The 72,089-nt window shown below is 34.3% G+C and overlaps 1 protein-coding gene across 2 annotated transcripts; it reads right to left on the minus strand.

Moving 5' to 3' along the window:
- Positions 1–33,047: 33,047 nt before the first annotated feature.
- Positions 33,048–42,274, minus strand: LOC8281020 (transcription factor LHW). 2 transcript variants are annotated; one of them, XM_002513671.4, is made up of 10 exons: positions 41,962–42,274; positions 40,986–41,165; positions 40,797–40,878; positions 40,234–40,275; positions 40,088–40,147; positions 36,566–38,362; positions 36,346–36,447; positions 35,896–36,036; positions 35,683–35,808; positions 33,048–33,859 (listed from the first exon to the last, which is right to left on the minus strand). In XM_002513671.4, exons 1-10 carry the CDS (start codon positions 42,054–42,056, stop codon positions 33,683–33,685), a joined length of 2,802 nt encoding a protein of 933 aa, XP_002513717.2. In that variant the 5' UTR covers positions 42,057–42,274; the 3' UTR covers positions 33,048–33,682. The 2 variants fall into 2 exon arrangements, 1 of the variants encoding a protein (XP_002513717.2); XR_007217011.1 differs by lacking the exons at positions 33,048–33,859; positions 35,683–35,808 and adding an exon at positions 36,130–36,271 and having other exon boundaries at positions 35,898–36,036.
- Between the last annotated feature and the right edge of the window lie 29,815 nt (positions 42,275–72,089).

A 72,089-nucleotide genomic window follows, 5' to 3' on the forward strand; every position in this document is an offset into this window, starting at 1 on the left:
GTTCATAACAAGTCTTGAGGAAAGATTCCAACAAACAGAGAGGATACTTGAAGATCAACAAGCCTCGATTAACAACATAGAGCATCAAGTAGGCTTAATCTTCAAGTTACTAGCGGAAGAGCAATTGAGAACTCCATCAAACGCTGCTGAATCCGAGGAACATTTGAGCGCCATCACTTTACGTTCAGGTGAGAATTTTTCTGGTTTATCTATTATGTTTGACGATGATGCTTATGTGCAGGACGACTCTTTGAACATGGAGATAGAACCGGAAAAGGAAGAGGCAAACATGATCCTCCGAAAGACTATCAGCGGGAATGTATAGTTGATGATGTTGAGTTGCGATTAGAGGAATTGTTGGTAGATTTTCCACAAGTCCCTTCAATGATGGAAGATGAGCACGAGTTATCCAATGAAGAAGTCTTGGAGGAGCTCGAGTTTCTTCTAGCAAGTGAACCAAGCCAGGGACTGAAGAAAACCATCGACACTCCTGAAGAGATTGCCCAACCATCGATCCTTCCAATTGTTGAAACTCTAGCTTTCAAATTGGAAGAGCCCTGAAACATCATGACTACGTGCAAATATATGAGGAGCGAGTTTTGCCCATCATACTGGCAGCTTGCTTGACTGTCGGGAAGAGGAAGTTGACGATTATCCCTCTAAGCGGATATTTGAAGCCATTTGCTTGGAAGAAGGATGGATGGTCGCCAATCCCCACCGTTTGCTTTTCACCATGAGTCCAGCTAAGAAGACTCATCACATCAAAAAGAAGCGCTTTTGGGAGGCACCCCAAACTTTATCTTTAATCTTTAATATTTTAACCTTTTGTTTTGAAACATTTTATTAGTTTTAGTTTTCATATTTTCAGTTTCGATTTTATTTCTTTATTTTATTACTTTCAGATTCTACCGAGGAGGCACTGAATTTCCACAACATCAGCCTCGATGGATGATCAGGGCAGTCCCCTAGATCTTTTTATTTTTCTGCATTTATTTACTTTATTTTTCATACATGTCATGCACTTGGATTATATTGCCTTTGTTCTCTTAGTTGAGCATTCCATGCGGGGTATCCATAACATTTTACACTGAGGACAGTGTGTTCTTCAAGTGTGGGGTGCTTATGGGTAAACCTTAATCTCTCATATGGATTTTTAATATATCTGAAATTGCTATAGCTAGGTGTTGTGTATTTTTAGGGGATGTTAGGACACTGTGTTTTTATGCACTTGAGTATGCTATTTTTGAGCTGATTGATGACTTGATTTATAGAATTGTAGTTACTTTTCTTTGTTGTTCATTGTCCTTGGAAAACATATTATGGTGTTTTACACATCAACCCTGTCGGGTTAGACCGGTGTTATTTAATTGTTTTTTCGAATTGTCGAATTTTAACTTAGAACGTTGATAATATCATATGCATGTGTTTCTTAAGTAATGATTTAATTAATGATGTTGCGAACCAACTGCACCTAATACCACACCTGAAAGTGAGATTTTGAGCCAGTTGAGCATTCATTATACTTATGCTCTTTATATTTCTTGTTTGAGTGTGCATTGTACTTAACTTTGCTTCTAGAACTTGCTTTGTAATGCGTGTTGAAGTTACATGAATATTGCAAATACCATGAGATGATTTGGGCGATTTAGGATTCACCACATTTGACCAAAAGCCTATCACCTTATGTTTCCATTAGTTAGCCAGTTTTTGAGCCTTAACCTTTTCTTCATAATCTACACCTATACATTTCAATTATACCATTCTTTACATTTATCTTTCCTTTACCCTTATGCTGGAATTTCTTTCTGTGATTTATTCAACTTTATGAGGGATTAAAATGCTAGTTGCTATGTTGGTAAATTCACTAAATCTTTTTGATATTTTAAATGCTCCCTTTAATCCAATTTGTATTTGTTATTCTTTATGTTTATTCGAGTTGTATTCAGCGGTCGCTAATAAGCTGCTAGTTCATTATAATAAAAAAAAGAATATATAATAAACAAATCTCTTTAATTATTTATCTTTTATTGGATTTAGAGCATTTGCGAGCGTTATTCTATAAAGTAGGGATTTTAGTGAATGATTCTTTTTGTGATCTTAGGCATTGAATCCTTTGAGCATATACTATTGTTTATCGCACGAATTCCAGCACTTTCACACTTCTATCCAAATCTTCGTACCTTTACCTTAGCCCCATTTCAACCTTGGTAAAGACCCTTTGATTTTGGTATTTACTTATTCACAGTAGCGAAGATATGATTTATGAGCAAGCTTATGGTGAGCGGGTCTTATGCATTTGCTTTGAGGGATTTGTTATTCACCTAATATACACTTTGAGCGACTTGAGTGATCCCTCTGAGGCATTGGTTCATGATGTTTATGTTGAGTTGTCATTTAAGTTACTCATGCATTAATATTATTTCCATTCTTTGTTAATGATTTGTAATTTGATTTATGATTGAGTATCCTTTGAGATGTGTTGAATACTCTCTGTTGTGGACTAGGGGCATAAACTGAAAGGAATTGCTAACTGTAGTTTTATGAGGTGAGTTGTTAATTGCTTGAGGACAAGCAATGGCTTAAGTGTGGGGTAATTTGATGAGCATAGTTTTACACATATTTGCTTGCATATTATTGCGTATGTTCTTAGCAATTATTGTGCTTTTATTCTCAGATCACCCGTGTTTTATGTTCTTTTGCATTTCAGGAACATTTATAGGACCATCATCGGTGTTTAAGCAATTATAGATCAATACGTGCGGAAACGGACGAGAATTCACCAAGATCGGACAAGAGCCCGCAATGCATACATTGAGCACGGCCTGGACTCTGGCCGTGCTCAACCATTGGCTTTGATTCTTGAAATTGGCACTTTGGGCATGGTTTCCGTAGCCACCACGGCCTTCAGCACGGCCCATGGTGGATAACACGGGGAGCAACACGGCCCGTGGTGGCCAACACGGGGAGAAACACGGCCGTGGTGAAACCCTACTTGGTGAGATCCACGATTTCGTACGGCTGGACTTGGCCGTCTTGAGTTAAATATATAAGAAAAATGAATTTTTCTTAGAAAGAGAGAGGGAAGAAGTGACATAGAGCCACTGGCCGGTTCGATTTTGCACGATTGAGTGCAAGAGAGAGTTCGCGGGAGTAAGAATCCCGGAATCGCAAGGTTCCGAGTGCAAACAGTGGAAGCAATTCAAGAGGCAGTTTGGGAGATTAATCAAAGTGTAGATCCAGTTTGGGTATTCATCCAATTCGAGAGAAAATGGTGTACATGTTTTATTTTCATTATTCTTTCATTGTGATTGATTTCCTAGATTGTTTTAAACATGAACATGTTTATCTAGACTGATTTAATCCATTGGGATTTCTTTACTATGTTGGCTTGATATTATATTGTTGGATTGTTTGAGTTGGTTTTGTATTCTTCTTGTTTTCAGTATTAATAAGATTATGCATTATTCATGAGACGTTGTGAATTGTGATGTTTAGATTGCTCTATGAGATTGAGAAATCCGTTTGGCAATTGGAATTTTGAATAACAAGAATTGGTTAATAATCGCTTAGAGATAAGGATAATTAACTAGCCGGATTAAGAATTAACAAAGCTTAATAGAGGCGGATTAAAGCTTAATGCTAATTTAAGAATCAATCGTTAGGAAGAGATTCCAACTTTAGATTATTAGGTTTAGGAATTCAGTTATCTCGAGAGAGAAACCGAATTCGGTTAAGAATTCATCAACGGGTAGCATAATTAGACTCACCGATCCTTTATCTTTTGTTTGATTGCCAACTAGTTTAGATTCCCTGGGTTTGTCTTCTTGTCTTGATTATTTCACTTATCAATTACTCCTGCATCTCCCTTAGAACTTAGCTCGTAGTTAATAGTTAGTTTAGAATTTATTCATCATCCATTTTAGGTTAATATAACAAAGAACAAAGGAGTAACTCTGGGCTTTCGCTTTCCCGAGGAATACGACCTTGATACTCGCCATTAGTGCTAGACTGCATCGATAGGTACACTGCCTTAGATTGTAGCTAACACGAGTAGCACCCATCAGGAAGCATGTAAACAAAAGGAAATTCAAGATGAATATTCAATGCCACTATTGCATGAAATCTGGGCAAATAAATGTGTTTTGCTATTTCAGGAAGGCACACCTCGAATTAGGAGAGACTTTCATTACTAACCCCCAATGACCCAAAATGGTTTGGGTACCTAACAAAAAGGACACCTAATTTTGTTTTTGTAGGTATGCTTCAAATCAAGTTTGAAAGAGGATAATTGGCATGTAGAAAATTGATGCTTAAGGCATATGACCTGAAATTCCAACCTCTTCTCACACTTAAAGAAAATCAATGGAAAAAATGTAACTTTTGGAAACAATGCCAAATGAAAAGATTATAGGCATTGGGTCTATTGGTAAGAGACACTCTCCTCTCATTGATGATGTGCTTTTAATTGATGGTTTGAAGCATAACCTCATGAGTGTAAGTCAATTGTGTGACAAAAGGTAACAAAGACACCTTTGACTCTAAAGCTTTCCAACTCACCTCCTTAGGAAGTGACAAGGAAATCTTTAAAGAAGAAAGGTTGGCAATACCTACATAATTAACTTGCACAAAATTGCTAATGGTTCTTTTGAGTATCTTGTATCTATTAATCAAAATTCATGGTTGTGGCATAGAAGGCTTGGGCATGCAAGCATCATACTTATTCTTATCCTCAAGAAGGATAATTTAGTAGTTGTCTTACCAAAAGTGATGTTCTCAAAAGACGAAACTTGTAGATCTTGCCAAAAGGGAAAGTAACACATGGCATCTTTCAAGTCTAAGAATGTAGTAAGTACATCTAGACCTTTTCAATTAATTCACATAAATTTATTTGGCCCTGGTAGAGTTACTAGTTTAGAAAGAAAATATTATGCATATGTGCTTGTTAATGACTACTCTAGATTTACTTAGGTTAGTTTCTTAGCTCATAAGAAGGATGCATTTGAAGCCTTTAAAAGTTTTATAAGAGAAGTTAAAAATGAAGACGGATTTTGTATTTCTAAAATAAGAATTGATCATGGAAAGGAATTTGACAATATTCTATTTAGAAATTTTTATGATGGAAATGATATTTTTCACGATTCTTCATCTCTTAGAACACCTTAATAAAATAGCATTACAGAAAGAAAAAATAGAACTCTTGTTAAGATGGTTAGGACTATGCTTAATGAGTATGAGTTACCTAGCCGTCAACACTTTCTATTATATAATCAATAGAGTTTTCAAAATGCCAATTTTAAATAAAACCTCTTATGAGCTATGGAATAAAAGAAAATCCAAAATTTCAAATCTTGCAAATACTACTTTTTAAATACTAAGGATAATCTTGGAAAATTCTCACCTAAACCAGATGAGGGTATCTTCCTTAGCTATTCCTCTTTTAGCAAAGCTTACATGGTGTTTATTATGAAGTTCATGATTGTTGAAGAGTCTATGAATGTTGTATTTGATGAGTATACTTGATCTTGGGACAAGTTCTTTTGATCGTTTTAAAGGTGATTTTGAGAAGTTTGATATTAATGAAGAATAAAATCAAGATGAAGGGACTTATCAAGATCAACCACAAGTTAATGAGACTTCTCCAACACCTTAAGAAGAAGCATCTCATGAACTTTCAAAAAAGTGGAAGGAACCCAAGGGGCATTTAAGAAGTTAATCATAAATGATCTTTCAAAGGACGTAAGGACTATATCTCAATTTAAGCATTTAGATAATAATCTTGCATTTGTCTCTCAAATTGAGCCAAGGATCATTAATGAGGCTCTTAATGATGAGCATTGGGTGATTGTATGAAAGAAGGACTCAAGCAATTTGAGAAAAATAAAGTTTGAAAACTTGTCCCTAGACCTAAAGATAATCCAATTATGGAATGCAAATGGGTGTATAGGAATAAGTTAGATGAATAAGGTTCCATCACTAAGAATAAGGTCTGATTGGTTGCCAAAGGCTATAACTAAGAGGAAAGCATTGACTATGATGAAATTGTTTCTCCCATTGCAAGATTAGATGCAATTAGGATTTTATTAGCTTATGCTTGCCATATGAATTTTAAACTCTTTAAAATGGATGTTAAAAGTTCATTTTTAAATGGCTTTATTAAATATGAGGTGTATATAGAACAACTTTTTGGTTTTAAGCATTTTGAATTTCCAAATCATGTTCTCAAATTGACTAAGGCCTTATATAGTTTGAGACAAGTTCCTAGAGATTGGTATGGAAGGATTATTACATTTCTTTTACAAAAAAGATTTTCAAAAGGGAAGGTTGACACTACTCTTTTTGTGAAAATCACAAACATGATATATTAATTGTTCAAATTTATATTGATGATATCATACTTGGTGCTACTAATGAGTCTTTATGTGAGGAATTCTCTAAGTGTATAACTAAGAAATTCGAGATGAGCATGATGGGAGAGATGTTCTTCCTAGAACTATAAATTAAGCAATGCAAGGATGACATATTCATCAACAAATCCAAATATAATAAAGAGCTTCTTAAGAAACTTGGAATGGAAAGATGTAAGGTAACCAAGACTTCAATGAGCCCATCAACTAAATTAGAGAAGGATGAAAAGTATAAGCTCATAGATGAGAAGAAGTATAGAGGTATTATCATATCTCTACTCTATCTCATGGCATCTAAATCCGACATCATGTATAGTATTTATGTGCAAGTTAAGAGAATTTTAAAAACTTGTATCGTACATTGCAACTAGGCTTCTGGTGTCCAAAGGATACATCTTTTAACATAGTTGGTTTCTCTAATGCCGACTATGCAGGCAGTCTCTTAGATAAAAGAAGCACTTCTAGAACTTGCCATTTCTTAAGAGAATGTTTAGTGTCTTGGTTAATGCAAGTCTCGATTAATTTCTTGGTTTAGCATGAACCTCAGGTATAAGATTCAAGACTTGATTGACTATGGGGAATGGCAAGTTGAGCAACTTCATTAGTATGAATGTGAAGACTTGTTAGGGCAGCCTTCGGGCAATTTCATTTCAAGGTCCGATATTTAAGGCCTTTTTTGCCCAACACTTGAATCGAGGATATTGTGTCAAGTAGTTGGGGGTTAGACGATGATCAAGCAGCTTGCGAGCCTTGTCTTTTGGAGGTTTACAAGGAAAGGAAAAGAAGTCGGTCATGGCTATCGACATCTAGTATAGCTCTAGGGATGAATGTGAAGTCCAAGACATTAAGGCCAAGGACATCTAGGTAGACAGAGATACTGATAAGAAAATTGAGCCAATGTAAGGGTAAGGAAGCCGTAGTACAAGAACTGATGCAAGATGCACAAGCACCTAAAGATGAGGATACTAGGTTATTAGAGTAGTTGAAGAAAGAGAAGAAGACAACTGATGTCTAGGAGTTGCTGATGCACTCATCGAATCTTAGGAAGGCTCTAATTTAGGGCTTGTTTTGTATAAGCATTAGCACAATAGCTAAGCCTAAGGAAATGATCAAAACGGTAACTGACAAGACCATTGGGATTACTTTCTTAGATGAAGACCTACCACTTGAAGGAAGGGGCCACAACAAGCTTCTCTACATAGCAGTAAAGGTTAAAGGGAAGAGCACTCCATGTGTGGTGGTGGATGATGGGTCAACCATCAACGTGTGTCTTTCTCGCATAATCCCTAAGCTAGGAATGATTGCAAAAGACCTGAAACCATTAGATATGGTTATAAGAACCTATGATGAGACGAAGAGAGATGTGGAAGGAACGTTTTCACCACTGGTAAAGATGGATCCTATTGAATCTTGGATGGAGTTCATTATCTTGGACATCCTAATAACTTCTGCACTGTTATTGGGAAGGCCATGGTTCCATGCTCTAGGAGTTCCTTCCATTGTGCATCAGAAGGTAAAGTTCCCTCATGAGGGCAAAATTGTCACTATCAACGCCAAAGGTGGTAAGGTTGTTTTGGCCATGCAAGAAGCTGTCAAGGAGTTGCAAGCCCAACTGCATTCCAAGTTATTGCTCTCTTGAGTACTGCATGGATCTTAAAGTAGCCAGCATGTTCAAGAATATGAACTTCATGCTTGGAATGGGGCTGGTAAAGAATTAGCAAGGTATCGCGGAGCCACTGGACTTTAAAGGTTAAAAGACTCGGGATGAATTAGGTTATTCCGAAGAGGAAGACGATGGCAAACCAAAGAGTAAGATTCCAAAATACATATTTGTCCAGGAGTACCAGTCCTACTCTAAGGAGCCTCAACCTATCATTGTAGCTAGGACTGAGGTGCCAAGATTCAAGATCTTCAAGAACTTGATCATTGAGCTGAGTATTGAGGAAGTTTGAGAGAAGGTCAACACCAAGGTAGAGGAGCTAAAACTGGAAGAGTTTATCGTCCTACCAAAGAAAATGTGTTATCCATATCTCTACGTATGATTCGTTGAAACATAAACTTTTCTCTATTCCTTTCGTTTTAGGAAGAAGGCAAAATCAGTTGAATAGATATCTTCATTTTTTATTCATCGTTTTGGTTAAGAAACTAAATTGAATAGCTGATATTTATGATAAGATCAATGATATGAGCAATTTTGCTTACTTGTGCGATGTTCTTCCTGATGGTAGTGTGCATTTTGTAAATCATGACATGTGCATGTTTGACATCAATTCCATACAGATTGATTCAATTAATTTATGCACAGATACAAATCCATGTAAAGTCTTGATAGCTCATGATATAACTCCTAATGAAATGAGAGAATTCAAAAGAATAATAGAAAAAAGAAAGATGGTATTTTCTTGGTCATGTGAAGACATGCAAAGTCTAGAAAAAAAATAGCAGAGCACCATATTCTGACTCATTCGCACATCAAGCTGGTTAAACAAAAGATGAGAAGATTAAGATTGGAATGGGCAGAGAAAATACGAGAAGCGGTCGCTAAGCAAGTTAAGGCCAATGTTCTTGGCATGGTTGACTACCCCGAATGGTTGACGAACATTGTCCTAGTCCCGAAGAAGGATGGTAAGGTCCAGATATCGATGGATTACCAAGACTTGAACAAGGCATGTCCTAAGGATGACTTTCCTCTTCCTTACATAGATGTAATAGTCGACAGTGTCACCTCGAATGCAATATACTCCTTTAAAGATGGGTTCTCTGGGTACTATAGATCATGAAGGTAGTAATGGACAAGCTGAAGACATCGTTTATCACCGAATGCGGAACATACTACTACAAGGTTATGCCTTTTGGACTAAAGAATGCAGAAACAACTTATGAGAGAATAGCTTGATAAGTGCTAGTAGCACTTACTTTTGAAACTTGTTTTACCTCGATTTTCCTTTAAATTGAGTTTAATTTATTTGTCAGACTTTGGTTTTAGTTTCTTTTTTAGGTATTTGGCAAGCCTGCTTGAGGAGAGGAAGTTTTAGTTCAAAGTGCAACAAAAATAGCCAAGGAGTACCTATCATCAAGGACAAGAGTGTCACATGGGTATGACATGGGAAGGGGACACACCCATGTGGTCTTTCCGTATGGATAGATAATACCTTTAAGAATGTTTTTTAGTTAAGGACACCACATAGCCATGTGGTACCCATATGGCACTTGTGTGGTTGATGAAAAACACACTGTTTAAGCAAAACTTTAGTGCTATTTAAGGGTTTTGTCATATTTTTACTTCTAGAGAGAGAAACACTTAGAAACTTCATATTTCTTTCATTTTTAGGGCTCTGATTGATATTTCTCAAGTAAGAACATCATTTCCTTCATTTCTTTTGAAGATTGAAGATTTTCATTCCTAGTCTTCCATGACTAGTTTGAGACCTTCCTTCTTTCTTTATTACAATGTCTAGAAACTAATCTTCTTACTATTTGGGTTTTGATGAACCCTAATTTGTTTTATATGGATTGACTCAAAGTTAATGCAGTTAATCTTTTTCATGAGTTGTGTTATCCCTTTGATTACTTAATTATCTATTTCAATTGATAAGTCAATGTATTGATTGGGATTTGTTTTCATAAACTGATTAGAGATAACTTTTTATGAATTAATCACAACTTAGGGATTGAGAATTGATTGGGATACTAGAAATATATCTACAAGATCCTTTGGTTTAATAGTTTCTTAATCTTAATGTATGACCTAAGTGAGTGAGTTTGAGAAGAGATTCCTCTCCTTCCTCTTAGGAAATAGGAGTTTAATCACTTGAGAAAGATTTAAACCTAATTTTGTGGAATGCCAACTTGACTCTCTGTTTGAATTAATTGCTGTTTATTTCATCAAATACTTAACTTATTAGGGGGATCCATTATTCAAATATGCTTTATTCTTAATAAGTTCACAAATTGTTTTAATCTTTATTTTTAAAATTGTTTTACTTTTAAATAATATTACACCCAAACAACATTTCCATTGCTAAACATTAGTGTATGATTGAAGGTAGTACTCACAATTAGGTCCCTAGTAAAATGATACTCTTATTCATTATTATATTACTTGATACGATCGATGCACTTTACAGTGTGCGGATAACACGCATCATAGCCACTACCTTATTTCATGACATGATGCACAAGGAGGTGGAGTTGTATATAGATAACATGATGGTAAAGCTTGAAACAAAGAAACGGCACTTCCAAGCTCTTGATAAGTTTTTAGGATGAGTGGAAAGGTATAACCTGAGACTCAACCTGAAGAAGAGTGCATTCAGAGTTACATCAAGGAAACTTTTTAGGGCACATAGTAAGTCAGTGAGGTATAGAGATCAACCTGGATAAGGCAAGGTTATTCAAGAGATGCTAGCACCGAAGATGGAGAAAAAAGTCCAAGTTTTTCTAGGACACTTGCAATACATTAGCAGATTCGTTTCCTAGCTCACAATGGTTTGTGATCCTATCTTCAAGCTTTTGAGGAAACATTGACCCGTTGTGTGGGATGAACATTATCAGAAGGCCTTTGAAGGTGATGTATCCATAATTACACTATATTTTAGTAGTATTTTAATTAGTATTTGTGTTTCATTTAGTCCAATTAGTTCTACATTTAGTTAATTTTATGATATATTTGTTATATTTCACATATCCCCTTGACTTTATATCTTGAGGGACGTTTTTAGTGTTTTTATGAAGTTTCTAAGCTTATAAATGAAGAAAAATGAAGTTCGGAAATTTAGGAGATAAAAAAAGGCAATATCGGGCAAGTTTAGGCTGAATGGGTTGGGACAAGGGTGCTCCAGTTGGGATAGAAACATTATGTCTCGTATGGAGGCTATTGAGCCCGAGCCGGGACATGTGTCCTTGAAGAGGTAGATTCAGCAGTTTTGACACCCATTCGGTAAAACAGGCATAACGTCCTTGCTTTAAGTCCAAATGAGGTGATTCAAGTGGATTTGGAAATTTCAGACATAGAGCTACAATTACATATCTCTGGAGCATTTCCTAATTCGGACTCTAGCTATGCCTAAATTGGATTGGAAGTTACTGCTGAACAATTGCGATCCTCTATGAACGTCTTTTAGTAGAATGGCTGTAGATTCTTCGTTTCTTATAGAAAATGGGTGATTCAAAAGGTTATGTCTTCTACATTCAAAGGGGTATAACTCTCTTGAGGGAGTTTTCTACAGAAGATGCAAGTTTCAAGACGTTATGACCCTTGGAAGTAACTACCAATGCTGGAAACTACATTTTAGAATGGTTGTGACTCTTTATAAGGAGGCATGATGCGTAATCCGAATTTCTATCTATAAATAGGCCTTGTAACTTCATTTGTAGGCGATCTATATATAGGATAGATCATAGATATTATCTTAAATATATCATATTTAATCAAATACTTATTTTAGTTTATCTTCAAGATTGTCAAGTCTAAGGAGAAGAATAAGAATTCTTCAAGTACTTCCTAAGGAGCCATGAAGGACTATTTAATTCATCTTTCTATCTTCTTTACTCATTCTTTACTTCTAGGATTGCTTGAATGTTTTCTTGTTCCATCCGTGTGCTTAATCCATATGATTAGTGACTTGCTTTCTTTGCATTTAGTTTTTACATGTTCATTGGTTTATTCACTGATTGCATGTATAGTTTGAATAGCATTTTCATAATTTGATTTCTCTTATGTGCTTAAATAGATTGGCATAAGTATGACATATTGTTGAAATCTTAGACAACATCTTTATTCGTAATTTTACTATACTTAGATATGATATATTACGAAAGGTCTATATATGATTTATTCGCAATTCCACTATGGTTATGTTTTATCGCCTATCTAAATAACAACTTACGACGGGAGTATGATTTTATAGTGGAAAAGTAAGGGATTTTACTTTCGTTAAAAGGGAATTCTCATTTATGGGAATGACTCTACTTCTTAAGGGGATTTCTATAGAGTTAGGCACAAATCTTCATGATTTCTTGGCACATGTATAAATGCGAGAGCCATTATATTATCAACTAAGAAATACCGTAGAATGCCATAGAAATATGCTTCTATCTACCTTAGGTCGACTTTCCCAATTAATGAATTTGTAACATTTCATCTTTGTAGTCATAATATGATCATAACATGTATTTCTATTTGTAGCATTTTATTTGATTGTAGTATTTTATTTACTTGTTTTATTAGTTTAGTTTTATTTATCTTAATCTAATCATTCCATAATCTTTAATTTTACTCACATTTGCTTAATCATCTTAGTACATTTAGGAATTAGTAAGGCTATAATTCACTCTGAATTCCCTAGAGTTCGACACCCTACTTCCCTATACTTAGTCAAGTAGGACTAGGATAGAATTCACTTCTACCCACATCAAAAGGATGGCAAATCATTGATTCTATACTTAGCCTAGGAAGAGGAAGCTATAGGGGCAATGGCAGCTCCGTGCGAACCCAATGACGTGAAGCATGCGGTCTATTATCTCAGTATGAAGTTGCTACCTTATGAGTCAAAGTACAACCTCGTAAAAAAGATGTGTTTAGCTATGATATGGGTTACAAGGAAGCTGAGACACTATTCTTAGTCTTATAGGGTGTAGGCAATCTCAAAAATAGATCCATTGAAGTATCTTTTTGAAGCTCCATTTCTTACAAAAAAATTGGCTAGGTGGTTAGTGCTCTTGATAGAGTTCGACATCGAGTACGTTACCGAGAAAGTATTTAAGGGTAGGGCTGTAGTAGAATTTTTAGCTCAAAATGCGATCGAAGGTGATGACCCTTGGGATTTGGAGTTTCTTGATGAAAACCTAGGGGCAATCGAGATCTAAGAATGGAAGATGTACTTCGATGGATCTATAAATGCAAAAGGTGCAAGGTTATGAGTAGTTCTGATCATGTTAGAAGGAGAGATATTGCCCATGACAAGAGATTGGACTTTAGAGTGACCAATAACATGGCAGAGTATGAAGCATGTTTATTTGGATTAGAAGCGGCCATGCTAGCGGGAGCGAAGCAATTGATTGGTCTATGTGAACTCCATACTAGTAATCCGATAAGCCATTGAGGAATGGGAAGTAAAAGAGCAGAGGTTGAAACCGTATGTTAACTATCTCATAACTTTAGTATGTAATTTCTCCAACTGTTCATTTGTACACTTACCTCGAAATGAGAATTAGATGGTAGATGCATTGGCTACCCTATCGTCTATATGGGTTAACCCCTTGCAGCTTTTGATGAAGCCTTTGGTGGTTATGAAATTAGGTGTGCCTCGTTATCAAGAGGATCGGGTATTGCAAGTTCAGATGGGACTAGAAGAGAAGCCTTGGTTTTATAATCTGATAGTTTTGTAGAAAACATGAAATATCTAGAGGAAGTGACTGCCAGGGAAAGATACGCACTGCAGATTCAAGCTAAGAATTACATCACCCATGAGGGAGTCTTATATAAAAGAATGGTTCAGGTATACAGCTTTGATGTGTGACTAAAATAGAAGCTTAAGTAATAATGGAAGAAATGCACAAAGGAGTATGTGGGTCTCATATGAATGATATAGTGTTAATGAGGAAGATCATGTGTCAATGATATTTTTGGTTAATAATGGAAAAGGATTGCATAACATTAGTGAGAAAGTTCCATCAGTGCCAACTGTATAGTGACCTGAGTCACATACCTCCGACTGAGTTGCATAACTTAATGTCTCCTTGGCCATTTGCAGCTTGGGGGATCGACATTATTGGAGAAATAAAACCTCCCTCGAATGGTCACAGGTTCATAGTCATAGCATTTGACTACTTCTCTAAGTGGGTTGAAGCCAAGTTGTTCACTATATGGGGGCAAGGCAAATGGCTAGATTTATAAAAAGGAACTTGATCTGCAGACACGGTGTCCCACATGTTGTAACGGATAATGGGGTGCAATTCATGGGTGAGACAGTAGACTTGGTAGCAAAATACAAGACCGAGCATCACAAGTCTTCTCCATATAAACCTTAGGTGAATAGAGCAATAGAAGCAACCAATAAGAACCTTAAGAAAATACTCTCGCAGATGGTGTGGAATCATAAGGATTGGTCATTTCAATTACCCTTTGCACTTTGGTGATATCAAATAACTGAGCGAACGTCAATTAAGCAAACACCATACTCTATGGTTTACAAGACTAAAGAAAGAAGAAAGAAAAAAAATCGAGTTTCTGGAAATGTTTGAAGGGGATCTATGGCTCAGGGGAAGGATTTATATTACTCTATTTATTTGAGAAAAGGCCCTTGCCTAGCTAGTCAAAGGACCTGTTGTTTTACGCTTTCTAGCTAAAAAGAATGCTCTTAACAATGAAGCATGCGATGATTCCAATTAAAAGATGAAATAAATAGGCAATCTCGACAGTCCTTGAACTCAAACTTTTAGAAGAAGTTTCAATTTCCCGGGAATTCTAGTCATTTCTCTTTCATATTGAACCGATGCCTGCTACTTCATTTGGGAGAAAAACCATTCTTGTGAATAAACACAACCCCTACACACACCTAAGAACACCCCTTTCTAGCATTCGCTCTCGGCCATTCTTTGTTGTTGGCTTTCATAGTAAAAAAAACACCTTAATTGAATAAACCACCTAACGAATAGAGGGAGACTTAAGTTCCTATTTCAAAAATAAAAAATTTTAGGGTAAGGAAAATTACATCTAAGCAATTGAGATCTGAATATGCACCTCTTAAGATCCTTGAGATGGAATTAAAGTCTTTGAGAGTTGTATTAAAGGCTGAAATATCAAAGTATCAATGGGTCGAACAAAGATACCAACAGTTGGCTCTAGTTGATAAGCAAAGGATGAAAGCCCTATACCATATGCAGTTGTATCAGAAAAGGATAGCTAAGGCATTCAATAAAAAACTGAAGCTAGGAAAGAGCTACTATTCTAGTATTGAAGCACACAAAAACTATTGCATTTGACCCCAGAGGGAAGTTCAGACCTAATTGGGAAGGCCCGTACTTGGTAAAGAAGATCATGCCTAAGGGTGCTGCTAAGATCTCAAACTTGGAGAGGAACGAGTTCACTAAACCAGTCAACTTGGATCGTCTCAAGAAATACTAAATATAAAAATAAGTAATGAATAAAAAAAATAGCTTGTTGATTGGAAACACTAAAAAGGCTGGTCAAACAAAAATTAGGGCAGCAAGAGAAAAAATAATTAGCTAGAAAATCTGAAAAGACTGGTTGATGACAAGTGTTGTATCATAAGAAATCAATATGTACCCATCTAGGCTTTTACTAAATGAATAAATTGTTTAGAATTGTATGTCTGTTTATGATTCTACACACTAATTGAAAGAAAACAAAGCTAAAAGTCTAAAGCAAAATAAACGAGATCTAAGAAAAAGAGAAGCATGTTTTCTATCTTCTTCTTCTTGTCATATCTGCATCCTTAGATGAAGCAACTAGTTCTTGAGTCCTCTTGAACCGTGCAAAACCAGGAGAAATAGAAAGCTGAAGCTGAACTCAAGCCTTGAAGTTGTCATCAGTGGTCAGATCGCCTTTAGAGTCGTGGTTTCGCTCCATGTTTCGGCATACTAAAGCCTCTTGATCTTATTTAAAAAATCCTGTCTAAGCGGGAAGCCTTCAAATTTAGGAGGGAACTCCAAGATCCATTTCTTTTGTCCATACTAGCACCAAAGTCTTGAAGGTATGTAAAAGGTGGATGCTTGTTGTCCAAGAAAGGGTATACAATCACCATACACCATGAGTATGACATACTTGATTCTCCATTCATGGCAAGTCTAGCAGATGAGTGTGTTCAAAATGCCTTTCATCTAGGAAATCCAGCCATCATGCCCCTATGGGATGACAACATATTGAGTTTGCATGTGCTTTGACTCATACTTATCGATATTCCTCAGATGGTCAATATCTAAAGCTTCTCGAGCAACCAAATTTGCAAAAAAGAGATAGAAAAAGAGAAAGTATAGAAAAATAGAAAAAAGAAAAGAAAAATAAGCTAGGTTGAAAATCCGAAAGGGCAGCTTAGGCAAAAATAAAGTCTGCTAAGTTGAAAATATGAAAAGGTGACTTAGGTAAAAGTTAAGATAAAAGCCCACTAAGTTAAAAACCCGAAAGGGCAGCTTAGGCAAAACAAAAATAAATAAATTTTAAAAGAAAAGAAATTTGTTTGCATATTTATAAGTGAACGAGGCTGCCACTAAACCGTTGATGGGTTTTATACATGTCCAACCGAATGATGGTTTCAGCCAAGATGATTAGAATTGGATCTACTCCATGCTCCACCTAATCAATAATGTCAACAATTTTGATATCTCTCCCTCCCTAAGGAGAAATCAGTAGAAATTGAGCATAAATGCAAAAGCCCAACATCTGAATCCAAGCAGTGTGCCCTTTTCCTTCTTCTCATAGCAAGAGATCAAAGAAGTAAGGGTAATGTACTCACCAATAGAAGGGGAAAGTACCTTAGATGGAGGCATGTTGAATAATTCCAACAGTTTGCTAGGAAAAGGCTCATTAAGATTTTGTAGGCAATGGGATGAGTAGAATCCATGGGGCCTCCAAGAATGGCGGAGAATTCTTCAATTATGGAGCATTAAACCTAAAGACATGGTCTCTTGGACACTAAAAGTTGATGGTAGAATGGAGAAACCCATAAGCAAGCTTGGTTTGTTACATGGCTTTAAAGGATGATAGATGGAATTTTCCAAGTTTGATCCAATGATTATCAATTAGGGCTCTAAGAAGGGTTTGTAGGCTTTGGCAATTTTTAGAACATGTTCTTTAGCTTTTGGAAGAAGAATCACGTACGCGAAAGTGTGAGGGGTGCACATATATTTATAGCCTTAAAATCAGTGTTTTATTCGGACTCTGCGACTACAGAGTCACTGATCGACTGTCCACACAGTCGATCGGCTGTATGATGTCACCAAGAAGATTTTTAGCTTTTTAGAGGATTTTTAGCATTTCCTTGCCCTGGTCATATGTACACCCAAAATAGACAACATCAAGAAGGAATAATAAGAATGCATGTGCTGGAAATGCAAAGTTTTATATATTAAAAAAATATGTTTTTTACAAGCAATGATAAAAAGGGAAAGTACAAGCGGTAACAAAGGAATAAAAAACCAGGTTCTCTCCCGAATCTCCCATCCCATCATTCGAGTCAATGTCCATCCCTTGAGTCTGCAAGGTAGATAGCTGAAGTATCAGAGTGTCGATCCAACATTGTTGAGCATTAATCCGACGTTGCTGGTCATTCACCTACCCTTCCAAGCTCTCGTGATCCCTCTGATGAAATCCTGAAAGGAAATTAGTTAATGTATCTTATACATGCATACATTTTACATTACATAACTCATTTCTTAACTATCAGTCCTCATCGAGGATGAAATACTACATCCTCGTGGCACCGACCAATTGATGAACACTCTTGAACTGGTTTATTTGAACCTGCATGGTTATTTGCATCATATGTCACTAAATTTTTAGGAAATGAGACATTAAAACACAAAAGAGAATGTTACTTACGTGCATGCAAGTGCTCAAAGTGAACTTCATAGAAAGACAATGCTCTATAGTGAGCCGGTGCTCCATCGCACTTTGGAGACTCTAGTATAAGACTATCAAATTTGGGCAGAATGTGACGCTCCATGAAACCATGTCAGATATGGCTATAGGAGGTGCCTCGGAAGCAACACCAGTGGAGGAGCCCGAAATATGGGAAGGCCTAGAACGTCGGGTGGATCACCCCATGGTCAGTTCAGCAGTAGCAGGGGCATGGTGGATGAACTACAAACAAAATGGTTAGAAAAGTGGAATATAAAAGATGAGTAATTCGAAGTATACCAGAAAAGATACATGAGGCATGATAGCATCGTCCAAAGGCACAATCCCTAGCAACCGAGGAATAAAAGAAGTGTAATCTGTCCTTCGAGATCGGATGGTGAGATTCTTAGGCTCGTCATACCCTACTAAACATTCCACTAGTTCTTCCCATATAAGGTCCGCTGCACAAAACATAGAGAGAGGTGGAGGCAAGGGAACTCGGTGTCTACTAGTGATGCTGGCTAAACACGACTAGCAATCTATAGGCAAGTGCACCTATCGAATGTAATCTAGCTATGGCAAGTATTAATGTCATATCCCACAGGAACTGAGAAACTACTACTACTACGCTATTTTTATTATAACCGATCAAAAGGTGGTAAAGATCATTAACTATAAATAATTAAGATGCAATTGAATACTAAATTTTAACAAAGAGAATGAAAGTTGAAAAGGATAATAAGATGGGTTAACCTAATTGGGGATCACTTTAGCTAGCCAGCTTACACAAAATAAATTATGAATTGATTAATTAAGAATTGCGATTTATGGATAATTTCTTAAATGAATTGGCCTCTCTCTCGAGTTAATCAATTCTTAACTCTAAAGATCTAAGGTTGGAATCTCTTCCTAGCAATTGATTTTAGAATAGCATTAATCTCTAAATTACCGCTAATAAGAATGTCTAGTTCTTATTCCAGTAAGTTATTACACTTACCTCTAAGATGTAGATCACCTAATCACACAAGCAGTGTCCAAACTCAATTGAATTTCTCAATTACAAAGGAGTTCTCAAATTGATTCAACAATGAAGAAGAAATAAATAGATTTCATTATACTTGAATGAAAACTATAATCTTAAATCAATAATCCAATCACTTAAGTACAAAATAAGCCTAGCATGGGTAAAGATCACCCTCAAATGGGTTTAACAAGATTAGTTACATATGTTCATGATTAAAGTAATACAAGAATCAAATACAAAGCAAACAAGAATCAAAAAGAACATGAACACTCTTTTCTTAAATGGTAGAAATGCTATCTCCTCTTGAATAACTTTGGATCCAATCTCTACAGCTCAAGATCTCCTTCTTCTTCTTTTTGAATCTTCAATCCAATCCTGAAAAACAGCTTATCTGGGTGATGTTAAAGTGGAATTCATCTCTATTTTCTTCTTCTTGATTGTCAGGAAGGCTGCTCTTAAAGTCTGTCTTGAATACCTTAAAGTTCTCTTTCTTTCGCCACTTTTCGATCCCCTCTTTTCTCTTTCCTTTTTCTTTTCTTTTAAATTAGGTTTCAGGATCCAACACACCCGTGTTCCAGGACGTGCTGACAAGGGCATAGTACCTTTTGCAATTTTTCGTAAAAATTATGCATATTTTAAGCAAATAACATGTATATCTAGTGTATAAGTTGTAAAAAACAAGATTTAATGCAAGAAAAATATCTCTACGACAGCCAAAAATGCCCGATGAGTGTTCAATTTCACTAAGAGAGGATTTCCTCCCCTTTGACAAGCCCAAGATCATTTTGGCGAGAAATTGGTGGTGAGAACTCCCAGCTGGGTGCAATTGGGGTATGTCCCAAAAATCTAAAAGATGAGACCGCCATTTCTAGACTAATTTTGCAGAATTTAGTTAAGAAATGGGAAAGAAATCGAAGAGAAAGTGAAAAGAGATTTGAGAGAAAAAAAAAGAGCAAATGAGATAAAGGGATTTGTGAATGGATGTTGTAGGCGGCAGTTTCAGGCATCCACCCAAGTGTTTTTAGTGAATACCGCACCATAAAGCTTTTCAACCTACTTGGGAACATGCTAACTAGTCACTAAGACTAGCGCAGAGATAGGAGTCGCCATCCGGGTAATCCTCGGGACACTTTTACTAATGAGTGGAGTTTCTTAGATTCTATAAGGAAGCTTACGCTATAAAGTCTAGAGATGGATCTGGAAGCCAACTTTCTTATTTGTTTATATTAGTCTTTAATTTTATTATTTAACAAATTATTCCCTATAAATACAAGCAATTCATATATAGGCATACCAAATAACACACAAGATACATCTAAGTCTAGCCCATTTTGTTAAAGCCTAATCCGTATTAGAATCGTTAGCCTACTTTACATGTTATGTTTTAGACTTTCAGCCTTTAGACCTAATGGACTACTTATTATAATGAGTCCCATTCAGTGTAAAACAAATTCTAATTAAGTACAAGTCCTAACTAAGCATGCCAAAAATCCGCTCAGTCTACTTAGATTTTAGGGTTTTAGGCCCAGTTAATGTTGATTAGCCTATTAGACTACGAGATTCATGTTGGATCTAGTTTTAAGCCTAAGTCTATGTGGCCCATTTTAATTAATAAATCACATAATCACATATTTAATTAACTATACAATAAATAAAATAAAGAAAAAATTAAAACTAATTATTACAATCAGACCTATAACTACGATTGCAAAAAGGAAAGACCTAAAAACTATACATAAGCCAAAATACATTAAACAATTATAAAAAATACAAAAAGTTGGAGGCTGGCTTGAACAACCGATCGACTCAATGTAGAGCCAAAGAAGCCCTAGAGCCGATTGGCTCTAAGGCTTCTTGGCTGGTTTCGTAGTTCGTTAGTGCAATTTTGCATCCCCAGAGCCGAATTTCACATGAACAAACGTTAAAATTGATTAGAATAAAAGAAAATAAGATAAAAACATTAAAAATAAAAGTGACAAAAGTCAATTGAACAATCAAAACCCTAAATTGATAAAAATCCTATATGCAGTAAACTAACAAATGGCATAATCAATCAAGAAAATCATATTTAACAAGTTTAATTACCTAATCAAATAAGAAAATCATATTTATGATGATGGTGTATGTATGATCAAAGAAACCCTTAAGTTCCCACCATGAATGTTAGATTTGCAAGTCTCAAGCGATGAGAATGCAATTGAGTCGAAGACTGTGTAGGAATCCAGTATTGGATCTGGCTTAGAGAAACCTTATGTTGATTAGAAATAGATTCCAAAAGTAAGTTCTTTCTTTAGTGGCTTGTTTCCTAAAACTGTTCTTTCTTAGTGGCTTGGATATTCTAATGTTAAACAAGATCGACATGTTTTTCTTTCTTTTTTTCTCTCTGAATTTTCTCTCTCTTTTTTCTTTCTAAGTGTCTCTCAAGTATCCATCTCACTTACTGCCAATTTTCAGTTCTCGATCCTCCCTCTAAAATTGTAGTTGCCTAGAGGTAGGATTTTAAGAAAAATCCTAAAGGAAGTGATAGATTTTAGGAATATATCGAAAAAAATTCAATTTTATTCTTAAAATTTAAATAATTATCTATAAAAATTATGATTATCATCAAGGAAACCTTCTAGAATCTATATCTGGATGTGAAATCGTCACAAAAAATAACGTCAGAGAGCAAAAAACCCAATCGGCTCTATATAGAGGGAGCTTTAGAAATTACAATTACGCCCCTGAATTTGTAAAACTGTCATTGACCCCCAAACTTAATTTTTTCTAACAATTAGGTCCAAATTGATTTCAAAAAAGGTGATTCCAACTAGATTAACCTCGACTCTAGCCTTGGATTCACCTACCCTTCACCTCTTGAGACACGAGAAGGCAGTAACTTTCATTATAGGACTTTATGTTTTTTCCCTCGATATTTAGATCTGAAAAAAGGGTGATGATAGATGTGAAGGCTTATGTAGGGCCTACGGACGGCAAAAGTGTTGTTCAAGTCCCCAACCTATCAAAATCACATTGTCATCCAAAAATCGATCCAAGTCTCCAAAAGACACATGGAAGGCCAGTTTGAAACCCGAGGTGGGAATTCTCGAGAAATTATAAAATTGGTCCTTGACTCATCAAAATTATATTTTGGTCCCTAGGTGGACTAGTTAACAATGTATCTTCCATAAGACATCAAGCGAATCAGATCAAACCCCGAGGCGAGAAAATTCTAACCAAAAATACCTAGAAATGAAAAATTACCAAGTTGATCCGAAGTGGTAAATTATTTACTAAAATGAAAAATAACCAGAGGAAAGTCTCTACAGATATCAAATTAGCAGGTGTGGTCCCCATATTAACAGACGCGGTTCCGAAGTCACCGAGCGTGGTCCTTATATCAATGAACGTGGTTCCGAAGTAATCAGGCGTGGTCCATAAATCAGTGGATGTGGCTCCTAAATTATTGAATGTGGTTCCTAAATAGCAGACGAAGTCCTCAACCTAAGCAGTCAACATTCTCAACCTATGCAAGCGAAGTCCTCAAAAATTCAAGCGGGCATGGTCCTCACATCAAATCAACAATCAAAGTCTGAACTTACAAGGCGTAGCTTCCATAGCTCACCAAGATATCCTTTTATTATACCTTTGACATTTATGATTTATCTCAATTTATTTTAAATCATTGCATGCTTATAATTTCGACAAACCGGGGGCAGTTGTCTGCACCCATTTTTTGAATCTAGATATTGAAAGAATTATGAAAATCCCTATGATTAAACTTACTACCTTCTCAGGTCTCAGAAGATGGAGAACATGGGAATCTAAGGTTAGGATTGAGGTTAATCCAACTAAAATCACTATTTTTCTAAATCAATTTAGATTTAACGTTAAGAAAATGAAGTTTGAGGGCCAAAATGAAGTATTTTGCAAGTTTAGGGATTAAATTGCAAACTTTTCATGAACTTTTGCCTTTTTAGATCATAAAGTTGAATCGGCTTTGTGCAGAGCGGACTGGCTCTATACAGTGTTGATTTATGGTTTTCTTTATTGGACATAGTTTTTTAGCACTTTTATGTCCAAAATGATCTTCAAGAAGGTTATTATTGATAAATATAGGATTTTTATTGATTTTATCAAATATAATCTCTAAAAAACTTTAAACATATCGATTTGTTCCTAGGGATTCCTAAACCCTAGCTCTATATATACATATTTAACTTTTAGGTTTGGGAAGGAATAATTACCAATAATCACCAACATTGAGCGATACCTTTTTTGAAAAAAAAAAAGAGAGTGGTGACACTAAGAAAGAACTAGGAAAATTAAGAAAGTTTTGAAGAGAACGACAAAAACCCTCTTCATACCCCAAGTAGCACTGGATCTTCAATTTAACTGCAACATCATCTCCTGAGACTCGTAGAACAACCAATTACGGCGACAACCTGAGGGCTCCTCAGCATCATCATCATCCACACTATCTTTCAAACCTGGTTCTTTTTATGCTTTCTTAGAAACATGATTAAGATTATTTTTTGTTGATTTATGTGTTTCATATGATTAGAATAAGTTTTTAGATGATTGCATGTTATGATATTGCTAGGGATTTGAATATGATAATAGGAACATGTAGGATTTTGATTATTTTATTTTCTTTAATTTTTAGTAACATGTTTAGGATTTAATTAGATCTGTAATTCTTTAATAATTTAACAGTTAAATGTTTTAGAAATAACATAATTTAAATTTGAGATTTAGCCATTTCTTGTTTACTGCTAGTCTAGGTTCTTTTAGATTTTGCATGTTCTGTTTAGGGTTTCTAATTGATTTTATGTTTCTTTTATGTTTTCTATTTGATTTTACACATTTTAATTGATTTCATGTTCTCTATGCATGTGTGATTGACTCTAGGGCATCAAATCAAGGGAAGAACTATCAAAAATCACTTGACCAATCCCTAGGCCGATTGGCTTAGTGTGGAGCCGATTCGGCTCTGTGTTGAGCTTATCGGCTCTTCACCCATAGGTAATCAGTGCTACTCCATGAAACCCTAGATTTCCGCCATTTATGGATTTTTGGCAATATTTATTAATTTATGTACATTATGTACTTAGTTTTAGGCCTTTTTCTCTTTTCCTTTTTAGTTATAGGTTGGTTGTAATAGTTAGATTTATTTTCTACATTTTATTTTGTTTATTCTTTTATTTACTATATGACTAAATAAGTGTTATGTAGTTGATTAACTAAAATGGGCCACATAGACATATGCCTTAAATTTGGACCTCACATGAAAATTTAGTCCAATAGGCTAATTAATGGTAATTGGATTTAAAATTTAAAATCAATATAGACCTAATGGGCTTTGCTATGCTTTAGCTAGGGAGATTGAGCCATATTAGATTAGGAACCACATAATTGGGCTTTATCATAAACTGTAGCCCATTATGCTTAAAGGTTAGAACTCAAGAGCATAACTTGTAATTGGACTAGATTAGGCCTTATAGATAATTGATTTAGTAAGCTACATAAATAACTTAAATGAGGGTTGGGCTTTAATATAAATGGGCTAGAATTAAGGATGACAGGAGGATGAATGATTCTAGGAGCAATAATAAGAAAGATTTTGTTCCTCTGAACACATCAAGGAACAACATCTTGATGTGGGTTCAAAAGAATAAATAAGATATTAAGTATCCAAACCCTATGAGGGAGCAAACCGCGAACTTCAGGAACAAAAATAAATTATGTAAGTTCTATAATGTTAATAAGAATATAATACAATGGATTGTACTCACCTCAAGAAAGAGATTGATCGGTTGGTTGAGAGGGGCACCTGAAAAGATTTGTTACTGGAAAAGAAGGCTGGTCAGACAAAAATAGGGACTCCAAAGGATTAAGGGACAGAGATCGGGAAGGGTCTCCAGGGAAAAGAGATTCGACAAAGGGAGATATTTAATGATCTTTGGTAGAGCTATGCTCGTAGCTAAGAGCTCCAAAAGAAAAATAGGCCAAGTTATGATGGCCGAGAATGAAAAGCTCCCATATATAGTTTTTTAGAGAAGGATGGAGAAAGAATTGAAATGCCTCATCAAGAAGCCTTGGCAGTCTCGGGATTCATTGAGAATTATTGGGTATGGATGCTATTTGTGGATCATGGAAGCACAGTCAATATCATGACTTTATAGTGCTACAAAGCCATAGATGGATGAGTAATGAATCAGAAGCCATGCATGACTCCTCTGCTCGAGTTAGGTAGCCAACCAATATAGCCTTTAGGGTTAGCCAAGTTAACTATAGAGCTCAGAGAAGAAACAAAAAAAGTGGATAGGATCAAGGGTCCGACCAAGAAGTGGCGAACAATATAATCTTCGAACGACCTATGTTGATGGAAATAAAGGCAACTAAGAGCATCAATTGTCTTAAGATGAAAATTTCAACTTCTAGAGGAATCATTACCGTGCTTGGTACTCAAAAGATGGCAAGAGAGTGCTATCTCACTATGCTGAAAAAGACATGCCAAGCACTTCCTATAGAAGCTTTGATACACTCAAATATGCAAGGTCCAATAGAAGTAGAGTCAATAGGAGAGTTGAGAAAGTTCTCTTTAGGAGGAGATAGACACCTATGCGAAGCTTGAGCTACGGGGAGTTTAAAAATGTAGATGTCTTCGCAACTCACGGGAAGCAACCAGATCAAGGTCGAAAAGTTTCAACTTCGGCGAAGCTTGGAGGAGCTAGAAAACTGCTATTCAACGGCGAGGAGGAGCTGACCTTGGGTTTTCGACGGTGGGGAGCACAATTTCATCTCCAAATTTGCGAGGAGAGGGTAGCAGGCAGTTGTTTCGGTGGTGGCAGCAATGAAGGGAGCTTTCCTCCCTCAAGCCCGACGACGACAACAAGAAAAAAAGAGGAAGGAGGCGATGCCGACAACAGAAATGGAGGAAAAAGTTTGCGGTGGCTGGAAAGAGGTGGCAGGCAGCGGAAATGGGAGTGGGGAGGCAGGAGAAAGAGTGGTGTCGGGAGGGAGGAAGAAGAAAATAAGGGAAGGGGCCTTGATGTAATTTTTTTTTTTTTTTTTTTGTGAAAAGATGAAAAAAATCACATAAGTCCCCCCTTACTAAAGTAGTTGCGATAACATCTCCACTAAAGAAAATAAACATATATCTAATATATATTTATACACTTAGAGTTATTATTAATAATTCAATCTTAGCCTAATGCTTAATAAAATCAAGAATGCCATTAGTAACAAAGTTTAGGTCTAGTTAAAATAAAATAAAATAATAAAAGTAAAGATAAAATAAATAAATAAATAAAATAAACATTTGTATTAAAGCTGAATAAAAAAAATAAAATAAAATTTGACTTGCTAAATATTACAAAATAATATTCAAATTCACCAAAATTTTAATATACTATAGTATTGAATAATATTAATAAATTCATACTCAATTCACCTTGAAATTTTAATTTACTAAAATGTCCTCAAAAGTAATGAAATTAAAATTTTGAAATTCACAGGTATTACATTCTCCCCCCTTAAAAGAATCATTCCTCGAATTTAGAAAGGAAATATGCCTACCTCAAGACTGAAATAAATAAGGGTGGTTATCTCTCATCTCCTGCTCGGTTTCCCAAGTACACTCCTCGGTAGAATGATTCCACTACGGCACCTTAACTATAAGTATAACCTTAGATCGCAGTTGGCGAACTTAAGTGTCCACGATCATAACTAGCTACTCTTTGTAAGTCAAGTCTTTGCTTACTTCCACATATTGAGGTTGCAACACGTGAGAAGGATTCAAAATTTATTTTCTCAATATGGTTATATGAAATACCGGATGCACATGTGAGAAATTTGGCTGCAAGTCCAACTTGTATGCTACATCTCCGATCATGTCAATAATCTCAAAGGGGCCCATGTAACGAGGAGCCAACTTGCATTTCTTGCTTAATCGCATCATACCACGTATAGGGGATACCTTTAGGAATACATACTCCCCAATACTGAACTCCACGTGCTTCCATTTCGAATCCACATAACTCTTTTGCCTACTAAAAATTGTCTTCAGTCGCTCGCTGATAATAAGAATCTTCTCCAAAGTAATTTGAACTAACTTCAGTCCTGCTAACTTCCGTTCACGAGCTTCTTCCCAACACACAGGAGATCTACACTTCCTTTCGTATTATGAGCCATCTCGATGCTCACAATGTAGCTGTTATTATAAGCGAACTCTATCAATGGCAGGTATTAATCCCACTGACCACAAAAGTCTATTACACACAGCCAAAGCATATCTTCCAAGATCTAAATTGTCCTCTCTGACTGTCCGTCGGTCTGGGAGTGAAAAGTTGTGCTGAATTCCAATCTAGTACCAAGCTCCTCTTGTAGCTTTCTCTAAAACCTTGAAGTGAATTGCGGTCCCCTGTCAAACACTATAGAGACAGGAACACCGTAAAGATTGACAATTCTCTCCAGATACACCCTTGCATACTTAGCCACAGAATAGGTAGTCTTTACAAGAAGGAAGTGCGATGACTTAGTCAATCGGTCCATAATTACCTAGATAGAGTCATAACCAGCCGAAGTCTTAGGTAAACCTGACACAAAATCCATAGTAATCCTTTCCCATTTCCACTTCGCTATGGGAACCTACTGCAATAACCTTGACGGCTTCTAGTGCTCCAAATTAACCTGCTAACACGTCAAACACTTGGAAATAAACTCTGCCACATCCTTTTTTTATCCCATTCCACCAATAAATTCCCTTCAAATCATGATACATCTTCACAGAACCTGGGTGGATGTCGTAAGTTGTATAGTGAGCCTCTTCTAAAATATCCTTCCTGAGATTATCCATATTGGGTACACACAGCCTAGTGCCCATCCTGAGAGTGCCATCATCATTTATAACAAAATCAGTAGCTTGACCCTGTTGTACTTCTTTCCAAATTTTCCTTAACCATGGGTCCTGATTCTGAGCTACCTTAATTCTTTCAACAAGCACAGACCTAATCCTGAAATGCGCTAACAATGCTCCTGATTCCAATACCTCCATCTACAAGCCTTGGTCGTACAATTCGTGCAACTCTTTAGTCAGAGGTCTCTTCTCTGAGCTGATATGAGCAAGACTACCTATTGACTTCCTACTTAAGGCATCAGCCATGACATTTGCTTTACCTAGATGGTAGAGAATGATACAATCATAAACCTACAAAAGCTCCAACCATCTCCTCTGCCTTAGATTCGATTCCTTCTACTGAAAAATATACTTCAAGCTCTTGTGATCCTTATATATCTCGCATGTCTCCCCATAGAGATAGTGCCTTCAAATTTTAAGGGCAAAAATTACTGCTGCTATCTCTAAGTCATGAGTAGGGTAATTTTGTTCATGCCTCTTCAATTGCCTAGATGCATAAGCCACTACCTTACCATGTTGTATCAAAACATATCCCAAATCCACTCTGGAAGTGATGAGCATAGTTTTATACATATTTGCTTGCATATTATTGCGTATGTTCTTAGCAATTATTGTGCTTTTATTCCCAGATCACCCGTGTTTTGTGTTCTTTTGCATTTCAGGAACATTTATAGGACCATCATCGTTGTTTAAGCAATTATAGATCAATACGTGCGGAAACGGACGAGAATTCATCAAGATCGGATAAGAGCCCGCAATGCATACATTGAGCACGGCTGGACTCGGCCGTGCTCAACCATTGGCTTTGATTCTTGAAATTGGCACTTTGGGCACGGTTTGTAGCCACCACGGCCTCCAAGACGGCCCGTGGTGGCCAACACGGTAGAAACACGGCCCGTGGTGGTTAACACGGGGAGGAACACTACCGTGGTGAAACCCTACCGGCTGGACTTGGTAGCACAAAGACGGCCTTGAACACGGCCGTCTTGAGTTAAATATATAAGAAAAATGAGTTTTTCTTAAGAGAGGAGGGGAGAAAGAGTGACATTGAGCCCTAGTGGTCGGTTCGGTTTCCGCACAGTCACGAGAGAGAGTTGCGGTGAGCAGAATCCCGGAATCGTAAGATTCCGAGTGCAAAACAGTGGTGGAGCAATTCAAGAGGCGTTTGGGAGATTAATCAAAGTGTAGATCCAGGATTTGGAGCTGTTCATCCAATTCGAGAGAAAAGGGTGTACATGTTTTATTTTCATTATTCTTTCATTGTAATTGATTTCCTAGATTGTTTTAAACATGAACATGTTTAGCTAGACTGATTTAATCCATTGGGATTTCTTTACTATGTTGGCTTGATATTATATTGTTGGATTGTTTGAGTTGGTTTTGTATTCTTCTTGTTTTCGGTGATTTATAAGATTATGCATTATTCATGACACGTTGTGAATTGTGATGTTTAGATTGCTTTATGAGATTGAGAAATCCGTTTGGCAATTGGAACTTTGAATAACAAGAACTGGTTAATAATCGCTTAGAGATAAGGATAATTAACTAGTCGGATTAAGAATTAACAAAGCTTAATAGAGGCGGATTAAAGCTTAATGCTAATTTAAGAATCAATTGTTAGGAAGAGATTCCAACTTTAGGTTATTAGGTTTAGGAATTCGGTTATCTCGAGAGAGAAACCGAATTCGGTTAAGAATTCGTCCACGGGTAGCATAATTAGACTCACTGATCCTTTATCTTTTGTTCGGATGCCAACTAGTTTAGATTCCCTTTGGGTTTGTCTTCTTGTCTTGATTATTTCACTTATCAATTACTCCTGCATCTCCCTTAGAACTTAGCTCGTAGTTAATAGTTAGTTTAGAATTTATTCATCATCCATTTTAGGTTAATATAACAAAGAACAAAGGAGTAACTCTGGGCTTTCGCTTTCCCGAGGAATACGACCTTGATACTCGCCATTAGTGCTAGACTGCATCGATAGGTACACTGCCTTAGATTGTAGCTAACACGAGTAGCACACATCAGGAAGCATGCAATACATCGTGAAACCACCAATTCTAGAGGGTAAGGTCAACAATGAAGCTGAAGTCGAACAATCTTTCAGCCTCTGGAAGCTTCTTTCACACATGTCAGTCCATTGGAATCTGATATGCTTCTGAATCAGCTTAGATAAAGGCGCTGCTATTCTCGAAAAGTGTTGCATGAATCGGCGGTAGTAACCTGCCAAACCTAGAAAGCTACAAATCTCTATCACCGTGGTCAATCTCTGCCAATCAGTCACTGCCTCCACTTTCTTGGGGTCCATTTGAATACCCTCTCTAAACACCACTTGACCTAAAAGAGCAATGCGTTCTAACTAAAACTCGCACTTGGAGAACTTAGCATATAATTGATGCTCCCTCAACGTTTGAAATACCATCCTCAAATGCCATGCATGCTCCTCTTCGCTTTTGGAATACACCAAAATATCGTCAATAAATATAATGACAAAGTGATCCAAGAATGGCTTGAACACCCGATTCATCATATCCGTAAAGGCTACATGAGCATTAATGAGTCCAAATGACATTACCAAGAACTCATAATTCCCATTAACGTGTCCTAAACGCCGTCTTTAGAATGTCCTCACGAATTTTCAACTGGTGATACCTCAAAACACAAATCAATCTTGGAAAAACATGTAGCTCTTTGAAGCTGATCAAATAGATCATCGATACAAGGAAGCAGATACTTATTACGAATCATTGCCTTATTCAACTGTCAGTAGTCAATACAGATGCGCAAGGTAACATCCTTCTTCTTCATGAACAGTACAGGAGTGCTCCACGAAGACGTACTGGATCTAATAAAACCCTTATCCAGAAGGTCCTACAATTGCTCCTTTAACTCTTTTAACTCTGCTAGTGCCATTCGATAGGGTGGCATAGAAATGGGAGCTGTACCCGATACCACATCAATACAGAACTCTATCTCCCTATCAGCCGACAATCCTGGTAGCTCTTCCAGAAAAAATCAAGAAACTTACAGACCACAGGAATGTCCTCGACTCTGCCTTTTTCTACCGAGGTATCCCTAACTAACGCCGGATATCCCTGACACCCACGGCGAAGCATCCGACTAGTTGTAATGATTGACACAAGATTGGATGGTGCAGGTATCTGCTCTCCCTTGAAATGAAACTTTGAGTCTCCTGGAATTCAAAAGGTCACTTACTTTTCCCGACAGTCCAACATGGCATAATGCATAGCTAGCCTATCCATTCCCAAAATTACATCAAAATCCATTACATCCAATGGGATTAAATTGGCAATCAGATCTCGACCCTCAATTGACACCGAACATGATTGAAACACAACATTAGTCTCTAAGGCGTCACTCAACGACGTAGTAACCATTATAGGAACCTAAAGTCTAACCAGTTGTGTCACGACTCGTTCTATGGGCCCGTGACTGACACTAAGGAATGGGCAGGCTTAAGGCCACTGAATCCCGTAGTAAGCCTTACCAATAGATAAATCAAATAAATGCTAATGAAATATCATTAATCATGACTCACATGCCATAAATAATTCTAACTGATCTTTATAAAATACTTGACACCACAGCATTAGAGGCTCGCGCATTTGGATGGGTGAGAGTGAACACTCTTGCCTGCCTATAGCCTAACTACTGAGAGCCCAAAATCTGACTCTAAACTCTAACCCTTGATTGACCTCCCATAGGCTCACCTCCAAAACCACTGCCCTACTGGCCGACAAACTGAGATCCACCCTGAGGATAACCAAGAGCTGCAGAAAAAGCTGGTCGGTACGCTAGCAAATGAGCCTTGAGAGAAAGCTGGCTAACTGAAATAATGAGGACATGCTCGAGCAATATGACCCATCTCACCACATCTGATACAGGCTCCACTAAAAACTAAGCACGATCCTTGATGTGACCTGCTGCATACCTAACAAGTGCTGGCTCCAGAACTAGAGCTGTTGTAACCAAAACTAATTAATTTCTCCTTGTGACCTTGTATTTTTTGACTAGGCCGGTGAAATTAGTTGTCCACGCGTTTTATTGTGAGTCTCAGCAATGGTAGCTTAATTTAAGCCTATCTATAAATATTTAGCTCAAATTTTTCTCTTTATTAACACATGAAACTAAACAATAAGGCTAAAGTGAGGTAATAAGCATATATTTCTACATATTATGTATATAGAACATTACTAATAAACCACTAAAATACATTAAATATATCTACATAATATTAACCTTTCAATATTAATAATTTTATTAAATTGTATCTGTCAACTTGATTTTATAATCAAAATAATAATAACGGTTGTGTAACACACGATATATAATTAGTATATATCAATTTCTAAGATATAAATTTTTTTTAATATATGTGCTTAAATTTTAACACATAAAATTTTTATCTTGACATGTATAATTTTTTATTAATTTATTAATTAATAAATAATATTCCTAATTAACATTAATTATAATTCTAAAAATAACATATTAATAATAAATTAATTTTCTAATTAAATAATAATTAATTTTTAATTAGATAATATTATTTTAAAAATAATATATTAATTATATTTTAAAATTATATTAATTAATAAATTAAATTTTCTAATTAAATAATAACTCTAATTTTAAAAATAATATTTTAAATATTATATCACTGATAAATTAAATTTTTAATTATATAATAATTTATAATTTTAAAATATAGCAAAGTCGATTATATTGATATATTAAGATTAATTAATAATATTTTAAAAATAATATTTATATTATTGTAGTTAAAAATTCTTAAAATTTTCTAAAAAATAAAAATATTTAAAAATAATTATTTTACTATTATTTTTTAAAATATTATAAATTAAATAAAAATATTTAAAAATAATTATTTTACTATTATTTTTTAAAATATTATAAATTAATATTAAATATTAAAAATTATTAAATTATATTTATAAATTTTAATTTTTTATAATCGAAATTAATAATAATTATTATTCAATATACGGATAAATAATTAATATTTTTTATTACCTTCCAAAAAAATTAGATAAAATTATCAAGACATACAAATTCTAAATTCTTAGAAATTTTGAGTACACCAAATTTTGACCAACATAGCCATTGACCATAATTATCAAATTGTTTTATATTTTGAATATATCTAACCTTTTGAACAAGTGCCTCAGACCACCGCCTCAAACTACAAATTAAAACCAGATGCTGGAGGAAAATATATTGTTATCAAAACAAGGAAAACTAAATAGCAGGAAAATCCAGTAAAAGGAAAAGGAAACAGAAAGGGAATACAATACATAGTCTAGCAAAAAGAAAAAGACAAGTAATTCATTTCATATCCCACCCCCCCATATACATTTGTGAACCAGAACTATTTTGCACCCTTCTCCAACCTATAATAAGAGTATTTAAGAGCCCATTCTAGAACCTTAATATCTACGAACGTTAACCTTCGTGAGGAGCTTCCCGTCAAACTTTTATCCACTAATTGCAGTTGAATCAACCATCAACCATTGTGATATCCCATCCGGTGCATAAGGCTTGAGTTCTTAACCATCTACATAATCTCCCACTTTCTAAGTGACGTTAGGCATAATCTAATTTCCGGAAGAAATTATCAAGTTAGCGAAAGTTAGAACCACCTAGCTAAGAGCTTAGACTGGTATCCATGTTAGTCATGGCAAGCAACACAGGCTCACTCTTAACATGTGCAGACCAGAGTAACAGTTTTAGCCGGCAGTTCACTGTAAACTACTGGGCCTACCAGTTGCTGGGATAGAGGTGCCTTGTGGAAAAGGATGATGGGCGATCATACCGTTCTCCAATGCAGCAGTCGAGGATGATGCGCCTTTCACGGTTTGTTCCAGAAGTCGAAAAAGCGACATAAAAACTTCCATCCTTGTTACATCTCTGTTTGCCTGTTGCAACAATTCGGATGGGAATTCTTTTAGACGATACAGGATGGCAAGGAAAGTAATATTTTAACTGCAGTATCTAAAATATTTACAGCAAGAGAGGAAGAGGTAAAAAATTTAAACAAAAAATAAATAAAGAAAATCAACTCATGACTGTTTTAACTTGGTTCTTTTCATTTTCAAATCTTGTGTTTCACGAAGGAAACTGTTGCTTTTTATTCCATTTATCCATGTAGGGAAGTCCCAAAAACACAAGCCAACCAACGTTTAGAACTAGTATCCTAAAGATTTAATAAAGCATTACAACTGTCTAAGACCTCGATCAATTTGTATATTCTGATTATTCAGGGTTCCTTAGACTTGCATTTGCATGGAAAGAATTCAATTTGGTACATAAATATTTAAAATGGAAAGTTTTTATTATTGATTAGATTCATGAACCTAGGTTAGAAACATGAATGTAAACCTTACGTGAGCCAAAATTTGAAATACCTACAAAAAGATTTCACCTCAAATAAATTACCAACCACATCATCAATTTAATTAGTTAATCGATAGGCGAAGCATCAATTTAATTACTCACTTGTAACAATAAAATCAGTAACCAGAACCGAAAGGAAACAAGTAACAATAGCGACTGTCCAGAAAGAGGGGGAACATCAAAAGCATAAGAACACCGAAAAATTCAAGCAAGCCCAGATCACAACAGAACAAAGATATTGGATATTCTTGGCTGACAAAGAGCACAATGTAGTCAAGTAATCATCACGTAGCTAATGTATTCCTTGGCATCTTTTGGATATAATGCCACAAGGTAAGAAATATAACACATTCAATTTAATGCATTTAAGGCCAAGAATCATGTAAGTTGGTATAAGTTGAATTATTTTCCTCTAGACAGTTTTGCCATCAACTGGCTGCATTAAAACAGACATTGATTGTTCTACCAATGGTAGCATTTCTTATCTAGGATCTAGAGGGCATATTACAGAACTAGAACTTTTACGCCATTGAGGAGGTAAAGTTTATTAAAGAAAAACTCTTCTGCAGAGAATACACTGTTGTTAATGTAGACAACCATCAAATTCTCATGAGCTGTTTAGTTTATTTAATTATTGTTCCATACTTCCATGCTTGGTCCATGCTCAAAGTAACATATTTCTGAAAATTGCAGATCCGTTATTTAAGATGCTTCCTATTCCAATAATGCAAAAACCATAATGTTTTTTAGTCATTTTTGCATGAAATATCCTTATGCCGCAAAAACATTTAATGCCATTAATATTCTCATTAAAATTGACACACTAGCAAAATCCAAAAAAAAATTACATAAAATAATAATAAAACGAAAATGGAAAAATTATACACCACGAAGTAAATTGGTATTTATCTACTTATTCCCAATTTATCCAAGTTGAAGTTAAGAAAGACAAGCTCTAGGTACTTCTTTCCCTAAACATCAATGCTTGACTTGGTCAAACAACCAAAATTTTCAAGTCAAGCTATGCTTTAACATTATTATGGAGAGAGGTCATGCAGTTAAATCAATCATTCTGCAGTCTTCAGAATAGGCAAATCTTATAAGGTAGATTTACAAATTACAGCATAAAAGACAATAGCATGTGATCAAATAGACTAAGTTAATTCCTGTATGTACTTGAGATTCGGTGAATTCTGGTATTAAACATAAACTTTAGAAACTTCATCCACAAAAACAGTAACTTTAAATGCAACACAAGCTGCTGCTGGGGACAATAATCTAACATAGGTTATATCCCAGTTATAAAGGATTACTAAATAAAAAAGAGTTTAGATTAGAATATTACCTCCACCGCAAAACGTGCCCAAATCTTATCATTCCGAGCTTCCATCACCCCCTTCAAGATTGTCAATCCTAATGTCCTAATTAGATCAGCTATTTCTAGAAAGAAACCCCGTTCTTCACAGAGCATCTGCAAAAAGGAGGAATAAGTTTAATATAGATTAGAGAAATTTGTTAAAACAAAAAGGCTCCAATATCCATTTAGAACTATCACTACCTCCACAAGCATCTGACGAGGTGGATTTAAATCCTCAACTATGATAGGACAAACCATAGACTGAGACCCAACTTCAAATGCCCATGTTGCCCCTCCCTCAAAACCATCCTTTAAAACAAGTCCACCTTTCTTGTCCATAATCTGCACACTCAGAGAAGAATATGATAAAGCAACCCAGAAATTCTCACCATTGTTTCTAATGTGGCACAAATAATAAAAGGTCTGAAAACCAACCAAGAATATAGAAATACGATTAGAAGTGAGAATCTTGATTTAAAATCATTCTACTTGGTATTTGAGGATACACCATGACATGTTTATGTTTGTAAATTCCTCACGTAAATATCCCATCTCCCAGCACCGAATAACCAAGTAACTGAAAGTATTTTTCCAAAATAAGGGCATATGCATTTTGATAGACGGGATAAAGAGAATAACTTTAATCCATACCTTAGACTCTCCTGTTTCTTTTAGCTTGTCTGCGTGCTTTGTGACACTTTGCAAGAAAAGCATATGTTTGATGGTACGTTCAAGCAGAGCATCTATGCTACACTGTTCAAGCAAATAAATGGATGTAAAAATAACATCAACTTCTTAACATTAAAGAATCACCATACAGGTTTAACATAAAGATATATGTATATAGCTTAGTAATAAAAGAAATGCCTACTTTAGCACCATTTGGTACGATTTCACGCAACTCTTTCATCCGATCTTGGATCATCTGACGATCTTTTGGCCTGGGTCTGGGATTCTCTCCAGGTTTAAGCCTTTTGCGATTGGGTTTACTCATTTCATCATTTTTCTTGGAATACGCAGTTGCAACACTACTATCACGCCTCATATTATGGCCGACCCATGAACTCAATTGGGACCCATAAACTGAAGTAGTTTCAGAACAGCTTCCCACTTCATCCTTGCTACATCCAGATCTAGGCGCTACGGTTCCTGATTTTTCCATAGATTTAGGAAGATCAAATAACTCCTTAACATGATCAGACACATTCACCAAGCCATGCATGGGAGAATCATTAAGAACAGAGGAGTTACTGATCTTTGTCAATGTTGTCTTACAAGAGACATTATCATCTGAGCTCTGCTTGGCAGTAGAGTGAGCCCTGGACACCACAGCGTCTAAGAGATTATCAGTACCTGTGGCATATAAAGTACTAATGTCTGATATCCCCTGACTAACTGACAAAATATCAATACATGCTTCCTGTATATTCATTAAAGTCGAATCATCTTTACTCATTTGTGAATTAGTGCACAGCCCATCTGCAAGCAAAGCATCCCATTTGCCAGGGAGTAATCTGTTCTTAAAATCTATGCCCAAGACATCATATAAGTCATCCCTAGATGGAGGTTGAGCATATGAATCTGCATACTCGACCTTTGCAATATTTGTACTTTGACTTCCAATTTCATGCTTAGGACAATTATCAACAGAACTAGGGAAGTGCTCATCCAAGGAAATATGTACATTTGGCTGGGAGGACAGGATGTTAAGCGCCTGAAACAAATCATCATCCATCTTTTCATTCTTTTCATTTGGTTCATTTTTAGAATCTTTCACTTCAGTTGAATTGCACCTGTGACAAGAACCCCCTGAAAGCATGCCACTGCCACTTAGTTGATCTACTATACTGGACAAGGGAACCTCCTCAACCCCTGATGAATCAAGATTTTGAAGCCCAACCCCAGGGAGCTGTGTGGAACTAGATCTCATCAGACTGCTCACTCCATTATGTAGCTGTGTCTCAGATAAAGAAGAACCTCCATGAGAATCAACAGTTAAATCTCCAATTTTCTTCATCTGAGGTAGGATAAAGCTATCCAACTTATTTCTACTGTTATCAACAAGATTTTGCCGACTAACGTCTGAGAGGACCTGCTGTTCCAATAATCTCAGAATGTTATTGTTGGCAACTGATTGATTAATAACAGATTGGTGACTGACAGCAGGCCGTGAACTAAATGATGCAGTATGCTGACTCATCCATGTATCAGGATTTGATGGGATAACTTCAGCTCCTACAACTCCATTATCTAGTTGGGTTCTGGATGGATCATTTGGTTTCATAGTTGCAATCATTTTTGGCTCACAGTGGCTATTATGGGATTTTGGCAAACTGATGGTTACATTAGAGGCATGAAACGCTGAAGCAGTAGACTGTAGAGTATCTTGAATTTGTCTAATTGGAGAATGAGAAGCTTGAGCAATTCTCGAAGGTAAGGATGAGACGCTTTGTTGGTTGTAGTTGTTGGCCAATGAAAAGGAGTTCAGCACCTTATTTCCAGACAAATGCAAAGAAATAGAATCAGTCGTTCCTAGAGAAACAGGCACCCTAATTCTTTCTGTAGCTTCCTTTACCCCAAAGTTGTCAGACAGAAGAGCTCCAGGAACACATCCTAATTGCAGGATCAAACTCTTCACATTGTTCACAAATCCCAAATTCTCCATTATCTGAATCAGCAAGAGCAATAATATAAACATATGGAACTCAGAAGCAACAAAAAAATTGCTCAAACTCAATGATCAAGCTTACCAAAGATTATAATGTTGTATAAGCAAATTTGATATTAAATTAGTGTTTATATGGTAGTCTAAAAAATATCAGTAACAGGGTTTCCAGACCTTTGTTGGTATGAACCAAACTAGCACAATAAATTCTACTCCAACAAGGAGTTTTGATGATGCAAATCCTACTAGCTCAAGAAATTATAATCCAATAAGGAGTCCTAACTCAATTAGAAATCCTAATCCTGCAAGGAGTCCTAATGATATTAGGAGTTCAAGCAATGAAAGGAATTCTAATTCAACTAGGACTCATAGTTCGATTCAATTTCAAGTCAATGAACTTATCCAAGACATTTGGGCTAAGGACACATCAATGCTTGAAGATTTGGATTTAAATTCAAAGCTCATTAATCTAATTCAGTTTATTGGGCTTGAATGAATTTAATTGGGCTTAAAAAGACCAAAGAAGCTGAATTGGAGTATATGAAAACTTTGGGCTAACTTGGCTTATGTTATGAGGCCCATCTATATGACTTACATAAATTAGGGTTTTATGGCTTATTTTGGGCGGCCACACATGTATTTTAACATAATTAGAACTTTGTTTAAGTTATCTCTTTTAGTTAGGAAGGTTATCTTTATCATAGATTAGATGTAAATCCTTATTAGTTAAGTAAGAGTTCTATTCTTACTAAGACTTTGGATATGTCTTTAAAACATGTCAAATTCGTATGCCTTTAGCAGATTATGATTAATTAAAGTTTTTACTTCCTTTCAAGCCAAAATTGCTTGGATCTTGTGTTCTTATTTGAATGCAAAATTTACTTATCAAGGAATTGATCTATCCTTCTAGCGTACTTAGGATTGGGGTTTAAGGGACTTAGTTTTCCTTAGGTTCTAATTCTTGATTATCTTTCTAAGAAATATGTCTTCTAACCTTTCTTAGAGGTTAAACCAAATTGGTTCTTGGGGTTTTCATATTAATATGTTGGGAATCCGCAATTCAAAAGGAGTTCTCAAGCTTATTCGTGGAGGTTCCATATTACGTATAAATATTATGCGGACTTCTTATCAATATTATCTAAAAATAGTACTGTAAAGTCAATGAACTTGCTTTACTTTGACAAGTCCATGAAACAGCAATAATCTTGCACAAGATCCCAACAGTAAGACAAACATGCTACTAGTAGACAAGATAACAAAAGGACCAGGATCTATCTCAATAAATTTTTCCCAGTTAAGTAACCTAAATGAGTTATTAGGCAAAACTAGCACAAGAGAATTTGTGCTTTGCTTGGACAGTTTAACCGAACACAGGTGAGTGTAAAAGCTTGCATAGAAGAAATATAAAATCGAGGAAATTCAATAAATTTTCCCTGTTAAGTAACCAGGATGAATTATTAGGGCAAACTAGCACAAGAATTTGTGCTTTGCTTGGACAGTTTAACTGAACAAAGGTGAGTGTAAAAACTTGCATAGAAGAAATATAAAATCCTGGAAATTGGGCAAAAGCTATATTACAGTTCACCCGGAAATAAATTCCACTTCACATTTGAAGCCAGTATTATGACAAAAAATATAAAAGCACATGATGTAACTGTCATTCATGTATTAGCAAGTGAAATGAATAAAAGTTCCAAATGTCAGAAGACCTGAATGAATATCACTTACAGTCGAGGACGAGCCAAGTTGAACTACACCGTGAGGACAAACAGGAATGACAGCAATTGTCTGCAGAGCAAGTAGATGATTTTATAAAGCAGTAAGTTAAAGAACACGACAGAATGCAGAACATGGAGGATGGAAAGCTATGAAACCTGCATGCCAGCTGAAAATTGGTGATGTATCTCACTTAAAACCTACAAGCATCCACAACAGGTTAAAGTTAAACCATGTTCAACCACAAAGCACCAGGGAAAGAACACATTATAAGTGTTTTACTTAAGTATCTGTATCATCCTGATAAAGTATACTTATCCAAACTTATTGAGTTGAAGATTTGCTGTCTCCAAATTTAAGAGCTAAAGAAAGGGAATTAGGAAGAAGAGGTTGCTAGACTTATCAATTTTGATAAACAAAATTGGGCCTGTGCATTACCTGCAATGACATTAAACCCATTTGGAATTGCATTTGCAAAATCGCTTTTTAGAAAAGAAAAAACGCATCTTTCTTTCTTTTTGAGTTTTGAGAACTGCTCTATGAAAGGAGTAGGTAAATTGATACCTTTTCTAAAATCAGTTAATAAAAAAGATATTAATTTATTAAATCACAAAAATGCTAAATTTCTTGCTTAACACCTAGCAACAATTCCGGACAGGCTTATGCCATCTTTCTTGATGTAGACCTCCTCTATGCACTTGAAGAGGAAGAAGAAGAGTACCTCTGGTGGATGGGCACCTCCAATGTAATTATTCGCAAGGATCCATTCATGATTTCCTGTAAATGCAGCTCGCCCAACTAATCTGGAAAAAACCAGGACTTGATATCTTTAAGTACAATAAAGGAAAAGCACTTAAATATTAAAAGTTAATACTAAAGCTTGAGAGGAAAAATAATAGGGGAAGCATACCCTTGGCCTACTAGATTAACTTGATTATTTCCCATCATTTTGTTAATAAGCATATAAACTCGATCCCCAGTTTGAACCTTAAGCTGTGAGGAGTGAGCATCAGAAGCCCAGCATCCCTCCCAGTCTCCAAAAGGCAACTCAGGATTGGGTTCATAGTAACATTCTTCCCAGATTAATAACCTGCAAATCCATTAGTTCAAATGAATAATTCAGAAAACCAAATCTACAGTATACAAACACAAAAATCCTTGTCCTCTTTGAATCCAATGTTCTTTTACAACTTCTCTTTAGAGCCAATCAACATAAAGAAAAAAAAAATGTAAGCATTCTCTCATTTACGAACAAGAAAACGAGACGGAACAGAATCAAACAAATTAGGAAAAAGTCTGAAACAGTATAAATAGACACATTTGTGTATGAAGAAGAGCAAATCGGTTCAAATGCAGAAAGGGTTTTTAGTCAAACAAATACCATTCAACTTTTACTGAGATTCTTGAAGACAAAACAGAATAAACCAAACCACATGATTCCAAAAACGGAGAGGAACAAAGTCTTAAAAATTAGATTACGAATCCTTTCTATTAGACGACAGTAACCAATCAGACTTGAACACATCAATCAAAATACCAAGCCAACTTAGACAAGACGGAAAACGACAAGAATAATAATTATAACAAATTTTTCTTACAGAGAGAATTCTTAAAACAAAAATATTACATCTTAGATCCTCTCTGTTTGGTCACTCAGAAAACACAAAAGAAAAAGTTATACGTATATTAAAATCTCCAGAAAAGAAAAAAAGATAGTTTCTTATCACTATCACATCGCATCAGGTCTTGTTCGGTGGCCGAGAAAATACAGTTACAGTACAAAACTTTCACCTCTATTTCTATTCTATTGCGATTTGCTCCATATCTCTTATATTTTGTTGGATTTTGTTAGAAGCCAAACAAAAAAGTAATAGAGTAAAACTTACTTAGAATTCTGAAAGCCGATCTTCCAGAAAACAGCATAGCACCACTGATTAACACCACAGAGTGTCTTCAAAACTTGTTTCAACAAAAGACCCATAGCTCTTATTTCTTTGTTTTATACTGACTGTGCCTTGAAAACCAATCTAACAGAGTTACTCAAACAAAACAACAGTAACAATTTTAACAATCAAGAAAAAAGGTCAGCCAGTTGTTGCAAAACAAGTAGTTCCAGAAGTTTCTACTTTTCTTCGTTAGCCTAACTCCCTCGACACGATCCTCTCCCCGCCTGTTTCGTTCTAAGTCCGCCGCTTCTCTTCCTTTCTGGATCCAAGTTCCCAGCTATGATTTTCATCCTCCGGCAACCCATCCCACAGTCAAACAAGCTCTTTTTTTCTTTGAAGAAAAAAACAAGAAAAGACAAAAACGTTTGTTTTTTCTTGTTTTTTATCCTCTAAAGTAGGAAAAGAAAAAGGTGTGCTCTAAATTATACCACAAGCTTCGAGCTTGAAAATGGCCATGATTTGCTCCATTTGGAAGCAGAAGAAAGAAATTCAGTAACTATAAATTAAAGAGAAAGAGAAGGAGAGGGGGAGAGGAGTTGGTGGCGTCAGTAAGTAGTAGTGAGTAAGTGAAGCAACCAGTAATCTGTATGAGCTTGAGTTTCAGGTTTCTCTTTCCTTTTTTCTTTTTTCTCTCTCTCTCTCTCTTTCTCTCTCTCATAGATAATATTCTCTTTTCTGTTTTGATGGTAACTGGTAAGTGGTGTATGTCTCTTTAGTTTTGAAGTGCTGCCATATCAGACAGGAAAGATGAGGCTGAGAAACACCTCTAGAGTTTCAACAAATTACAGAGAATTGCCACTGGGAGTTGGGAGTCTTTTTTTTATATTTCTTTTTTTGTTCTCATTTCTGGCCGTAGTGCAGCAGGTTGTTGTCGTGCTGACGTCAGATAGTGATTTTGCCCTCCGTTTCTCAAATAGCTTTGTTTTTTTTAATGGTGAATTACGAAAGTAGACTCTGAGAGATAGAAATTTTTAAATAGACATAAAATTAAATATTTACCATATAATATTATATATGATTTTTCTTTAATAACTCTCATATTAATATTTAATATGTTAATAATTCTGTTAATTAATAATTTTAAAGAAACTATCTTCGCTCTACATTGGATAACTAATAATAGAATTTTCAGTAATTTATAAATTTTAATAATATTTTTATAATTATTAATTATCAAATGATAATTTTAAGAAAATGTATAAATATGAATAGCAAATACAATTCCAAAAAAAATCAAAAAATAAGAATATATACAGATTTTTGTAATTACTTATTAAATTAAAAATTAAATATTTAGTTAAAATATATATTCTTCTTATATATAATTATCCGTTTATTTTAAATCTAGAAATAAATATAAAAAAAACTTTGTAGTATTGTTTGATTTTTTTTTCTAGACAAAAAAGATATGTTGTTATAAATTGTAATTAAAAAGTCTCGATTTATAACAATTTAGTCATTGTTTCTGTTTAGCCGTCATTATTATATTATCGTATTTTAATAATATGAATTTAGAATTTAATAATTTAAAATATTATTTTTTGACCGTTAACTCGATCTCTTCATATTAATGACTTTTTAAATTATAATTTAACAATTAAATAATTAAATTATAAGTTGTTAAACTTTAAATTTAGATTATTAAATATGAGCAACTTAACAATAATGACTAATCAGAATGTATATACTGAATTCTTACAAATCAAGACTTTTTAACGATGAGATATTCTTTTTATCATAATATGTGACTATTTACCTCTTTTTGTCTAAGAAATAAAAAATATATATTTCAAGTTGTCAAACGAGAAAACCAAAAGTTATCTTTTTATACTTGTTTCTAAAACTTATATAATGCATTATGCTTTAACTAAATTAGTGAATAACTATTTTAAGTTTTTAATTATTATAAATTGAATAAGTTAATATTTTTATATTTAATAATTTTTAATTCACCAAGAATTTTAGTTATTGGAGAATCAGTTAAATTTTGAACAATATATATCTTTTATATATTTTTATACTTTTTGTATCTCAATATTTTAAATTATTTTTTATTTTTTCCATTTTATGATTTCATATTAGAATTTCCTATTTATTACAATTTTTGTAAAATAGTCGTTAATTATATTTGTGTTTATATTTTGTATATTGAACAAAAATACTATTTTTTTAAAAGGTAAAAGTTTTAATACAATAATAAAATATAGGGCACAATCTGTATATTATAACAAAATATTAGAAATTAATTATATTTGACCCAACTTATTAAACAATTGTCTAATAAACATTCTAAAAAAATCATTCTTTTGTGTAAATTTATAAAATAAAAAGTATAAATATAAATTCTTTAAATATCATGAAATAGTAGTATCATATATAAATAAAGAAAACTCGTATACTTTATATTTGCTTAAATTTTAATTAAAAGAGATTATTGGTAATGTGTAATCTAACAAATTAAAAGAAACATTATAAATTAATTAGGAATGCTCGTATTACTATTTGATTAGATAATATGATAAATTAAGTCTATTTATCAGGAATTGTGTTTAATGATTAGCTTTTATGAGAGAGTGTATAAGATGATGACAGTTGGAATAATATGATTAAAGTTTCGTTTTATTTTATTTGTTTAATCTTTATTTATTTTCTGAGCAGCGAATGTTCTTGATAATTGATTAAAGTGAAAGAATGGATGAGAAATTAAAAAGAAAAAGGGAAGAGAAAAAAATGGTAATGATGAAAGATATTTGACCCTTCGCCATTGACAATGATCCATTGTTTCTTCTCCTTTTTTTCACTCTTTGCTTTGGCTAGTGCTTTAGTCACAATTTTCAACTCCTTTCTTTTTGGCAGCGGGTTAACTCTTTTTATTTTGATACCAACAAATAACAAATGATCTCAATTTATTCTCTTCTAAATTAATCCTGGAAAGCGTAGCCACTAGGCTTATTCAACAAAATGAGATAGAGCTATTAGTATATAAGAAGCATGGCATGTATTTTCTATATCATGCTTGTAGTCTCGAAGTTTCTTTTTTTAAAGGGTCTCCATTGTTTAAGCTATTATTGTTTTCCGCTTAAATTTATCATATATGCTAGTTGATTTTTCTTTTTTATTTTTTAAAAATTTAATAAAATATTTATTATTTTTTTCCATTCAAATTAAAATGTAAATATCTATTACAATATAATAAAGTGCTTATCCCATTCATGAACAATGCAAAATAATAATAATAATAATAATAATAATAATAATAACTAACAAGAATTTTAAATGTTAGATAAAAATTTAAGAAATATTAACTCATATTTAATAAGTTTAATTAGATAAGAATTTGCTAAGCGAATTATGTAAAATGTGATTTATTTCTTGTAAGTATCACTCTTGTATTTACTTAGTATGTATAAGTATAATTAAATTTGCCTAATTGGAGGCTATAAAAATAATTTATTTTTTAAGAAATAATTTGGAAAAAAGGTAATTTTAATTAGCAAGATAGTATTGGCTTTAATTGAAAAGTAGTCAACAAATTGATTATTTAAGTAAATTAAGAATTAGGATTAATTTGACAATTAATTATGTGATAGGGGCTAAAAGTATAGTTGCATTAATATGGGGTTTAAATGAGAATTTTTATGGTTAATATTTTTATAATTAAATATATTGGTAGGGGCATTTTAGCAATATTACTATTAAAAGTAAGGGTAAATAAGTAATTCTCTATTTTTAATAATTTTAACTTGGCCCAAATAAGTAGCTAGGGACTTAATTGAAATACTAAAGAAAAGCTGGAGGATTAAACAAGAACTGCAGGGGAAAATAGCTAGTAACTAAAGAATGTAGGGACTAAGGTGCGATAAGAAAAAGACAAAAAAAAAAAAAGAAGAAAGGAAAAAGGAGGAAGAAGAAGAAGGAGGAGAAGAAGCTTGCGTCGGCCATCAATGGCAGATGGCGAAGGAGGCTGTCCGAGATGTGATGGCGACGGCTGGTGGAAAAGGAGAGGTCGACGAACGCGGCAGCAGCATCGGCGACGGTGATCAGCGGCGGTAGATGGCGGAATTCGGCAAGAAAAAGGCAAAATTTCATGACGTCGTTCATAAAATTTCCAGCGACCATTTGCGGCATTCTTAAGCTCAAAATGATCAGAAACTTCTGGGCTTTCTTTTCTGCCCATCGTCACCCCTTTGAGGCTGCCAGAATTGCAAAATCTGGCAAGGTAAAGAGCATAGGGGCAGTTTAGATTTTTTACTTTTTCGGCCAGTGCTGTTGAGCTTCTGATGATCGGAGAACATATTCAGACTCTCCTCCTCAAAAGCTTTCTAATGACACTAATTTTACGGCGATCAAACTCCGTTTGAAAAATCGATTGTCGAAACTGTCCGTGATTTTTTTCGGATGATCGGGGACTGGATTAGAGAATCAGGTACTAGAATCATCGTTTGCACGTTGTCTCGAGTCCATAGGCGCGCTCAGATCATCGATCGGACTCCGATGGTTGAAGGCGAGTCGACCGATTTATCAAGCGACTAGGTAATTCTATAGCCTGCTGATTTTAGAAATTGTTAACTAAAAACTGTATTGGTTATTCATTTGAGAAAAACAATTTAAGGTTTATGTTTAAGAATCTTAGAAAATTAAAAATTATGCACTATCAAATTGAGCAATGTGATAATTTTATATAAGACCTAGTATTTAGTTGCATTATAAATATTAATAATGTGAAGCTAAATAATTATAATAAATAAATTAGCGGATCTTAATCGATAGCTATAAATTCTAGTAATTTATTTAGATATTTGCAATTGAGAATTTGACTAAGTGATTAGCCTATAATTAAAATTGATTTTGTTGTTGATGAATATTATAAGTGTTTCTGGCAGGTTTTGGACCCGTTATATGCGGAGTAAACGTCCGTACTTTAGGGAAGGTTCTGCCGAATTTTCGGTAGAATTTTTTCGAGTCAAAATTCTTAGACAGTCAATTCTAGGAGTCTAGGCTTAGGGTTATTTATTAAATATTTTATTTATTTATTGAATTTTTTCCGTGAATAGATAATCCATCATTTCAGTCCACTCCACCCGAGGCTTAGGAGTAGAGCAAGGGGGTCATCAGAACTGTGAGTTAAAGTCATATATCTGTTATACATGTGTCATGCCATAATTTTATGTAGCAATTCTGATTAACTGATTTATAGATTTAAATTATTTATTTATTTACTATTCATCTAAATAACTGTTTTATAGAATTAATTATCTATTTGCTATTCATATATTATTTTCCCATTCAATGATATTACGATTGCATATTGACTCGGGATGAGACGACAGTAGAACATACCACCTGATGGGTTACATCAGGACTGTGTACGCACTGGTATAAATCCGAGACAGGTAGTAAAAGAATATTTTTTGAGACTTGCCCTGGTCGAGTTCAACTCTTTGGGCTGTGAAGAGTTTGAGTGTCGGGTTAAAGGTCCTTGGTCGAGCGTTACTCTTTAGGCACCGGCTTTACTAGGAATTAAGTGACCATACTAGATTTAAAGACCCTGGTCGAGCTCCGCTCTCTGGGCGTCAGTCCTATTGGAGTGAGAGAGCCGAAAGGTTGTTAGTATTAGGATTAAGGTTCTGCTAAGGTACTCATCCCGTAGCATGTAAATTATATTGTACTGAATCATGGCATGACACGCATTTTAATATAATATAATATTTTATTTTGAATAAATAAATATTCTATTGTGATGGTTGTATGTACTTTTGGAGTATATGATTTTAACTCACTCTCGAGACTGACAGTTTCAAATTTAACTATTTTTTAGGTGTTTGTTATTTTTTCGCTATTCTTTTCCTCTAGCAGCCCGACTTTCTTCATCTTCGGGTTTAATGTAACTAATTTTATTGGTATGTTTGATTTTTTTTTAATTCTAGATTCTCTACAGTAGTAATTTCAAAACTTATTATTTTGTTTTAGTATGTTAAATCAAGTATTGCCTATTTGTGCTGGCAGACTGAATTAAACATGTAATTTTTGAATGGTTGAAAGTAAGTTATGAAATAGTATTATAATAAATAGAATTTGAATTATTCTTTGATTGAGTTAGGGAATGGTCAGGCTTGCTTCGTGTTTCGGTGGCCCTACGTCTACCCATTCTCTAGTGCCGGTCACGGTCCCATAGATCGGGTCGTGACATTGCAAATACAATTGAGGTCAATCCATGTGAATTACTTCCTACTCCCCAACTCACCTAATTATGTCTTAAGAGAACGACGTCGTCTCTTAGAGGCAGTTCAGTCTTCTCACACACATTATATTTACTTTTATGCTCTACCATTTTAAAATTTTCTCCTCCTAAAAACAACACCAAGTGTTATGTTTTATGTCATCCACTCACTCACAGCTTGACTCCCATATGCACCTAACATTTACCACGTTTCAATAATACCCCTACACTTATTTGCCAAAGAATGCCTCAACGCCCTGTTTCGATAGGCATAAATGTCAGTTACTAAAGTTCATTCCCTTATGTATTACATGCAATCCACCTCCTAAAAAGAAAAAAATCCTTCTCCTCCTCCAATTATCACTACCTCCCATACTGTTTCTACAAACCCTAGACATCACAAACATTTTTCTCTTGCATTCCTTCAACAGCCCATTCTTTCGCAGGTCGTTTCTCATATGTGTTTTATTATAAAAAATAAATAATATTACCACATGATTCTTACACTGTTTACCATTTCCCTATGATTCATAAGGGTTTTCTTAAAATTTGATGATTTCTATTTCTTTTTTTTCATATTTAAAAGTTTCTAATCTTCATTTTAAATTTAGATCTATCAGTGTGAGTATGTTTGAGATCTTTGTTAATTTCTTCGTTGCTGCCATTTTCGAACATGATCTTTCACTATTATTTAAAGAAAAACTTATTTCAGAATATTTGGCTTTATTTTCTTATTCTCATTCCTGGGTAAAAAAAAGTGTGAACTTGCTTCTACTTTAACTAATGCTTTGATATACTTTTATGCAAGTGAATATGGTGTTTCCTTTCGAGATCTCTTTTTTTTGCCCCCTTGAAAGGATGTAATTTCATTAGTCTCTCCAAAAGGCATCAGATTTAGTCCTCTTGAAAAGATGTGACTTAATTGGTCTTTGTCAAAGTCGTTGCCTGTGAAGACAGTTATTCTAGACTTTGATCTCACCTTTACCTCTTCTTTGATATATGGCTATTAATTTAAAAAAAAAAAATAGATCCACGACATCGTTTATTTTGTGTTCTTTTAAATACATTTTTTTCTAGTTTGTGGTTACATACTGGTTTGTGTTGTTTTTTCTTTTTATAATTGGAGTTCTTTTCATTGTGCATCCCCTTTTCACGCACATTTCTATTCTAATTTTCAATATACTATTGCATGTATGTTGTAATATGCTTAAAATGATTTACTTTATAGTAATTTATCTCGGCATGTCCGTTTTATATTACGGGCTTCTTATCAGTCTCAATATGAATTGTTATATTATTCTAGGTTATATCTATATGTTTTGGGTATGGTCTGCCAACTATATTGTGATTGTGGATGGGCTTTACTTTTTTTTACTATTATTTAGTAACATGCTTTTTGTGTGTCCTGTTTTATTATGTTGTTGTAGACGACGGTTTCAGACTCGCATCTAAGTGTCCTTAACAATTATAACACTATAAGGCTTTTCAATATAATTGGAAACATGCTAACTAGTCACAAAGACTAGCGCGAAGAAAGTGAGTCGATACCTAGGTAAATCACTAGAACACCTTTACTTCTTACGTGGTACATCTAGATTAAGGAAGCATTGCCACATCTAGAGATGGATTTAAAAAACAACTTCCTTAATTGTGTAGTCCTATCTTTTAATTTTATTAGTTAATAGTTTATTCTCTATAAACATAACATAATATTTTCTACACATAATCAATACAACATGTTATAGATCCACTTAATTCTAGCCCATTTTATTAAGCCTGGCCCAATTCCTCTTTAATTGATTAGTCTAGTTAACTACTCAATTGCATGCAAACAAGCTCATTCACTCTAACTTAATTTTATCTATTAAGTCTAAGTTTATCGGTCTTTTAATCCTAATTAGGCTACATTTTCTATGCCAAAGGTTTGTTTTAATTTTTTAAGCCTAAATGGGTCAGTTTGTTAATTAAACATGGCAAAGCCCATCTAAGTCTAATTGAATTTTTTGATAAAGCTCAATTTATCATTTGTGTAACATAATGGACTACAGATTGCATGCCAAAATCTAATTTTTTAAAACCTAAGTCTATGTGAATTATTTTTAATTAGTAATTAGACACGCATGTATTTGTCCACTATTTACAAATTGCATATATCAAAATCAAAAAAGCAAAAAGCAAGAAAAAGTAAAAAATTACATCCCAAAAAAATAAAATTAAGCAAAAACTAATAAAAAATGAATGCAATCGGCAAAAACTAGCAAAATTCAATCATCAGGCAAAGATCCATCAAAATTTGTCAAAATCGCACAATTAAAGAACAAACAACCAATCAGTTGTTAGACAGAGAAGATCGGCTGTACATAGAGCTAATAGGCTCTACGGCTGATTCACAGGCCAATTGTAGCTTTTAATCAAGCATATACTCTAGAACATCCACATAATCGGTAAATATGCATAAAAATACAAAAAAAATTATTAATATATGAAAGAACGAATAAAACAAGTAAATTAACTAATTTCTAGGGAAAAACAATATCAATATGTTTTAAACATATGAACAACATGAGATTAACACAAAAGCAAATTTAAACAGATAATTAACTAAATATAGCAACTTAGTCAAAATTTAAAAAGAATGACAATTTAAAATTATAATCATAAGTCAAAATTTATAAAGAATGAAAATTTAAGATGCTAATCATACAATTCTAACAAGAATCACGGCAAAAACTTATATCTAACATGCAATCTCATACTTTATCATATTCAAAATCCTTGCAGGTCTAGATTTTAAGTAGTAAAATTAATAAAAACCACTCCTAAACATATTTTTAAATCAATAAAAGAATCATGAAAAGAGAAAGAGATTAATGATAAGATGATTGAGTTTTTTTTGAAAATCCTCAGGCTGTCACCTTATTGAGCAAATCCTTGAGTTTCAAGAGTAGAGAAAGAGATTGATCGAAAGATGAGGTAGGGATCTAGAGTTTTTAATGGGTTTTGTGTTTGCTTTTAGAAATCATAGTACGTACGCCAAACTTTTACTAATCGTTTTGTACTTTGTTCCCTCAACCCCATGGCTTAGGGTTTATTTTTCTATTTATATAGGAAGTGAAGGAAACTCTAGAAGCTAGGATAATCATCCCTTTAATATAATTCCAAAGAATCATTAATAATTAAAGAGATTTATCAAATTCCTTTCAGTCGATAAATATAGATTTTTTTTAAATAAATGAGATAATTATAGATAAATATCTATTTAAATATAAAAAATAATTAAAATCGAGATAATTATCAACAAAAACTTTCTAGAACGTATATTTCAATAATTATTGATATTTAAGATTGGAACACATTGAAAAATAACGTGAAAATCTGAGTTTTGGGTCAATCGACATTGTGTGCAACTAATTACCTATACGTAAAGCCAATTGGTTCTAGGTTGGCTAACTTTTGGAATTTAATCCCTACACTTGGCGATTTGTCTAATTTTGACCCTAAAATTTATTTTTTTTGTTAATTTAGTCTAATTTGATTTTGAAAATGATATTTAGCTCAATTACTTACAACCCTAACCAGAACTTTGACCTTCTTAAATTTCATGAGACTTAAGAGGAACAACAACTTTCATCATCAAGTTTTTCATAATTCTCTCGATATATAGATTTGGAAAAATGAGTACTTACAATTTGGCCCCAGTTTGTCGAGATTTATAAGCATATTCATAGTTAAATAAATTAGGACAAATCATAAACATCAAGGATACGACAAAAGGATATATAAGTTGTAGAAGCTACACTTCTTAGACCCGTGATATCTCAAAGACCAGCCTCTAAGGTAGATGTATGCAAAAACTTCCTTCTGGTATGAATTAGGGACTATGCTTGTCATATCTTGAAGACCACCCCTCAAGTTAAATACTCACCTTAATTTAAGGATTATGCCTATTAGCACACATTTTCTAAATTTAGATATCGAAGGAATTACAAAAATTCGATGATAAAAATTACTGCCTTTCTCGAGCCTCGGGAGGTTGAGGATGGGCGAATTCCAGTTAGGCTTGAGAATATTTAAACCAAATTACTCTTCTAGAATAAATCTAGACATAATTGTCAGAAAAAAATAAGTTTGAGGGGTGAAAATATAACTTTTACAAGTTCAGGATTAAATCCTACAAAATTTTAGAACTTTTTACCCCCTAAGCTAATCAGTTCTATGTACAGCTGAATCGGTTGTACACAGAGTTGATCGACTTAGCATAGAGTTAATCGGCTCAATACAGTCCCAATTGGTTTATTTTTAAAATTCGACGGTGTTTTACATGTGTTTTGACCTAAAATGCTAAAATGGTAAAAAAGAAGCTTATAGAAGATATTTAATGATAATTATTAGGATTTTAAAATTTTTATTTCAAAAGATTTTGATTTTATTGGATATTAATTTAAAATTAAATGATTCAAACATGTGATAAAGGTAAATAATCTTTTCTTTTAAATTTAAAATCAATCAGAATTTTTAACTCCTCTAGGGTTTTCAATAACCCTATCTCCATAAATATATCCTTAAGTCTTAGGATTAGGGTTAGCCATTATTAGCAATGCTTAGCAATTATTAACAATTCTTAGTTGGAGTTACATTGACTAGAAGCTGCTATTATTAAGAACCTACGTTCATTTGAGAGGGGGGCTTTTTTGGTAACTATAGATATAAGTCACTTAGAAAGAACTCAAATTTGGAAAATTTTTCTTTAGAACGATAGAGGATTTTCTTAACCCTAGATAACAACAGATTCTCATCCAATCTTCAATTCAATTGTCTTGTCATGTCTAGAGACTCGTAGATTAGCAATCTACAGTGACAACTTGAGAGTTCTCCTAAATCTAGTATCATCAATATCTCTTACTCTTTATTGGTTTTTCTTATTTTCTTTTTATGATTTTAAGAACCTAATTAGGTTGATCGTTGATGTTTTATATGATTGACATGATTAGATTAGAATATTTTTTTTTATAAATTAACATATTTTAGTGGTATTGGATTTTGAACTTAATAACATGAATATGCTAAGTTTTGAATCTGATGACATAGTTTTTATTGGATTTTGAATCTAATGATTAAAATTATTAGGGTAACATGATTGATGTCTTTTCATAAATGATTATATTATTGTATTAGATTTCTAAGGTTGCATTTTTGAATTAAGAACCTACTATGTGAAATTCTTTTTTTGTAAGTTTTCTTGTTCTTTTTATGTTTGTATGATTTTATATGTTTTAATTTGTTTTTATGCCTTTTGGTTCATCATTTCAAGTTTTTAATCGACTTTTAATCTTTTGTGCATGTGAAATCGGCTCCTATGCGTGAGAATTTAAAGAAAAGCCACAGAACCGACCTGAGCAATCCCTAGAGCCGATCTGCTTTGTGACCTAGATCAATCGTCTCTATACTATTTTATGATTTTTATGCATTTCAGTCTATTTTGTACACTGTAATTTTGTTTTATGTGTTTTTATTAATTTTTTAATTGTAGGAGGGTTGTAATAGCTAAATTTCATTTTCCGCACTTTAATTTTTGTATTTTGATGGATGCTAAATATCTGTTATGTGAATGTTTAATTAAAATTGAACACAGACTTTAGGCTTAAATTGAACCTTAACATGAAAAAGTAGTCAATTAGGTTAAAGGATGGTAAAATGGGATTAGATTAAAATCCATATATATTTAGTAGATTTTGCCATGCCTTAATTAATTAATTGGGCCACACTAGAATCAGAATCATCAAATTGGGCTTGAACATAAAAAGAGTTCATTTAGGTTTAAAGGCTGAAATTAAATCCATAATCTGTAATTAGGTTAGACTAAGTAGGCCTTTGTACATAAATAAATAGTTAAGTAGGCTAACAAATTAAATATGAGTTAGGCTTAATAAAAGAGCTAGACTTAGGAGGACCTCACATGCTGTAGTGGATGCTTATAAGAAATACAATTGTCACATTTATAGGAAATAACCCGTTAAATAATAAAATTAAAGATAAAGATACATAAATAATGAAGTTGGCTTCTAGATCCATCTCTAGATGTGGCAAAGCTTATTTATAGAATTGAGAAATTCCACTCAATTAGAAAAAGTGACTCGGAGAATTATCCAGGTGACGACTCCCATCTCCGTGCTAGTCTTTGTGATTAGTTAGCTTGTTCCTATTAGGTTAAAAAATATTGTAGTGCCATAATAGCTAGAGACACTTGGATGCGCACCTAAAACCGCCACCAACAATGGTGACTCCATTAGGAAAAGAGAAGTTGATTCTTATCATTGTCTTTAATTTTATTATTTAATGAGTGATTCTTGCATTATTTTCATGGTTACTCGTTTTGGTCCTGATAGCCTCGATAGTATCAATTAGTAGTTCTTTGGTTCCACTCAAACCTTGAAATTACGATATTGGCTAACCATAATTCACAAGTATTGAGTGAATTTCCTTTATCGCATAGACCGTTGAGTGGAGAGATGAGCCCCTAAAGTACACTTTTTACGTGTGAGAACCTTTTGTCCTTACCTAAGACTCAACTTATGGTAATGACAGTAACAATTTCCCTCAGGAACCCATTGAGCTGTTTTCCTTATAAGTACTTAAGCCCACATATCGGAAAGCCTTAGCCCAAAAACATGTTAGGCCCGGAAATATGTAGGCTTTATACTTATACTGAAAAACATCACCTTATTTGCTTAGTCCACTTAGTGAGCTTATAGCATGCACGCCGAGCCTACTATCCGTTGCTGATAGAAAGTCTACACCCAAAATCCTAGGAAAGAAAGACTTACATGAACTGTGTGCGGGAGAGAAAAGGTGGGAGGATGTTTTGTGTAGTAACTTGTAAAATATTATGTGTTTACTAACCCTTTTCTTTGTCTTTATGCATTGCATATGCATCATGCCTACCATACATCTCATGTATCATACTAACTTTTTATTTTGAAGCCATGTATATTCTCTTATGTTTTAAAAGAGATAAGAGGGTGACAAGCTAGAATGGATATCAATAGGAACCATTCACCAGTAATCAAGACTAGAGCCTAAAAAGTAGCACTTCAGAAGTTGAAACAAAGATAGCCCACAAGCAAGACATTGATGCTACCAAGACTACAATCATGGCTAACCTAAGGGTTATGATCCGAAAGGAACTCTATCAAGTCTTGGCTGAGATTTTGAGAAACAGACTATCCAAAAGGCTGCTACTACCCCTGCAACTACTATTCATGATGTGGAAGCACATGGTGAGCATCTCTGGAATTTAGGTGACTACATGCTAGAAGAAACTAAGAAAGAGTCTGCTCCTATTACAAAAGCTATTATGGGGTCTAGGATTTTACATAGTCTGACTAAAAGGCTTGACAAGATGCAAGATGTGCTAAAAGATCAAGGTTTAAATTCCAACCTTTAATTTTGATGAACTGATGTTGATTGGAGAAGACAAGTTGCCTCATAAATTTCACATGCCTAAAATGCAAAAGTTCAATAGGACTAGAGATCCAAAGGTGCACTTGAAGCAATATGCTACTACCATGAGTACTACTCATTTGGTTAGTACCCAAAGTATCAAGCTGTTTGTACTTTCATTAGAAGGGCTAGCTATGAACTGGTACCATGGGTTAGAAAGGCCCATCAAGTCTGAATAGAAAAATCTTTGTGATGCTTTTGTGTAGTAATATGACTACAATCCTGACTTAGAAGTCTTTATAAAGGATTTAGAATCGACAAAGCAAAAGGCTAATAAGTCTTTTTTCGACTTCTTGACTAGATGGAAAAAGAAAGCAAGGTTAATGAAGAACAAGCCTTCTAAAAAGGATTATGTTTAAATGGTAATCTGAAATATTCTCCCACCTTAGATAGAAAAACTACAAATAATAAATCCAAGACCTTTGAGGACTTGTCTGATGATGGCTTACAAGTATATAAAATTAAAAATGCCAAAATTGGATGGGACATAGGAGACTATCAAGCTAGAGAGATTAAAGATCAACCATCTGAAGATGGTGAAGCATCATAAGATTCAACTATTGATTTGTTTTAAAATAATGACATGATTTTGCTTATAGGATCAACGATATAACTTTGGATTTTTTACAATATTTATCTTAATGGAATTGTGCATTACATTGATTACTACATGAGTATGTTTATATTAATTCTATTCAAATTGGTTTATTTATTCTAGGTACAAATGATAATCCTAAGTACATTTCTAGTATACATAATATAACTCTTATAGAGTGAAAAGTGAGAGAGTGAATGAATAAAAAGAAAAAGAGATAGTATTTGACACGCAAGATTGAATTCAAGATAGTATAGTCATTCAATACACTAGGGATAAAGCAAGAAGACCAAATTCATGTCTTGTCGCTTAATAACCTTGAAGTAGGGACCCCTTAAGATTAGAAGAGATTAAAGATTAGTGCTCTAACCCTGAAAAATGCAAGACTATTGCATCTGACTCCAAAAATTTTTTAGATTGAGCTGGAAAGCTTCCATATCAAAGAAAGAAAAGATTAAGCTCAAAGATGCTGAAAGGAGTTCAAATCTTAGGGGCAATAAGTTGACAAGTTCAAATCAAAAAAATAGAAAAACAAATCCTGCTGACTGATACATGAATAGGCTAATCAAGTAGAGTTAAGGAAATAAATTGAGGAAAATATTCGACTAGAAAATCTAAATGGACTAGTTGATAATAAGAGTACTATTGTGTGAAATTAATGTATCCATTAGTGCGCCTATTAAATGAATAAAAACTTAATTAAAATTTTTGTCAAACTTGCGCATCAATTTTCTTTGCTTATGCGCTACCAGAAAGAAAAATAAATTAGACGCGAAATCTATAAGATCTAAATAGAAGCAGGACCATTTTTCTTCGACTTTTATTCTTGTGTTTCTTATAGAGAAATCCAAGAATTTATAGCACTTAAGTCTCTATCAATCTTGACATCATGCACAATGAATCAGCAGAGCCAGAGCCTTTCATCTTTTATTCAAGAAATCTTATCTCAGGGGAAGTCTTGAGAATTTATAGAATCATCTATAGACTTGAAAAAAATGGAATGTGAGTGCTATAGTTCACACTTCTCAAGCAATCGAATCTTGAAAAAGAAAGAAAAAGAAAAGACAATCCTCCTAAGTTGAAAACTTGAAAGGACGACTTAGAAAAAAGTTAAAGCGTAAAAGCAAGAAAAAGAATGCTAAGTTGAAAACCTAAAAGGTCAGTTAGGTAAAAATAGAGTCTGTAAAGTTGAAAACCCGAAAGGGCAGCTAAGGCAAAAATTAAGACATTAACTTACTGAGTTGAAAACTTGAAAGGGTGGCTTAGGCAAAAGTTAAGGCATAAAAATAAGAAAATAAAAGAGATTTGGTTGCTATTTATATGAGATTATAACAAAGCCAATTGTCGTGGCACAAGTATTAGTACAACCCCAAGACAAAATGGTTCATTCATCATATGCTTGAGTTATCTCTAGATCTGCACTTCTTGTCGTCACCATAACTTTCAGATCTTCAATATGAATCAATTACAACATCGACCATTAGGCTCCATGCCATGTACCGAAGAGTAAGCGATTGAACTCTTAAAGTGTTGATGTTGATGGGCACTAGAATGCCTCTATCCAAACTAAAGGATAACTATTAGAAATGCATTACATGTCATATGTAACATGTATATCACACACCCTCATTACTTTTTGCTTGATGTAATCTTTGTATACTTGTATATGTACCACTAACTTGTAATAGGAAAATAGAAATGCATTACATGTCATATGTAACATGTATATCACACACCCTCATTACTTTTTGCTTGATGTAATCTTTGTATACTTGTATATGTACCACTAACTTGTAATAGGAAAATAAAGAAAAGTTTAAAAGAAAGAAAATGCTAAATAAATAAGAATCTAGTTGTAACAAGTCTTGATCTTCACTCAAATTTACTTCTCGAAGAAGAAAGTTTGAAAGTGAAATATCCACCAGTTTATTTCTTGAATTGGAAGATCCTAAGCCTATTTCTCGAACTGGAGAATTAGTTCAAGTTCTAAAGAACAAGTGTACTTATCGAAGTAGAAGATCCCAAAGTGGATAACCAATTTACTCCCCAAAGTAGAAGATTTCGAAATGGATAACCAATTTACTCCTCAAAGTATAAGATTTCGGAAGGGGAAAATCATTATTCTTCATCTCGAAACGGAAGTTATCTAAGAAAATAAGGAGATTATCAGTCCAATACTCAGAAGTGGAAATTTTACCGAATCATGAACTGAAGCAGAAATTACAATATTATTACATCTTAAAGCGGAAGATGATTAGCTCATCAATTTACTTCAAGAACTGGAAGATCACTAGTTTACGTCCCAAAAGGATTATCATCATACATCCTGAAGTGGAAGATCACAAGCCTATTTTCTGAAATAGAGAATCAGTTTAAGTTTTAAAAAACAACTGTACTTCTTGAAGCAGAATATTCCAAAGTGGATAACTAATTTACTCCTCGAAGTAGAAGATCCCTGTAATACCCGGAATTTTTTTTAATAAAGATAATATTAATAATGATTAATAAATAAGTTTTATTTAAGTTAATTTAATTATATTTTTATTCGGTTTAATTGGAATGATTTAAACGCAATTTTGAAATTTAATATTAGACAATAAATGAGTTATTTCTAAACCCAATTAGTTTGATTTTTAAGGAGTTAATTAAGTAAATTATTTGAGAAATAAATTATATTTTTGGCCATTCCAAATTTTTCGCGAAATGTATATATATATATATATAAATAAAATATATATTAGAGAATTATGGAAGAATTTGTAAAGGGTGTTTTTTATAAAAGAATTTTAGGAAAATTGATGTTTTAATTAGCTAGTGGTATTAAATTTTAAGTTGGAAAATATTGAGCAAATTGATTATTTAATTTAATTGTGTGTTAGGACTAAATTGGAAATTTATTTTGGGATGAGGAGTAAAAGAATAATTTTATTATTATGGGGGTTTAATGAAAATTTGTACGTTTGGTATTTTTGTAAAAAATGTGTCAGCAGGGTATATATGTAATTGTGTATTTTCAATAATTCTAATTTGGCCAAATTAAATAGTTAGGGGCTTAATTGAAAGGCTAAAGAAAAGTTTAGGGGTTAATTGGAAATTTTACAGGGCGAAATTGTAGTAATTAAAAAAGTTGAGGGGCCAAAAGGTAAGAAAGAAAACTTCAGGGGCTAAATGTCGATATTGAAAGAAAGAAAAGAGAAAAGAAGATCGGGGGAGAGAGAGAGAGATGGCCGAAGAAGAAGAAGGAAAAAGGCGTCCGGCCGACTCGGTCATGAAGCGGCCGACGAGTGCCGCGAAGGAGAAAGGCCGAAGCTTCCTTGCCACCGTGCGTGCTTTTCCAGCGTCGGTTGCCACTGATCTTGGTGGCGATCGACTCCCCTCGGCGAGAGCTTCCTTTTGGCAGTGGCGGTGTCGACAATGGTGGCCGGAGTCGGAAGTTAGCGGTGTAGAGGTGGCAGCCGCATTTTCTGGCTTTTTCGGCAAGCTCCAGCGGAGGATGGATGATCGGAGGACATATCCCGACTCTCCTCAGCTCCAGCTTCGCAATGGCACCGGTTTCGTGGTGATCGGGCTTCGTTTGCAAATCGACGGCCGAGATCGTCCGCAAATCTCTCCTGATGATCGGGAGTCGGATCGGAAAATTGAAAGCGGAGATCATCATCAGCACGTCGTTTCGAGTTCGATGGTATGTTCGGATGGTCAATCGAACTCCGGCGGCTGGAGGCGAGTCGACCGAGCGATCAAGCGTCTCGGTAATTTTTCTCTAGCCGTTGATTTAAGAATTCTGGCAGGCCCTGGACCCATTTTATGGAGGGTAAACGTCCGGGTTGTAGGGGAGGTTCTGCCAAATTTTTAATAGAATTCTTCCGAGTCGAGATTTTAGACAGTTTGTCCTAGGAATCTAGAAGTAGGGTTAATTGTCAATTGTTTAGTGTTATTGATAAATTATTTTCCGTGATTAGATAATCCGTCTGTTCGACTCGCTCCAACCGAGGCACCGAAGCAGAGCTAGGAGGTCGCCAAAGCTGTGAGTTAAAGTCATATATCGATTATGCACGTGTCATGCATAAATTTTTTATTTGCAATTATTCATTTAATTATTATTCATTTGTATCATGCTTTTGATTACTATTCATTTATATATCATTTTCTTTATCATTGATTTTATCATTGCATGATGACACGGGATGGGACGGTAATAGAACACATTAGGTTGATGAGTGTACCGACATAAGTCCGAGAGTGATGGAAAAGGGTAAATAGGTAAATTTGAAAAGTAAAGATTAGGACTTGCCCTGGTCGAGCATCGCTCTCTGGGCTTAGTAGAGTGTGGTTGCCGGAGTAAAGGTCCCTGGTCGAGCATTGCTCTCTAGGCGCCGGCTTATTTGGAAATCTAAGTGAGCAGACTGGAGGTAAGGTCCCTGGTCGAGCTTTGCTCTCTAGGCGCCAGTCTTATTGGAATAAGAGAGCCGAAAGGCTAAGGCAGATAGTGAACATTAAATGACCGGACTGGAGTTAAGGACCCTAGTCGAGCTTTGCTCTCTAGGCGCCAGTCCTATTGGAATGAGATTAGTCGGGATGTTAGAGTTGAGATTAGCCGAGATGTCAGTATGGAGATTGATCGAGATGTTTGTGTTGAGATTAGGGTTCTACTGGAGTACTCCGTCCCATAGCGTGTGAAAATTATTTTATTTAATTTAAGCATGACATGACATGTTTATTTTTATATGACTTATTATTTATTTCAAATTAAATAAATGTGTTATTGAGATGTTTGCAACTATTTTTAGATATATGATTTTAACTCACTCTCGCGACTGACAGTCTCAATTTTACTGTTTTTCAGATCCGTGACTGTTAGTCTTCCCGTGACTCTTATCTAGTAACCCAACTCCTTCATCATCGGGTGATGTATTTGATTTGGTATGTAAATTTATAAATTCTTAGATTCTCCGCAGTAGAAATAGTAGATATATCAGTTGAAATTTTCTGTAGTTTCGGGTCTCGCCTAATTCTTCTGGCAGACCGAATTAGTTATGTAAAAATGTAACTGTTAAGATAATTGTGGTATCAGTAAAATGAGATGTGATTTAATTGAGTTAGTGAGTGTCAGGCTTACTACGGGATTCGGTGGCCTTACACCTACCCATTCCCTAGCGTCAGTCACAGGCCCACAGATGGGGTCGTGACAATCCTATAGTGGAAAAATCACGATTCTTCATACTGAAGCGAAAGTTATCAGTAGACACCTAAAAGTGAGAAAATTTACTAAATTATAACCGAAGCAGAAATTACAATATAATTGCATCCCGAAGCGGAAAGTGATCAAGAAGCCATAGGAAAGTCTCTATAAGTATAAATCAAGCTTGCAAAGTCCTAAACACAAGTAGGTGAAGTCCTCAACTTGAGCAGGTGAAGTCTTCAATAATTCAAAGCAGGCAAAGTCCTAAAAAATTCAATCAGACGAAGTCCTAAAAAACTAAGGCAGGTGAAGTCCTAAAAAATTAAAAGCAGGCGAAGTCCTCAAAATCATACGAACGTGGTTGCTACATAAAATCAAAAATTTCTGCAACAGTTCAGGCTTACGGAGCGAAGCTTCTACAGCTCATCAATATATCATTTTACTGTATCCTTAATACTAGGATCTGTCTCAATTTATTTAATCGAATGAGTGCTTATAAATTTCGACAAACCGAGGGCAGCTGTTATTCCCCATTTTCCGGATTTAGATATCAAAGGAATTATAGAAAACTCGATGATGAAATTTACTACCTTTCTTGAGAAAAAGGTTGAAGACGGACGAATCCCAGTTAGGGTTGAGAATAATTAAACCAAAATTGCTTTTCTAGAATCAATTTGGACCCAATTAGCGAAAAAAGTCAAGTTTAAGGGTTAAAATGATAGTTTTTACAAGTTTAGGGACTAAACTATAAAAATTGTCAAAATTTTTTGCCCTCTAAGCCAATCGGCTGAGCATAGAGCAGAATCGGCTCCATGCAGATCTGATTGGCTCCACACAATCCTAATTTGCTTATTTTTCAAAATTTGATGCCATTTTGCATGTGTTTTGACCTGAAATGCAAAAACTGGTAAAATAGAAGCTTCTAGAAGATATATAATGATAATTATTAGAATTTTAAAGATATTATTCTAAAAGATTTTGATTGTATTGGATATTAATTTAAACTTAAATGATTAAAACATCTAATAAAGGAAAATAATATTTTCTTTTAAGTTTAAAATTAATTAGAGTTTATCTACTCCTCTAGGGTTTCCAAAAACCCTACCTTTATAAATATATCTGTGGATGGCGGTTCTGGGCGTGCATCCAAGAGTTTTTAGCGACTATGGCACTGCAAAGCTTTTCAACCTAATTGCGAATATGCCAACTAGTCATAGAGACTAGCAGGGAGATGTGAGTCACCACCCAAGTAACCGGGACACTTTTACTTATGAGTGATGTTCCTCGATTCTATAAGGAAGCTTATGTCACGAATTTAAAGATGGATTCGGGAGCCAACTTCCTTATTTGTGTATATTTTCCTCTAATTTTATTTCTATACATCAAGCACTATAGCATGTGAGGTTCATCTAAATTCAGCCCATTTTATTAAACCCAAACCATACTCAAAGTTGTTAACCTAATTTTCTAATTAGTTATATACAAGATCCACCTAATCTAGCCTGATTACAAATTATGCTTTAATTTTCAGCCTTTAAGCCTAATAGACTACTTTTTATAAAAATGCCCAATTCAGTGATCCTAAATCTAATATGCCCAATTTAACCTAACTAAATCATGGCAAAGCCTATTAAGTTATGTTGATTTTAAGGCCCAATTATCATCTTAATTAAGTAAATGGTCTACAGTTTTCATGCCAGGTACAATTGTAAGGCCTACCGTCTATGTATCAATTTTAATTAGACAGTTACATAATATTTATTTAGTATCCATCGTAGATAAAACAAAAAATAAAGAGCCAAAAGTGAATTTAGCTATTACAACTACCATACAACTAAAAGAATTAATAAGAATCATAAAAAAAATAAGTTACAGTACATAAAATAGCTAAAAATACATCAAAAATTTGAAAATCAACCTAATATATATACAACTGATCGGATTAGGATGAAGAGCCAATCTGCTCAATGCAAAGCTAAATCGACTTTGCATTGAGCTGATCGGCTTTTGGGGGGCTTCATGTGGCTTTTTGCAGTTTTCTTTGATTTCTCATGCATAGAGGGTAAAAATCTAGTTAGAAAATGTAAAATTAACAAAAGAATAGAAATATAACCTAATTATATCTATTATTAACCAATCAGATTCAAAATCTAATCAAATCAGGTTTAAAATCTTAGGTGTTCTTATTATCAGATTCAAAATCCAATAAAATCAACATTACTAAATGTAAAGGAATTCTAATCTAATCATGTGAATTATGTAGAATAAATATTAAGAAAACATTCCTAATATATTTATATAATAAAAAAAATATAAGAAGCAATTGAAGAAGCAAAATGATGAAGTGGATGTAGGAGAGTGATGAGCATAGTTTTACACATATTTGCTTGCATATTATTGCGTATGTTCTTAGCAATTATTGTGCTTTTATTCCCAGATCACCCGTGTTTTGTGTTCTTTTGCATTTCAGGAACATTTATAGGACCATCATCGGTGTTTAAGCAATTATAGATCAATACGTGCGGAAACGGACGAGAATTCATCAAGATCGGACAAGAGCCCGCAATGCATACATTGAGCACGGCCTGGACTCTGGCCGTGCTCAACCATTGGCTTTGATTCTTGAAATTGGCACTTTGGGCACGGTTTTCGTAGCCACCACGGCCTTTAGCACGGCCCGTGGTGGATAACACGGGGAGCAACACGGCCCGTGGTGGCCAACACGGGGAGCAACACGGCCGTGGTGAAACCCTACTGGTGAGATCCACGGTTTGAGTTAAATATATAAGAAAAATGAATTTTCTTAGAGAAAAGGGGGAAGAGAAAAAAGAAGTGACATAGAGCCCGGCGGTTCGGTTTCTGCATTGAGTGCGAGAGAGTTCGCGGGGAGTAAGAATCCCGGAATCACAAGGTTCCGAGTGCAAAACCGTAGTGGAAGCAATTCAAGAGGCAGTTTGGGAGATTAATCAAAGTGTAGATCCGGATTTGGAGTACATTCATCTAATTCGAGAGAAAAGGGTGTACATGTTTTATTTTCATTATTCTTTCATTGGAATTGATTTCCTAGATTATTTTAAACATGAACATGTTTAGCTAGACTAATTTAATCCATTGGGATTTCTTTACTATGTTGGCTTGATATTATATTGTTGGATTGTTTTAGTTGGTTTTGTATTCTTCTTGTTTTCAGTATTAATAAGATTATGCATTATTCATGAGACGTTGTGAATTGTGATGTTTAGATTGCTTTATGAGATTGAGAAATTCGTTTGGCAATTGGAATTTTGAATAACAAGAACTGGTTAATAATCGCTTAGAGATAATGATAATTAACTAGCCGGATTAAGAACTAACAAAGCTTAATATAGGCGGATTAAAGCTTAATGCTAATTTAAGAATCAATCGTTAGGAAGAGATTCCAACTTTAGGTTATTAGGTTTACGAATTCGGTTATCTCGAGAGAGAAACCAAATTCGGTTAAGAATTCGTCCACGGGTAGCATAATTAGACTCACCGATCCTTTATCTTTTATTCGGTTGCCAACTAGTTTAGATTCCCTTTGGGTTTGTCTTCTTGTCTTGATTATTTCATTTATCAATTACTCCTGCATCTCCCTCGGAACTTAGCTTGTAGTTAATAGTTAGTTTAGAAATTATTCATTATCCATTTTAGGTTAATATAACAAAGAACAAAGGAGTAACTCTGGGCTTTCACTTTCCCGAGGAATACGACCTTGATACTCGCCATTAGTGCTAGATTGCATCGATAGGTACACTACCTTAGATGTAGGTTGCATAAAGAGCCCATCAGAGAGCCCTTAAATTATCACTATTGGTTGTCGTGTTGTGAGTCTTAGGAGATGAGGAAGTTGTTGAATCAAATAGTGGTTCAGAATCCAGTCTACTTTTGGAATTTTAGAAAAAATTTCGTCGTTCTTGAATAGGTTTACTAATTTAGGAGCTCTTTTTTAGTGGCTTGCTAAGGGCTTCTATATAGATCAATGTAGCTAGAAAATTTAATCAGTTTTTCTATGCTAAGCTCTGACCTTAGACCTAGGCTATACTATTTTATTTATAGAAGTAGGATTAGAAAATCCTAGGAGATACTGATAATTATTCAATTATTAAAAAATAGATTGTAATTATCCTTCCCCTTTATCATATTAATATCAAATAAAAAAGAGATTTAATCTTTTACTTTCAAACAATTATCATCCAAAATATTTAAAAAACTTAATAATTATCCTAAATACCTTCTAGATGTTATGATAATACTAAAGTGTTTGGTTATATTGGATGTCTATCATTGTGTCTATAAATAGATTTCCTTATGTAAATAGAACTCTATCTCTATAACCTTTTAAACCTATAAATAAGTGTTACAATCAATGGAATGATACATAAAAATTACTCACTCTTCTCTCTTTATTTTCTTTGTTCTTGTTCTTTAATTTATAATACTTTTTATTTTTTTATTGTTATTTATTTCACAATACGTTATCAGAACGATTACTTAACACAAGATTCAAGATTCAAGGTAATTTTTTTCTTTCTTTTTATATTAAACAACAAAAACTAAATATATATCAATTTTCTTTTTTTAAAACCAACTGCTCACATATTAACTAAAAGCATTAGGCAAAATTCATTTTCTTACTAAACATAAATAAGTCGTAGTCTCGTCCAACAAACTTTTTATTCTTTTATTTGTTTTTTTGCCTTTTCTTGCTTTTCTTTTTCTTTTAGTTTTATGGCTTTTTGAACTTCCACAAAATAAAATACTAGTTTATATTGCAATTATAATTTTATTTTCATACTTTGTAGGATTGTAGTTTTATTTTATTTTTATCTTACTTTATTTATTTATTTTTCTATAGATATATTATTTAATATTAGTTAATGTTAATAAACTTCTAGTTCTTGAAGAACTAGTGTTATATATAGTTCCTGAAGAACTTTATTATAAATTTTAGTTCTTGAAGAACTTGTATTGTAAATTTTAGTTTCTAGAGAACTAGTATTAATTTTAGTTCATGAAGAACTAATTAAATAAATGACTAAGGTATCAGTTCCTGAATGACTCTAATTTTCTAAAGAACTAAGTGTCTTGAAATCTAGTATACTGTTAGGCAAATTCTGCAAGTGCACAGATCACAACAATTAGTATAGAATGAGTATAAGTATCGTTCCCACGAGGAGATTAATACCAAGTACTAGCCCTAATTGTATTTCCGCAATCTAACAAAATTGAATAATTATAGTTGAAATAAATAACTAATAAGAAAAAAAACTTAAAGCTAGTAATAATTTTATTTTGAAAATCTAATAATTAAAATTAGAGCAAGCATTTGTTTCACTAACTATTACTTGTATTATAGGATATTTTCACAATTCAAATCATTAATTTAGTCAAGGATAAATCATTTGAATTACTTAGAGTCTCTTTTGAGCTCATCTAAGAATACCAAAGTCAATGACAACCTATTTTCATGGTCACGTCAATTTACTAAGGTTCATTAAGTTCCTTAATAATTTATTATTCCTCAAATAATTCATCTACTTTCGTGATTGATGTTTCTAAGTTTTACAATTCTATGAGCTGATAAATTATGCAACTTTCAATGTCTCTAATTTACCTAAAAAATATGTATTTAGTCAGGCCTAAAATTAAATACAAGAACAAGTAAAAATAACTCATAAAATTGACTGAAGATTAATTCATTGAAAAGAAATTAAGATCCAAACAAGTAATAGAATAGCTACATAAATACAAATCCTAACAAGAGTCTAGCCACACATGATTGTGGCAGCACATAAAACATAATTAAATAAATCAAAGAAGGGAAGGAAATAATTGATTCAAACTCTTGAATCTTCGTGCAAATCTTCTTGATCTCCTTGAATATATCTTCAAAAGTTGTTTCTTCGATGATTCTCTATATCCTAATAGCTATTCTCTTCCCTTTTTTATAGCCAAGGCTTAAGAAAACTCTAACTTGCCCTTAATTTTCGATTTTTCAATAAAAGAAACTATCTTTTATTTAGACATGGCTTCAAACATGGTCGTGTGGTGTCCTCTTACTTTCGGCACAGCTTGGCACACGTCCATGTCTGACCCTATATTGTGTTATCATTATATCTTCAACTTGGTCAGAAGTGGGTACAGTTTGGAGCACGCCCGTATGTCATGTCATACTGAACTTTCACAACTTCTTCAAAATGAAGAGAAGCAAGCACAGCTTGGAGCACGCCCGAGTGCTCCATGTATGCTATTTTCTTCAAAGTTTGGTGGTAGATACGACTTTGAGCATGGTCGTGTGTTAACTGGTGCTTCTTGATTTTTTATCCAACATGTGACACGAGCACAAGCACGCTCGTATGTGGGTAGGACACATTTTCCTTGATCATCTACGGCTCCTTTTAGACCAAAAAGGAAAAACTTATAAAAAATCAAGTACAAATCCCTAAATAAATTAAAGGTAAACAAAAATACTAAAATAAAGGTATAACTTAAATAAACTCCTAATTGAATTAAAATTCTTCCTAGTTAGTATAGCTTATTTATTCAAAAGTCATTAAAATTCAACTCAAAGACATGTGTAAAATTATACACAATAAATTCTCCCACACTAGATCTTTGCTTGTCCTCAAGCAAAAATCAAATTTAATATTAAAAGACTTAGCTCAATGATAGGCTAAATCGTGTTAGCTACAATCTATGGCAGTGTACCTATCGATGCAGTCTAGCACTAATGGCGAGTATCAAGGTCGTATTCCTCGGGAAAGTGAAAGCCTAGAGTTACTCCTTTGTTCTTTGTTATATTAACCTAAAATGAGTGATGAATACTTTCTAAACTAACTAATAGCTACAATCTAAATTCTAAGGGAGATGCAAGAGTAATTGATAACTAAAATAACTAAGGCAAGAGAGCAAACCAACAGGAAACCTAAACTAGTTGGCAATCAAACAAAAGATAAAGGATTGTTGAATCTAATTATGCTACCCGTGGATGAATTCTTAACCGAATTCGGTTTCTCTCTCTCGATAACCGAATTCCTAAATCTAATAACCTAAAGTTGGAATCTCTTCCTAATGATTGATTCTTAAATTAGCATTAAGCTTTAATCTGCCTCTATTAAGCTTTGTTAATTCTTAATCCGGCTAGTTAATTATCCTTATCTCTAAGCGATTATTAACCAGTTCTTGCTATTCAAAATTCCAAATGCCAAATGGACTTCTCAATCACACAAAGCAATCTAAACACACAATTCACAACGTCTCATGAGTTTTTGATGTTCTAACCCTAGCCGCCTCCTCTTTTTCCTCTCTTCTTTCTTTTAACTAATTTTCCCTGTCGCCACCAACACGGCCATGTTGGTGGCCGTGTTCCCAACACGGGCTGGTGTTGATGCCCATGTTACTCTCTGTGGCCGTGCTCCTTAAAACTTCTGTTTCTTTTGATGTTTGATGCACCAACACGACCGTGTTAGTGAACATGTTGGGAACACGGCAATGTTAAAACCAACACGGCCATGTTCAGCTTCTTTTTGCTCGTACTTAGCTTGTTTCGGCAGCTTCGGCATCCAATTATGCTCCAATTCTTCCCTTTATCATCCTTTGACTTCTTTTGGACCTAATGCACACAAACAGACGCATAGGGTGAGTGTTGGGACCAATTCACATCTAAATGTCCATAAAATCATTCTTAAAAACCCCATTTAGATGTGTGTATTTTACGCACATCACTCAACCGCAACCAAAAAGTCATAATGCTTAAGTAATGCGAATTGACAATATCGAGACTGAAAATATTTATCAAGGAAGATAATTGAACAAAAGCATAACATAAATGAACAATTTAGTAACCACAACCTAAGCTTTTAACTGTTTGAAATCTAATGAAAAAAATTTTAGAAGAAGAGCATCAAAGATTATAATTCTTTTTAAAAATAAAAATTGATTGTGAATGCATTTTACACTGCATTTCGCAATGTCCCTCTTTTAATAGCTTTAATGAGTGCGTTTTATGCTCCATCGCATCCTTTTTATGTCTTAAAATATTTCTCACTTTTAATATTGCCCCACCTTTCTCGCACTACAAAGCGTGGATATCGCTAAGTGAGTCCTTTGGATACTCATACTCTTGTTAGAGCATTGAAGTAGATTAGAGCACAATAATTTAAACTTTAAGTAATGCTTGAATTAAAAAAAAGAGATATATTCAATCAGAACTATAAAGAATTAAAACGAGACACATGAAGCTTAAATCATGAGAACTAAATTATTCACATATTGAATCTCCCAGTTAAGCTTAAATCATGAGAACTAAATTATTCACACATGAAGGTAATGTTTAACTATGTTAAATAATAAATCATTCAGCAATTCGATGATTAAATAAAAAAGGCATACTCACACATCATTTTTCTTTAATCGCAACTGAGCTTCGAATTTTGCACATAACGGTAAAATAAAAGTTTTTTTGGACTAGCATTGCAATAGATGTGAAAAAATTGAGTTAAAGAATAATGAAATTTGAATAATAGGCAAGAGAAATTAACAATTACCCACACTAAATCCCTACATGTAATGAATAATCAAAATATAAAAATATAACACCCTCCCCTACACTATTCTAAGCATTATCTTCAATTGTAATAAGAAATAAATAGGAACATAAAAACATATAATACCAAAAAAAGTGAATGGAAGTACTGCCCTGTTAGTGCAGAAATTGGAACAAAAGTCAGAGTATCTTCCAAACATTATAAACAAAAAAGAGAGAGTTCTATAAGACAAGGATATAATAAAATAACAATCCAAAGTATTTGAAAGACATGAATAATAATAAAAAGAAAAATAAAGCAGTCTCAGTCTCAAACATCAAAAGGTGCATCATCATCGTCTCATAAGCATCTTCTGCAGCGTCCCCAGCTTCATAATCGATATCATTATATGGAACTCTCCGGTACTAGTAGTTGTAGAGGTAGAAGAAAACACAGGGCGAGCAGCCATTACAATATCCTAGTTATGACAAATGTTATGGACACCATTACACAGCCAATGAAGAAGCTCAGAGTGGTACTATAGAGTAGCCTCGACACTAGGTGCAGATGATAAAGAAGAAGATGCCTTATGGTGAGATCCTCCTTGGTTGGCTGTAGTAAGAGTGTCATCGGTGGGTTCTTCAAGGATATATTGCCTCGCTCTTATGTCGACCAGTCGAATCTTCTTCATGATATTTAAATTAAAAGGGGGCATGCTACATGCTTGGGTTAAGTTGGTAAGGGTATCAAAAACTCTTAGGTTGTGTGCTAAGTTAGTGATATAGGAGTCTCCATAAATGGCATTATTTTTCTTCCTAGCCATGTGAAGAGCAAAACCATACCCTAAATATGGCACAAGCCCCTTATTAAAACAGTGAAAATAGAACAAATTCCTTTTAATGACTACCCCTATGCTCTCCCAACAGGCCATAGATGGTAAAAGCGATGAGTCTATACATCAAGTGCTATACAACCTAAAAGAAAAAAACTGGAAAAACTTAAACATGGAGATCCAAAAAGAGAGGTAGAAATGTGCACACTTTTCTTGTCCAAAATAAAATGGGTACTCTCAGGTCGGGTGAATTCAATAATAGATCTTCGAATAGGAATCCATTTTCTGAAAGATCCTGGCCCCTACGTTCGTAGGTAGAAGTCCTCACGATTTCTCAGTAGCATCCACTGGAGGAAGGACTAGCTATAGCATAACCTTTGCTGACTCTAGAATTATAGTTTATATTTGCATTTGGGCGAATGATGTCTCTCCAATATGCAATAGGGCATTTGTGCTCAAAATCGATAAGTGCATTAGAGCATGCATCATTAATGACAAATGGGTGATCATAAAACCCATATACAACAGCAAATTTATTAAAAGATATTGAAAATCTCTTACCCCGTAGGTGGATTTTTATGAACCTCGGTTTATCATAGTTAACTAATGCCTTAGCAAGCAAGAAAGTAGTCAAAAACTCCATAAACAACTCTAAGAACACGGGTCTGTCTATACTCATAAATCCACCCTATTTGGACATGTCAATCATAGTTCTAATATTGTTTTCTAGCCAATCAGTCCTAAATCATGAAAATCTATCTTATAAGATGGGTGAATAGGTGAAAAGCTTAGGATTACGCACCATTCCTTGTGTTGTTTGTCCGAAAAAGATAAGAGAGGATGAAGGTGCTATGAGGAGGAGCATTAGCGCGAAGATGAAGGTCTAGCTGATAGAGGATACAATCATGCCTTCATCTTATGGTGAACGATGTTGTTTTACTAATTGCTTCTTGTGTTTCTAGGAGAAAGAGATGTGAAAGATGGAGAAAATGAGAGAAAAGGGTAAAAGGTTGTAACAATATAGCGTGTGGCGGCTAGGGTTACAATGAAAAAGATTATGACGTTGTTTGACACGGCCGTGTTTGTGCCCGTGCTCGAAACTGTGTGCTCTACTATCTGCTAATGTTCAGTTTTCCACAGCCGTGTTATAAATCGTGTTGCATGTCGTGCATGGTACTGCCTTTTAATTCTTAGAA

Source organism: Ricinus communis, chromosome 8, assembly GCF_019578655.1.
Source record: "Ricinus communis isolate WT05 ecotype wild-type chromosome 8, ASM1957865v1, whole genome shotgun sequence".
In the NCBI taxonomy this organism is placed as follows: Eukaryota; Viridiplantae; Streptophyta; class Magnoliopsida; order Malpighiales; family Euphorbiaceae; genus Ricinus; species Ricinus communis.

Excerpts from the sequence above, each read along its gene's own strand:
- LOC8281020 (XM_002513671.4), bottom strand. The coding sequence starts at position 42,056 with ATGGGTCTTTTGTTGAAACAAGTTTTGAAGACACTCTGTGGTGTTAAT. Across the intron at positions 36,037-36,345 it reads AAGAAACAGGAGAGTCTAAG|ATTATGGACAAGAAAGGTGG; the intron begins GTATGGATTAAA and ends CTGAGTGTGCAG. Across the intron at positions 35,809-35,895 it reads CTCGTCAGATGCTTGTGGAG|ATGCTCTGTGAAGAACGGGG; the intron begins GTAGTGATAGTT and ends TCCTTTTTGCAG.